This window comes from Anolis sagrei, chromosome X, assembly GCF_037176765.1.
Source record: "Anolis sagrei isolate rAnoSag1 chromosome X, rAnoSag1.mat, whole genome shotgun sequence".
Lineage (NCBI taxonomy): Eukaryota > Metazoa > Chordata > Lepidosauria > Squamata > Dactyloidae > Anolis > Anolis sagrei.
In genome coordinates, this window is record NC_090034.1 from 47,840,349 (window position 1) to 47,912,437 (window position 72,089).

Sequence of the window (72,089 nt, forward strand, 5' to 3'; positions counted from 1 at the left end):
GACCGCAGGGATGAAGCCCTCTTTCATGACCAAAGAAACAAACTGTGTTCACAGTTGGTGCTCCAATCTATTGTACTATTATATTTGAAAAGTTTTCTTCTCCAATGTTTGTCAGATTCCAAATGAATATTTCACTGAAAATGTTTTAAACTGCTTCACCTCATGTTTCACAAATACTGCTTGGGCCATGATGAAAATGAATCAAATTGGAAAGGAAGTGCACATGGCAGGCATGTTATTCAGTTCTCTCCCCCCCCCCCCCCCCCAAGAAGTTTGAGAGAGAAGCTTGCAGAGAAGCTTACACTTGGAGGGAGAGTGAGGGAATGAGTCACCAGCAAGCGTGAGGAAAGACACCATGCCCCCTTTTGAAAAAAAAGCCCTGAGGCACCATTTTGTGAAACGCTTTCTTATAGAAAAAGCAGCACATCTTTACACAAAATGGTGGAGGAAGGAGGAGTCAGGTGGGAGAGGGAGGCAGTCTGCCACTGATTGGCTGATGCAAAAGATGCCACTCCCTCTTGGATGACAAAGAAGCCCCAGCGCTTCAGTTCAGCTCAAGCACAGTGGAGTGAAGATCATTTAGTGCAATGCAAGCTGCTCATTTCCACAAACCAAAAGCAATTCCAAGCGAAATATTTCCAAATCCTGTGTAGCTTAACGTGATAAGTGGGCTCAGAAAGATACCATGCGAAAATGCTTTCCCCCTTTTCTCTTCATCCTCAATCACTGATCAAGCATGATCACTGAAGACATTGGGTTGTAGGTTTTTTCGGGCTATATGGCCGTGGTCTAGAGGCATTATCTCCTGATGTTTCGCCTGCATCTATGGCAAGCATCCTCAGAGGTAGTGAGGTCTGTTGGAACTAGGAAAAAGGGTTTATATATCTGTGGAATGACCAGGGTGGGACAAAGGACTCTTGTCTGCTGGAGCTAGGTGTGAATGTTTCAACTGATCACCTTGATTAGCATATAATGGCCTGACAGTGCCAAGAGCAAACTTTTGTTGAGAGGTGATTAGATGTCCTTGTTTGTTTCCTCTCCGTTGTTGTGCTGTTGTAATTTTAGAGTTTTTTAATACTGGTAGCCAGATTTTGTTCATTTTCATGGTTTCCTCCTTTCTGTTGGAATTGTCCACATGCTTGTGTATTTCAATGGCTTCTCTGTGTAGTCTGACATGGTGGTTGTGAGCGTGGTCCAGCACTTCTGTGTTCTCAAATAAAATGCTGTGTCCAGGCTGGTTCATCAGGTACTCTGCTATTTTATTTATTTATTTACTTTACTTATATACCGCTGTTCTCAGCCTGGGGGCGACTCACAGCGGTGTACAACATAGGAACAGCAAAATTCAAGACAGAGTATAAAAACAATTCACAATCCAGCATTATACAAAAACATCATCATTACTACGAAAACCATTCAGCGTCGTCTCATCGTCCAAACCACAATCCAATATCATTTTGTTATTGTTCCGTTCCTATAGTCATTACCAATCATTGCACTTCTTATTCGAACGCCTTCTTGAACAACCAAGTCTTTAATTTCCTGCGGAATATCATCAGGGAAGGCGCCAGCCTAATGTCCACGGGAAGGGTGTTCCACAGCCGAGGCTATGGCTGACTTCTCTGGTTGAAGTAGTCTGCAGTGCCTTTCATGTTCCTTGATGCATGTTTGGGCGCTGCATTTGGTGGTCCCTATGTAGACTTGTCCACAGCTGCATGGTATACGGTAGACTCCTGCAGAGGTGAGAGGATCCCTCTTGTCCTTTGCTGAACGTAGCATTTGTTGGATTTTCTTGGTGGGTCTGTAGATAGTTTGTATGTTGTGTTTCCTCATCAGCTTCCCTATGCGGTCAGTGGTTCCCTTGATGTATGGCAAGAACACTTTTCCTCTGGGTGGATCTTCGTCTTTACTCTTGTGGCTTGTTCTTGGTCTTACAGCTCTTCTGATGTCTGAGGTGGAGTATCCATTGGCCTGGAGAGCCCAGTTGAAGTGGTTCAGTTCATCTTGGAGGAGGTGGGGTTCGCAGATTCTTTTTGCACGGTCTGCCAAGGCTTTAACGGCGCTTTTTTTTTTTACTTGGGTAATGGTTGGCGTTTTTATGTAGATATCTGTGTGTGTAGGTTTTCTGTAAACGGTGTGACCCAATTGTTGATCTGGTTTGCGGATGACTAGGACATCTAGAAAAGGCAGTCTTCCTTCATTTTCTTTTTCCATGGTGAACTGGATGTTTGGGTGGATGCTGTTAAGATGGTCCAGGAACCTGTTGAGTTCTTCTTCTCCATGGCTCCAAATGGTGAAAGTGTCATCCACATATCTGAACCATATCGTGGGCTTTTTTGTTGCTGTTCCCAGGGCTTGTTTTTCAAAGTGTTCCATGTAGAAATTAGCTATGACCAGGCTGAGAGGGCTCCCCATAGCTACTCCATCTTTCTGTTCGTAGAACTCATTGTCCCACTGAAAGTAGCTGGTGGTGAGGCAATGGTGAAACAGAGCTGTGATGTCTTCTGGGAACCTCTGGTTGATTAGTGGACATCCTATCACCTATCAACAAAAGTTTGCTCTAGGCACTGTCAGGCCATTATATGCTAATCAAGGTGGTCAGTTGAAACATTAACACCTAGTTCCAGCAGACAAGAGTCCTTTATCTCACCCTGGTCATTCCACAGATATATAAACCCTTTTTCCTAGGTTTATAGGCGAAACGTCAGGAGAGAATGCCTCTATACCAGGGGTCCTCAAACGTTTTAAACAGAGGGCCAGGTCACAGTTCTTCAAACTGTTGGAGGGCCGGATTACAATTTGAAAAAAGCATGAATGAATTCCTTTGCATACTGCACGTCTCTTATTTGTAGTACAAAAAACACTTCAAAACAATACAACAATTAAAATGAAGAACAGTTTTAACATATATAAAATTATTAGTATTTCAGTGGGAAGTGTGGGCCTGCCTTTGGCTAATGAGATAGGATTATTGTTGTTGTTGTGTGTGTGTTCAAGTCATTTCAGACTTAGGTTGACCCTGAGCGAGAGCCGGGTAAATCACCTTGGAGGGCTGTATCTGGCCCTCGGGCCTTAGTTTGAGGACCCCTGCTCTAGACCATGGCCATATAACCCGAAAAAACCTACAACCCAGTGATTCCGGCCATGAAAGCCATCAACAATACATTGAAGACATTGTTCCAATTGTTCCAATTGTGTCATAAACTGCAATACTGTTTAAATCATTCCTTTAGAGAGAGAGGGTGGGGAAGGGAAAATGAAGACCTGTCTCCAGAATACTGAAAGGTAGAGACAATGAGGCTCAGCCCCTTCTTTCGAGTTCCATGGAAGCATTTATCTTTCCCCATAAAGTGCTATTTATTTATCATATCAGGAGTGAACCAAGGGTACCGTTGTAATGTATTAAAAAACACACAAAGTTTAAAAACTTGGCATTAAATGTCCTTTGACCAGTAGCTGGCCCCTGGTGTTACTATAGAAAGGTCCTCCATTGTGCATGTGGCAGGGCTCAGACTGCACTGCAATAGGTGGTCTGTGGTTTGCTCCTCTCCACACTCGCACATCATGGACTCCATCTTGCGGCCCCACTTCTTAAGGTTGGCTCTGCATCTCATGGTGCCAGTCTGTTCAGCGCCTTCCAAGTCACCCAGTCTTCTGTGTGCCCAGGGGAGAGTCTTTCATTCGGTATTAGCCATGGCTTGAGTTTCCGGGTTTTCGTCTGCCACTTTTGGACTCTCACTTGCTGAGGTGTTCCTGCAAGTATCTCTGTAGATCTTAGGAAGCTACTTCTTGATTCAAGGCATTGGTGTGCTGGCTGATATCCGAACAGGGGATGGGTTGGAGATGTCACTGCCTTGGTCCTTTCATCATTGGTTGCTACTTCCCGGCAGATGTCTGGGACCTATTAATAAAGGATACAGGGAAAGCAAAGCAATTTCACCTGTGTGTGAATATTGCAACAGTTAGATAACTCAGAGTACAAAAGGACAGAGGGAAACTTGTTGGTGTTCAGTGCATGTTATACATGAAACAGTATGGTAGGTTAGCAGAGTTCATTCTGGAGTTCCTGGTCTCTATACTGCCATTTCAACAGTATACGGTTCAATGTATGTAGAATACAAAATGTCTTTGAATTCACACAACGAAAAGGGTCCACAAACTAGATGAAAGTTTCACTTTGGTGTTTTCAGACACACAGAAATTGACTTACCGTATTTTACGTCTTAGGTAAAGGTTTTTCCCTGACATTAAGTCCAGTCATGTCCGACTCTGGGGGTTGGTGCTCAGTTAGCTCATTTCTTGAACTATAAGGAATTCCTAGCTCCTCATTACTGATCTACTATAAAGACTCAACTCCCAGGTTTCCTTGGAGTTTGGGAATCTCAGAGGCAGGAAAGGCAAAAGGTCTATACAAATTTTGTAGTAGGTGAATTACCCATTGCACTCCCAAGAGCTGGACATCCAGCAATGGGAATAGAAGTGGTATTAGTGGCAGTGTTGGGAGATGCTACTGCTTGTTTTCAAAGGGAAAGCATTTCATTTTGTATTTATACAATGTAACAATAGAGCATATTCAAAAGGCCGAGCTTTTCTCCCAAAAACAACAGCTTACAAAGAAAGGAGTTTCTAAATTTCTTACAAAGGAGGTTGGCATCAGTCTGCTTTTAAAATGAGCATAGTATGCTGTTGTCTTCTTTTCCCCAAAGGACCCTGGTAGAAAATACAGATAGAGGTGGAGCGAGGGAGTGAGTCAGCAGCAAGCATAAAAGAAGAACGCCACTCCTCCTTTAGAAAAAAAAAATCACCAAGCAGACATTTCATGAATCTTTTTCCTATAGAAAAGGTAGCACATCTTTCCACAAAATGGCAGAGGAGGGAGAGCTGATGTGGGCAAGAGGGGGCGGGGGGTTGCAGCGGATTGGCTGATGCCAAAGACCACTCCCCCTTGGATGCCAAACAGGCTTCAGCACTTCAGTTGGGCCCAGGCAGCCTGGAGTGTTGAAGATTCAATGCAAAGCAAACTGCTCCGTTAACTGTAACCAAAAGTAATTCCAAGTGAAAATCTCCCAAATCCTGTGGTCTTTGAACTGCCACTATGATCAACTAAACACAGGAGGAGACTGGTTTCACCTTTTACTCTTCATTGAGCTTTGCAAATAGTGCTTTCAGAATCCAAAAGCAGAGAGACTGATGTAAAGGGGGAGAGCAGTTTTCAGAATGCTTAAAGGCAGAGTGAGGGATGTGGAGAGGGACATACAACCACTGATTCCAAATCCCATGAAAGCATTCTTTCCCCACAGTTATGCCCTCTGCGCTTCAAACCACAGTCCCTGTTCTGGCCCAGTAGGGATCGGTCAATCCCCATTTCACAAATGAAGAAACAAAGCAAGTTGACATTTGGGGCTGCGATCTAGTTTTCTTTCACATTTTCATTTTTAAGCAGCTCGCTACCCACTGCATACTTGTTCAATGTGGGAAATGTGATGTCATACATAAATTCAGTTCTTTTAGTTCACAGATTCAATTCCTCACTAGGTCTCCTATAGCTTTTCTTAGAGGAAAGAATGCATATACTTTTTCACAGGAAAATTACATAAAGTCACAATTGAAACTTGATTTGGTATCATTCATTCAGAAAACTAAATCCCTACGAAAGGATTAGTCCCACATGGCGGGGAGATTCCAGTGTTCTCACCAAAATGAAGTGTTTCATGTTATCTTTACGAAGTGTAACACGGAGCAGAAGTACTTTGAATAAAAGAAAGTGGGGATCCATCTTTTCAGGAGAGAACAAGGGAACGAGCTGTGCTCTCAACTTTTAAACAAAAGGACACAGCAACCATATTATGCTGTTGTCTGCTTCTTGTATGGCAAAAGAACCATGGGAGAAAATGCAGATGGAGGGAGGAGGGAGGAGGGTGAGGGAGTGAGTCAGTACAAGAAAGAATACCCCTCTTCCTTTAGAAAAAAACACCCAGCTGCCATTTCGTAACTCTTTTCATAGAATCATAGAGTTGGAAGAGACCTCATGGGCCATCCAGTCCAACCCCCTGCCAAGAAGCACGAATATTGCATTCAAAGCACCCCTGACAGATGGCCATCCAGCCTCTGTTTAAAAGCTTCCAAAGAAGAAGCTTCCACCACACTCCAGCGCAGAGAGTTCCACTGCTGAATGGCTCTCACAGTCAGGAAGTTCTTCCTCATGTTCAGATGGAATCTCCTTTCTTGTAGTTTGAAGCCATTGTTCCGCGTTCTACTCTCCAGGGAAGCAGAAAACAAGGTTGCTCCCTCCTCCCTGTGACTTCCTCTCACATATTTATACATGGCTATCATATCTCCTCTCAGCCTTCTCTTCTTCAGGCTAAACATGCCCAGCTCTTTAAGCCGCTCTTCATGATCTAGACATACTTATTTGTAACATTTATGCCCCAAATGGAGCTAAATCCAACTTTGTAAAGCTTCTAAAAAAGAAGATAATAGAACACCCACATGACAATTTGATAATAATAGGAGATTTCAATGGGGTGTTAGATGGTAAGATGGACAAATCCAAAAAAAGGCTAAGAGGGGGAGACCAGAAAGGAGGGAGACTACCACTTAATTTTTTATACCTCCTACAAGAATTCCAATTACAAGACATCTGGCGGACAAAGAATCCCGAAACTAGAGACTTCACCTTTTACTCAAATAGACATGAGACATGGTCCCGAATCGATATGTGCTGGGCATCGAAAGCACTAATAATAAAAACCAAAAATGTGAAAATTTTACCAAGAATACACACAGACCATTGTCCATTAAAGATTGAGATACAAACTGGTCAATATATGAGAAGATGGAAATTAAATGACCTACTGATAAGGTCAGAAGAGGACATAAAAAACAATAAGAAAATATTGCAAGAATATTTCGAAAACAACCTAGACAAAGGAACGAAGCTTGAAACAGTCTGGGAAGCCGGAAAAGCGGTCATACGAGGCCACTTTATTCAACAAGGAGCCCTAAGAAATAGGGGAAAAAAAGAAGAGCTAAGCAAACTGGAAGAAAAATTAAAAAGAAAAGAAGACTCACTCAAAAAGAGGCCAGGAAACAAGAAAATACAATTAGAGATAGAAATAATAAGAAAAGAAATAAGTTCCGCAGAGACAGATAGAATGGCTAAAAATTTAAAATATCTTAAGGCACATTATTTTATCCAAGCTAATAAGCCAGGAAAGTATTTGGCCAAAAAACTAGCAAAGAGGAGACAGCAAAGGATCATAACGCAAATAATAGAAGAAGGAAAAAACTACACTAAGGAAAAAGATATCGCTGTACAATTCAAAGAATTCTATCAAAAACTTTATAAAAAAGACACAGTAGCAAAAGACGACATAGTCGCATTTATTTCTGGCCAAAATATTCCAAGAATCACAGACCTAGAAAGAGAATACATAAACACACCTATTGAGGAGGAAGAAGTTATAAGATCTATAAACAAACTAGCTATCAACAAGACTCCGGGACCAGACGGTCTCACAGCCCTATATTACAAAACATTCAAGGAAGAACTGGCTAGCCATTTAAAAGAAATAATGAACAATATAATGAGAGGAGATGAAACACCAAGCAGTTGGCACAAGGCATATATTACGTTAATCCATAAAGAGGGCACAGAACCAGAGAAACTAAAAAACTATCGGCCCATCTCCCTCTTGAACTATGATTATAAAAATTTTACGGGCATATTAGCAGAAAGATTTAAAAGACTCTTAAAAGAAAAAATCAAAGAAGACCAAAGAGGGTTCTTGCCTGGCAGACAAATGAGGGGCAACGTAAGGATAATTCTAGACATCATAGAATTATCTGAAAAGAATCCACAGAAAGAACTGGGGCTATTATTTCTTGACGCCGAAAGGCTTTTGACCACACGAACTGGGATTTCTTAATAACAATTTTAAAAGAAATGGACATTGGATATCCCATGCTGAATGCCATAAAAGCTCTATATACCAACCAATTGGCGAAAGTAATTGTTAATGGTCTACATACAGATGAAATAAAAATACAAAGAGGTGTTAGGCAGGGATGTCCCCTATCCCCCCTATTGTTTATATTAGTACTAGAAAATTTGTTAGAAGATCTCAGAACAGATAAATAAATTAAAGGTTTGAAAATTAGAAAGGAGGAATATAAAGTCCTTAGCTATAAGCAACTGCTTGTAAAAAATAATAATGAGTGGTGTTTGAGGCCCCTTGAAGAACTTAGGCAGGAAGACAAGGAGATGAGTTGGTTTCATTATTTACAGATAAAGGGGTGTTTCAAAACAGATCAAAAGGTAGGATTTAATGAAAAAGACACGTGTTGGGACATCATAATGAGAAGGGAGAAAAAGTTGATTAGAATATTATATCAAAACTTATTGGAATGGAACAATGAGAAAGAGCTTGTAAAAGAAAATATGATCAGGTGGGCTAAGGATTTTGGACACTCCATATTACTCAAAGAAAGGGAGCAAGTTTGGAAAACACAACTAAGACACACAAGGGCCATGAATCTAATAGAGAACTGGCAAAAGGTATTTTACAGATGGCACCTAACACCGCTACAACTCTCTAAATTTAATAAAAACTATGATGGAACTTGCTGGAAATGCAAGAAAGAGACCAGAACCTATTATCATCAATTTTGAGAATGTAGGAAGATCAAAAAATTTTGGCAATTGGTACACAGACACGCTCAAAATATAATCCGAACAAAGTTCGATTTGAAACCGGAATATTACCTATTAAATATAATGGACTTAAATTTAAAGAAAAACGAAGAAAAGATATTCTTCTATATATCATCAGCGGCGAGAATCTTAATAGCGCAAAAGTGGAAGAATGAGGAAGCTCCAACCAACGAGGATTGGATCAAAAAGGTAATAGAATCCAGAGATTTAGATAAGCTCTCGCAAACACTAGAAGAATATGCTAAGAGTAATCAAACAAATTGGAAACATTTTGGGAATTATATAAGAAAACAAGTTAAACTGGATATTTAAGATGCTATGCAAAAGAACGAATATAGACCACCACAAAGACAAAAGGAATTGCAAAAACCGTTGGAGATTGCCCTGCGGAATGAACGGGAGTCAAATACTTCGACCCTTTCCCCCTCTTACCTCCCCTTCCATCCTTCTCCCACCCTAATCCTAACCCTCCCTTCCTTCCCTCTTCATCCCCACCACACATTACTATCTCTTCCTTTCCCACCCTTTCTATCCTCAGCCGTGTTCCCCCTCTTTCACTGTATAACCCAAAAAGAATTAATAAAAATTATGTTTAAAAAGCCGCTCTTCATAGGACTTGTTCTCCAGACCCTTGATCATTTTAGTCGCCCTCCTCTGGACACATTCCAGCTTGTCAATATCTCTCTTCAATTGTGGTGCCCAGAATTGGACAAAATATTCCAGGTGTGGTCTAACCAAGGCAGAATAGAGGGGTAGCATTACTTCCCTAGATTTAGACACTATGCTCCTATTGATGAAGGCCAAAATCCCATTGGCTTTTTTTTTGCCACCACATCACATTGTTGGCTCATGTTTAACTTGTTGTCCATGAGAACTCCAAGATCTTTTTCAGATTTACTGCTCTTGAGCCAGGCATTGCCCCCCATTCTGTATCTTTGCATTTCGTTTTTTCTGCCAAAGTGGAGTATCTTGCATTTGTCCCTATTGAACTTTATTTTGTTAGTTTTGGCCCATCTCTCTAATCTGTCAAGATGGTTTTGAATTCTGCTCCTGTCCTCTGGAGTATTGGCTATCCCTCCCAATTTGGTGTCATCTGCAAACTTGATGATCATGCCTTCTAAGCCTTCATCTAAGTCATTGATAAAGATATTAAACAGGACCGGGCCCAGGACGGAACCCTGCGGCACCCCACTCGTCACTTCTTTCCAGGATGAAGAGGAAGCATTGGTGAGCACCCTCTGGGTTCGTCCATTTAACCAATTACAGATCCACCTCACCGTAGTTTTGCCTAGCCCACATTGGACTATTTTGTATGTCCAGGTACGCTACATCCACAGCATTCTCTGCATCTACCCAGCTTGTAACTCTATCGAAAAAAGAGATCAGATTAGTCTGGCATGACTTGTTTTTGATATATCCATGTTGACTATCAACGATGACTGCATTTGGGTTGTTGTAGGTTTTTTTGGGCTATATGGCCATGTTCTAGGGGCATTCTCTTCTGATGTTTCGCCTGTATCTATGGCAAGCATCCTCAGAGGTAGTGAGGTGACCGCATTGTTTCTAGGTGTTTGCAGACCACTTCTTTAACAATCTTTTCCAGAATCTTGCCTGGTATCGATGTGAGGTTGACTGGACGATAATTGTTTGGGTCATCCTTTTTTCCCTTCTTGAAGATTGGGACCACATTTGCCCTCCTCCAATCTGCTGGAACTTCTCCCATTCTCCAAGAACTCTCAAAGATGATTGCCAATGGTTCCGAGATGACTTCCGCTAGTTCCTTCAATACTCTTGGGTGTAGTTGATCTGGCCCTGGGGACTTGAACTCATTAAGAGCGGCCAGGTATTCTTGGACGACTTGTTTCCCAATTTGGGGTTGGATGTTCTCTAATCCCTCATCCACTCCATCTTGCTGAGGTTGAAGATGACTTTCTTTTTGTGAGAAGACCAAGGCAAAGAAGGCATTAAGTAGTTCCGCCTTTTCTCTATCCCCTGTCAGCATTGAGCCATCTTCTCCTCAAAGAGGCCCTATTGCCTCCTTGTTCTTCCTTTTTCTACTGACATAAGAAAAGAAGCACTTTTATTGTTTTTAATGTCCCTGGCAAGCCTGAGCTCATTTTGTGCTTTAGCCTTGCGGACCTTTTTCCTACAGGAGTTGGCTATTTGTTCTTCTTTGGTGACTTCTCCCTTTTTCCACTTCTTGTGCATGTCTCTTTTGAGTCTTAGCACAGTTAGAAGTTCTTTGGACATCCATTCTGGCTTCTTTGCACTTGTCCTATTTTTTCTCTTTGTTGGCACAGTTTGCAATTCCGCCTTGAGTATTTCACTCTTGAAAAACTCCCATCCATCCGTAACTCCCTTGTCTTTTAGTATCTGTGTCCACTGAATGCTGCTCAGCATTTCCTTCATTTTTTGGAAGTCAGCTCTCCTAAAGTCCAAAATGTGGGTTTGACTTGTCTTAGTTTTGGCCTTCCTTTGTATCTCAAATTGCAGGAGCACATTGCCCCTAAGGATCCGACCACTTCAACCGCATCGATCAGGTCCTCTGCATTTGTTAGGATGGGATCAAGAGTAACCGACCCCCTTGTTACCTCTTCTACCTTCTGAACCATGAAATTGTCTGCAAGGCAAGCGAGGAATTTGTTGGACTTTGTACTCTTGACCGAGTTTGTTTTCCAGCAAATATTGGGATAGTTGAAATTGCCCATGACTACTACATCTCTTCTCTGTGCCTGTTTGGTCAACTGTTGGCAGAAGACTTCATCAAGTTCTTCCTCCTGGCTTGGAGGTCTGTAGTAGATGCCTACAACGAGATCTTTTTGAATCCCAGTTCCCTTGATTCTTATCCAGATGCTTTCAGGCTGGTTTCCCAGATTGCTCTCTTGCATCTCTTCTGCAGCATAACTGTTTTTGACATATAAGGCTACTCTGCCTCCTCTCCCCTTTATTCGGTTTCTGTGACAGAGGTTATAGCCCTCAATGTCTACATTCCAGCGATAGGAGTCATCCCACCAAGTTTCAGTGATGTCTATGACATCATATTTGTGGTGTTGTGCTCAAAGTTGTAGTTCGTCTTGTTTATTTCCCATACTCTGTGCATTAGTGTAAAGACATGTGAGCCCCTGATATCTTCCCCTGAGCTGTTTATTTGGGATTATTGTGGTTTCGGTACTTGGTTCTTGTTGTGTTTGTGCAGCCCTCCGTTTAGCCTTCTGGCAGTTCCCTTAAATTGTGGGTAAAGTACTGTTTGCAAGGCTGTTGTCCCCTTCCCCCAGTGGACCTAGTTTAAAGAGAAAGCATCAGTATTTTTCCACAAAATGGTGGAGGGAGGAGAGAGAGCTGGCGTGGGAAGGGGAGGAAGAGAAGCTTCAGCTGATTGCTGATGTAGCAGGATGCCACCCCTTAGATGACAGCACCTCAGGGCTTCATTTTGGACCAGACAGCCTGGAATGCAGAATATTCAGTGTGAAGGGCTTTGTACAAATTGTCCAGTTTCCCTAGGCAAGAGCAAACTCCCAAAGTAGCAAACTCCCAAATCCTTAAATTCATTAAATTAAGAGCATGCCATTGGTTTTGTTATTATTCTTCTCTTTAGACTGAAGGACCAATAAGACATTGTCAATAAAGACATCCCAACTGTGTCATAAGTTTTGCCAATAGTGTTTTATGGACCCCCACATAGACATGTGGCACTTATTTCACATTCCAGTAAGGTTATGCTCAAGATCCTGCAAAGAAGACTCCAGCAATACATGGAGAGAGAGTTGCCAGATGTACAAGCTGGGTTTAGAAAAGGCAGAGGAACGAGAGACCAAATTGCCAATATCCGCTGGATAATGGAGAAAGGCAGAGAGTTTCAGAAAAACATCTACTTCTGTTTTATTGACTATTCTATAGCTTTTGACTGTGTGGATCATAATAAATTGTGGCACGTTCTTGGTGGTATGGGGATACTAAGCCACCTTATCCCTCTCCTGAGGGATCTGTATAATGACCAAGTAGCAACAGTAAGAACTGACCATGGAACAACAGACTGGTTCAAGATTGGGAAAGGCATACGGCAAGGTTGTATATTCTTGCCCAACCTATTCAACTTGTATGCAGAACACATCATGCAATGTGCGAGGCTTGATGAATGCAAGGCTGGGGTTAACATTGCTGGAAGAAACATTAGCAATCTTAGATATGCAGATGATACCACTTTGATGGCTGAAAGCGAGGAGGAACTGAGGAGTCTTCTAACCAAGGCGAAAGAAGAAAGTGCAAAAGCTGGGTTGCAGTTAAACATCAAAAAAACCAAGATTATGGCAACAAGACTGATTGATAACTGGCATATAGAGGGAGAAAATGTGGAGGCAGTGACAGGCTTTGTATTTCTAGGTTCAAAGATTACTGCAGATGCAGACTGCAGCCAGGAAATCAGAAGACGCTTACTCCTTGGGAGGAGCAATGACCAATAGTGAAGAGTAGAGACATCACACTGGCAACCAAAATCCGCATAGTTAAAGCAATGGTATTCCCCGTAGTAACCTACGGATGTGAGAGCTGGACCATAGGGAAGGCTGAGTGAAAGTGTTGGACTGTGGTGTTGGAGGAAAGTTCTGAGAGTGCCTTGGACCGTGAGAAGATCCAACCAGTCCATACGTCAGGAAATAAAGCCCAACTGCTCATTGGAGGAAGCATATTAGAAGCAAAGATGAAGTACTTTGGCCGCATAATGAGAAGACAGGAAAGCTTAGAGAAGACAATGGTGCTGGGGAAAATGAAAGGAAAACGGAAGAGGGACCGACCAAGGGCAAGATGGATGGATAGTATCCTTGAAATGACTGGCTTGACTCTGAAGGAGCTGGAGTGGTGACGGCCGACAGGCAGCTCTGGTGTGGGCTGGTCCATGAGGTCACAAAGAGTTGGAAGTGACTGAAGGAATAAGCAACAACAAAATATAGAAATATATCTGAAAAGGGGGAGAAATATCTTCATAGAATCATAGAAGAATAAAGTTGGAAGACCACATGGGCCGTTTAGTCCAACCTACTGCCATGCAGGAAAAGCACAAAGTACCCCTGACAGATGGTCATCCAGTCAAGGAGGAGCTTCTACCAGACTCTGAGGCAGTGTTCCACTGTTGAACAGCTCATACGGTCAGGAAGTTCTTCCTAATGTTCAAGTGGAATCTCTTTTCCTGTAATTTGAACTCATTGTTCCGAGTCCTGGGTTTTCAGAGCAGCAGAAAACAAATCTGCTCCCTCTTCCTTATGACGTCCTTCCAAATGATTCTCATGTCTCTTCCTTATGATATCCTTCCAATGCCTCTCATGTCTCCTCGTAACCTTCTCTTCTGAAGACTAAACATACCCAGTTCTTCAAGACACTCCTCGTAGGACATGGTCTCCAGACCTTTGATCATTTTAGTTGCCCTCCTCTGGACAAAGTCCAGCTGAGAGTCAATATCTCTTTTGATCTGTGGTGTCCAGTGAAATGCCATATTATTCCAAGTGAGATGTAGCCAAAGCAGAATAGAGAGTCACCATGGCTTCCCTCAATCTAGACACTACTCCTTTTGATGCAGCCCCAAATCCATTGGCTTTTTTGGCTGCTGCATCACACTGTTGGCTCACGTTCATCTTGTTGTCCACTCTTTCACATGGACTGTTGTCGAGCAAGACATCACACATCCTGTATCTTTGCATTTCACTTTTTCTTCCCAAGTGTACTATCCTAAGTCCACACAAGTTGATCTTTGGTTTTCAAACTATAACCCCTGCTTTGAGAATATTATCAGGCCTAGTGTGAAAGACTGTAGGCAGGCCCGTAGCCAGGATTTTGTTTCCGGGGGAGCTGAATTTGATTTGTGTGGGGGGGGGGGGGCTGAGTCTGAGTGAAAGAGGGTCTACCTTAGCAAACCTTTTGTATCGTTACCCCAATACCCCCATGCATATGGGATATATTGAGCATGGTGATCAGATCATGATATGAATAAACATAACAGTTTAAATAATGTACCAGTAAGGCCTTCTCGCGGACCACCATGACTGTAGGGAAATTAACACTGAAAATTAAAGGAACATGGAAGCTTAATCTGCATGTGAATATTAAAAACATTAGTTACAGTCAACAAACCACAAGGCAATGCAATACACCTTACACACATATAGGAAGAAATGTATGCACACTATATTGGGAAACATAAACAGGCCATGTTGGGATGGTACAGTAGAATATAACTAAAAGCATGGAAAAACAGTGGAAAATTTGCTTAATAAAATATCTTTAAAATTGGGGAGAAAACAGATGCAATCAAAACCCAAACTATTTTATAAATTAAGGTCACCCACAGTATAACTAACATAGCCGGAAACTGGCGGTTTCCAATACATAATGCACATGTAACAGCAAGCAAACTACTTTCCATGATTAAAAGCAAAGCTCCTAAATCCTGTGAGAGGTTTATGCAACGTGTGTTCTAGAAAACATGGAACACGATAGTACATTCACCCACCTGCTTATGCGCTTTTTCCATAACCGATAAGATGTTATCGCTGAAGGCCTTGAGAGCCCACATGTAAATTGAGATGGTTGAGAATCATGTTACTAATACCAGAAGATTAGTACCGAGAACTGTAAGGGAGAAAAACAACCACTTTTTTGAGTCCCATGTAAGCAGTTCTCTTCTTCCTGAGATAAGGGCTTACATGACTGACCTTGTTTTCCGAACTAACACCTGTTCTCTCCATGGCCATTTCTACATCATGAATTTGTTCAAAATGGCAGTAGCGATATTAGTCACAGGCACATTTAGTTTCCAAGAAAAGTAAAAAGTATTGATTTTGACCTTTAAAGCCCCACAGGTTTGGGTCCAGGTTCCCTACAGGATCACCTTCTCCTGTTCAATCTGACCTGAACACTTAGGTCCTGGGCAGGGTTACTTCTGCCTGCCAGAACCCAAATGGCAACCATTACCCAGAGGACCTTTTCATGAGCTGCCCCAAGACTATGGCATGATCTGCCGAAAGAGCTTCAACAGCATGATCAGCTGTTGGAATTGAAGACACAATTTGAAGATCCATCACTTCCAGCAGGCCTACCTGATCATCAGTGGATTTCATCAGTGGATTTTGACTTAGAATCATAGAATTGGAAGAGACTTTGTGGGCCATTGTCCAACCCCATTCTGCCAAGAAGCAGGAAAATCGCATTCAAAGCACCCTCAACAGATGGCCATCCAGCCTATGTTTCAAAGCCTCCAAAGAAGGAGCCTCCTCCACAGTCCACTGCTGAACAGCTCTCTCTCACAATTAGGAAGTTCTTCCTAATATTCAGGTGGAATTTCCTTTCTTTCCTGTAGTTTGAAGCCATTGTTCCGCATCCTAGTCTCCAGGGCAGCAGAAAACAAGCTTGCTCCCTATTCCCTATGCCTTTCCCTCACATATTTATACATGGCCCTCATCATGTCTTCTCTCAGTCTTCTCTTCTGCAAGCTAAACAAGCCCAGCTCTGTAAGCCTCTCCTCATAGGGCTTGTTCTCCAGACCTTTGATCATTTTAGTTGCCCTCCTCTGGACACTTTCCAACTTGTCAACATCTCCCTTCAATTGCGGTGCCTAGAACTGGACATAGTGTGATTCCAGGTGTGGTCTGACCAAGGCAGAATAGAGGAGTAGCATGATTTCCCTGGATCTAGACACTAGACTCCTATTTATGCAGGCCAAAATCCCGTTGGCTTTTTTAGCTGCCACATCACATTGTTGGGTCACGTTTAACTTGTCGTCCACAAAGACTCCAAGATCTTTCTCACATGTACTGCTGTCAAGCCAGGCATCCCCCATTCTGTATCTTTGCATTTAATTTTTTTCTACCTAAGTGGAGTATCTTGCATTTGTCCTTGCTAAACTTAATTTTGTATTGTCGAAGGCTTTCATGGCCGGAATCACTGGGTAGTTGTAGGTTTTTCAGGCTGTATGGCCATATTCTAGAAGTATTTTCTCCTTATGTTTCGCCTGCATCTACAGCAGGCATGTTCAGAGGTTGTGTGGTCTGTTGGAAACTAGGAAAATTGGGTTTATATATCTGTGGAAAGTCCAGGGTGGGAGAAAGAACTCTTGTCTGTTGGAGCTAGGTGTGAATGTTTCAATTGACCACCTTGATTAGCATTTGATGGCCTGACAGTTTTGTTTTTGTTTTTTAATATTCTTTATTGAAGTTTACATAAAAACATAAAATATAGCAAAAGAATAAAGAAAGAAAGAGGGGGGAAGGAAAAGAGAGAAAGAGATAAGAGGAAAAAAAAAAGGCCTGACAGTTTTTAGGTGTAGCTTGTTACTGCCTGGGCAGGCATGTAGCCGGGGGGGGGGGGGGGGGGGGCTTGAGGGGTGGAAATTCTCATGGTGGTTCGCAAAAAGGCCTTACTGGTGCATTATTTAAACTGTTATGTTTATTTATATCATGATCTGATCACCATACTCAATATATCCCATATGCATGGGGGTATTGGGGTAATGATACAAAAGGTTTGCTAGGGTAGACCCTCTTTCACTCCGACTCAGCCCCCCCCCCGAAACTCAGCCCCCCCGAAACCTCCCCTGAAAAAAACTCACCCCCCCCCCCCCCCGAATCGAAATCCTGGCTACGGGCCTGTGCCGGGGGAATCCTTTGTTGAGAGGTGATTATTTGTTCCTGATTGTTTCTTGTCTGGAGTTCCCCTGTGTGGGTTTTGTTCTTTATTTACTGTTATAATTTTATTTATTTATTTATTTATTTATTATTTACAGTATTTATATACCGCCCTTCTCACCCCTGGGGGACTCAAAGCGGTTTACACATAAATAATGGCAAAATTCAATGCCTTACATTGGGCACTATTTATTTATCGTGTCAGGGGCAACCAGACAATTGTATTACATTTCTAACAGAACAAAACAAACAGACAGACAAAACACAAAATTTGCAAGCTTGGTAGTTGATTAAATGTCCTTTGACCAGTATCTGGCCACTAGGAGTGCCTCTGGTGTTGTCGCAAGAAGGTCCTCCATTGTGCATGTGGCAGGGCTCAGGTTGCATTGCAGCAGGTGGTCAGTGGTTTGCTCTTCTCCACAGTCGCATGTCGTGGATTCCACTTTGTGGCCCCATTTCTTAAGATTGGCTCTGCATCTCGTGGTGCCAGAGCGCAGTCTGTTCAGCGCCTTCCAAGTCGCCCAGTCTTCTGTGTGCCCAGGGGGAATCTCTCATTTGGTATCAGCCAGTGGCTGAGGTTCTGGGTTTGAGCCTGCCACTTTTGGATTCTCACTTGCTGAGGTGTTCCAGCGAGTGTCTCTGTAGATCTTAGAAAACTATTTCTTGATTTAAGTCATTGACGTGCTGGCTGATACCCAAACAAGGGATGAGCTGGAGATGTCACTGCCTTGGTCCTTTCACTATTGGCTGCTACTTCCTGGTGGATGTGAGGTGGTGCAATACTGGCTAAACAGTGTAATTTCTCCAGTGGTGTAGGGCGCAGACACCCCGTGATAATGCGGCATGTCTCATTAAGAGCCACATCTACTGTTTTAGCGTGTTGAGATGTGTTCCACACTGGGCATGCATACTCAGCGGCAGAGTAGCATAGCGCAAGGGCAGATATCTTCACTGTGTCTGATTGCGATTCCCAGGTTGTGCCAGTCAGCTTTCGTATGATATTATTTCTAGCACCCACCTTTTGCTTGATATTCAGGCAGTGTTCTTATAGGTCTGAGCATGGTCCAGGGTGACTCCCAGGTATTTGGGTGTGCTGCAGTGCTCCAGTGGGATTCCTTCCCAGGTCATCCTGAGAGCTCGGGATGCTTGTCTGTTCTTAAGGTGAAAGGCACATGTCTGTGTTTTAGATGGATTAGGGATCAGCTGGTTTTCCCTGTAGTAAGCGGTAAGAGCACCTAGAGCTTCGGAGAGCTTCTGTTCTACCATCTCAAAGCTCCCTGCTTGAGCATTGGGCACTGATACGATGGCAATACAAACAATTACAATAGTAAAACCACAATTAAACATAAATCATAATTAAAACAATACATCAACAAGCATTAAAACAATAAAACAGTCTCATCAGTCGAATCACCGTTCCAGTCAATGTCCCTCTAAAATGCTACATACATCTACTGTCCGAAGGCCTGGTCCCAGAACCATGATTTTTTTTTTCCAAAAACCAGGAGGGAGGGAGCGGATCTTACCTTAGTTGGGAGTGTGTTCCATAACTGGGGGGCCACATCTGAGAAAGCCCTGTCTCTCGTCCCCACCAGACGCATTTATGCTGTTGATGGGAGCGAGAGCAGGGCCTCCCTGGATGATCATAGATTACGAGGTGGGACATAGGGAGTTTTTTAAATACTGGTAGCCAGATTTTGTTCATTTTCATGGTTTCTTCGTTTCTGCTGAAATTGTCCACATGCTTGTGGATTTCAATGACTTCTCTGCGTAGCCTGACATGGTAGTTGTTAGAGTGGTCCAGCATTTCTGTGTTCTCAAATAATATGCTATGTCCAGGTTGGTTCATCAGGTGCTCTGCTATGGCTATGGCTGACTTCTCTGGTTGAAGTAGTCTGCAGTGCCTTTCATGTGCCTTGATGTGTGTTTGGGCAATGCTGCGTTTGGTGGTGCGCTATAATAATAATAATAATAATAATAATAATAATAATAATAATTGAACCAACCGGGGCATACAGGACTCCCATGACCAACAGAAAACTAGAAGGGTTTGGTGAGCATTGACCTTGAGTTTGGGAGTTGTAGTTCACCTACATCCAGAGACTACCATGGACTCAAACAATGATGGATCTGGACCCAACTTGGCCCGAATATTCCATATGCTCAAATATGAACACAGATGGAGTTTGGGGGAAATAGACCTTGACTTTTGGGATTTGTAGTTACTGGGATTTATAGTTCACCTATAATCAAAGAGTGTTCTGGACCCCACCAACGACAGAATTGGTCCAAACTTACCACACAGAACCCCCATGACCAACAGAAAATACTCAAGGAAATCCAGTCGAACTCCCTTCACCAGGGCAAGAAAAAGTAATCAAAGCCCTCCTGACAAAGAGCCATCCAGCCATAGATATAGATATATATGATTCTCTCACACACTGATATAGTATCATAGATTTGAAAGGGACCCCTGAAGAAGGACAATTATATGTTGCATGTTCCAGAGTAGGCTAACCAGACACTCTTCACCTCAACACTGACAAAGAAACAGCAAGAAATACTGTTTACCCACAAGCATCAAGAAATTACATATATTAGAAACCAACACTTTCTCATTACTTTCTTTTCCAGATCAACAGACTGGGCCACAGCAACACGTGGCAGGGGACAGCTAGTTCACTATAAATGCCCAAAGGCAGGGGTTGCACCTTAGTACAATAGCCGCCATTTACTTAGGCAATCTCTCGTTGTCCGAGTAGGATAGTCTTCCAAGATCAGTATGCTGGTGGATCCATAGATGAGTTTGGAGCCCTATTCCCGCAGTGAGGGGATTGGTTTCCAGGTGGAAGGCGGTCCCGGTCAGGGTTGGCTTGACACGCCTTCCTCTTGGCACGTTTCTCTCTTTTGCCCTCCATTCGTGCCTCTTCAAATTCTACAGCACTGCTGGTCACAGCTGACCTCCAGCTGGAGCGCTCAAGGGCCAGGACTTCCCCATTCTCAGTGTCTATGCCAGAGTTTTTAAGGTTGGCTTTGAGCCCATCTTTACATCTCTTTTCCTGTCCTCCAACATTCCGTTTTCCATTCTTGAGTTTGGAGTAGAGCAACTGCTTTGGGAGACGGTGGTTGGGCATCTGGACTATGTGGCCGGTCAAGTGGAGTTGATGCTGGAGGACCATTGCTTCAATGCTGGTGGTCTTTGCGTCTTCCAGCACACTGATATTTGTCTGCTTGTCTTCCCAAGAGATTTGCAGGATTTTCCAGAGGCAGCGCTGATGGAATCGTTCCAGGAGTTGCATGTGACATCTGTAGACAGTCCACGTCTTGCAGGTGTAAATCAAGGTTGGGAGGACAATAGCTTTATAAACAAGTACTTTGGTATCCTTACGGATGTCCTGATCCTCAAACACTCTCTGCTTCATTCGGAAAAAAGCAGCACTCACAGAGTTCAGGCGGTGTTGTATTTCAGTGTCATCTATTTTTGTGGAGAGGTGGCTGCCAAGGTAGTGGAAATGATCAATGTTTTCTAATGTTACACCATTAAGCTGTATTTCTGGCATTGGAGAGAGATTGGCTGGTGACTGCTGGAAGAGCACTTCGGTTTTCTCTGTGTTTAATGTTAGGCTGAGCTTCTCGTATGCTTCTGTGAAGGTGTTTTGAGTGGCTTCTACTGAATGGGCACAGACAACGTTTTCACCAGCATATTGGAGTTCTGCAACAGATGTTGTTGTAACCTTGGTTTTGGTTTTCAGTCTGCAGAGGTTAAATAGCTTGCCATCTGTCCGATAGATGATTTCCACTCCGGTGGGAATCTTCCCGTCAACAGGATGAAGTATCATAGCAATGAAGATGGAGAATAAAGTTGGGGCAATAACACATCCTTGTTTAATACCTGATTCCACCTTAAACTAGTCACTTTGGGAGCCATTGCTGTCCAAGACTGTTGCCATCATGGAGGAGCTGCAGGAAGTTCACAAATTTGTTAGGGCACCTGATTTTTTGGAGGATGATCCAGAGAGCACTGCGAATCACTGTGTTGAATGTCTTTGCAAGGTCAATGAATGCCATGTACAGTGGTTGATTTTGTTCCCTGCATTTTTCTTGGAGCTGTCGCGCAGTGAAGATCATGTCCACGGTTCCTCTGGAGGGGCGGAAGCCGTTCTGGGATTCTGGGAGGGTGTCTTCTGAGAGGGGTAAAAGGCGGTTTGCAAGGATTCTTGCGAGGATTTTCCCAGTGGAGGTTAGAAGGGAGATACCTCGATAGTTTCCGCAGTCTGTTCTTTCCCCTTTTTTGAAGAGGGTGATGATGGTGGCATCCTTGAAATCTGCTGGGATTTTCTCAGTCACCCACCCTTTTTCTATGAGCTGGTGGAGTTGTTGTGTCAGCTCAGGTCCTCCCTCTTTAAAGATTACAGCAGGGATCTCATCAGGTCTGCTGGCTTTGTTGTTTTTTTGTTGGCTGATGGCATTGCTGACTTCTTCCAAACTGGGCAGTGCTGCAAGCTCATCCCTGGTTTGTTGTTGTGGGATTTGTGAGAGAACCTTTTCGGCCACATTTGAGCTGCGATTCAGGAGGCTTTGGTAGTGTTCTTTCCAATGTAGTGCAATTGATTTTTTTGTCCTTCAGAAGTTTGGTTCCATCTGATGAGCATAGAGGCTGTATGCCATGGTTTCTTTGTCCATTCTTTGTGGCTTTGAATAATCCCTGAGCATCATGGATGTCTGCCAGGTGTTGGATTTCTTCAGCCTTCTTTGTCCACCAGATGTTCTTGAGTTCTCTTGTCCTTCTTTGGACCTCAGCTTTTGCACTGGTGTAGATGTTTTTCTTAGCAGCACAGTTGATGTCTCTCTGCCATGTTTGGAAGGCTTTCCTTTTCTTGTCAATTAGCTATTGGATCTCGTTACCATTTTCGTCAAACCAATCTTGATGTTTCTTGGTTGGGATACAATAGTTTCTTCGCAGGCTGTGATGATGGAGGTCTTCAGTTTGTTCCAATTTTCCTCAACATTTTCGGGGTGTTCTAAGGGTAGATGGTCCTTGAGTGCTGTTTGGAGAAGGGCTCGTTTGGAGATCTCCTGGCTTTGTGAGAAGGACATCATGGCAGTCTCTGGTACGTGTGATTACATAGTCTAAGAGGAGTCAATGCTTTGACCGGGGGTGCTTCCATGATGTCTTGAACTTGTTTTTCTGGCGGAAGAACATGTTGGTGATGACAAGGTTGTGTTCCGCACATTTGGTGAGAAGCTGGATGCCATTTGGGTTAATGTTTCCAACCCCGTCTTTTCCTATGGTCCCTGGCCACAGGTCGAAGTCTCGTCCGACTCTTGCATTAAAGTCCCCCAGGAGGATGTTTTTGTCCTCCTTAGGTATCTCCAATAGGACGGTGTCCAGGTGACAGTAAAAGTTTTCCTTGATGTTTTCATCGGCATCTAGTATTGGTGCATAGGCACTTATGATGGTTGCCTGTTGGTGTCTGGCAAGTTCAGTTCAGAGGGTTGAGAGTCGTTTGTTGATGCCAGTGGGTGCTTCGGTCAGATGCTTCACCAAATCATTTCTGATAGCAAAGACAACTCCATGCATTCTTCGGTCTTCTTCAGGCAGTCCCTTCCAGAAAAAGGTGTAGCCTCCTTTTTTCTTCCTTCAGCTGTCCCTCACTTGCTCACCTGGTCTCCCAAAGTGCTGCTATGTTGATGTTAAAGCATCCCAGCTCCTTTGCAATGATGGCAGTTCTGCGTTCGGGGCGTTCACTGTCAGTGTTGTCCATCAGTGTCTATACGTTCCATGTTCCGAAGTTCATTTTTCTTTTTTGGCCACAGGGTGGTGACCCCACTGGACGCGGCAGTCCAGTCGGGTAAGAGAGGCAGACTATGTTTAGGGCACCTTTTCTAGCCCCTTCTCCGTGTGGGGTGAGCAAACTGGATCCTCAAAAGGGCTGCTCAGTCATGGATACAGCTTCCAAACTACTTAACTGCCTTGGAACTTGAGATAGGATGACTGAGTCCGTATCCACCTCCCATGTGCCAGTCTATGACTAGGGGCTTCCAGATTTCACAGTCCTGCCCCCATCGCCACTCACTGATAGCCATGGGACTTTTGTTGGTTTGTTTTTATTTTCCTTGGAAGACGCCTGTGCGTGAGTTTTTTTAATGTGTGGAGGTCAGTGCACAACTGATCAATACACAGTCTTCACAGAATGAGGGTCCACTGTGGCATAATTTAACACAACGACCGTGGCTTCTCAATCTGTTGCAGCCTTCTTCCACCTTCACAGCCATTGTAATATGTACCATGTTATCCTCCGCCTGCTCCACCGTTGAGGTCTTCAGGTCTTCGAACTGTGCTTGGTCTGGAACCTCCCCCACGGCCACTCCTAGGAGTGCATGACTCCAGTCGTTGTGCCCGCAGGTTCATTGGGACATGCAAGCCCCCTCACCATGACAAGGTGACAGTTCATCAAGGGGGACATAGCCGCCAGCAGCAGCTAGGATAGGCAGGCATGAGCACTGCGGGGAGGATGGGCAGGGATGTGCGAATTTCACAGACTACCACTCGAGGAAACCCAGTTACCGGTAAGCAACTTGTTATTCCTCTTCGTGGAGTGTAAAAGATGCACATATGGGTGACTAGCAAGCTACTAACCTTTGGAGGAGGGATCATGCCACACAGGCAAACAGCACTGCTCTTCGAAATGCTGCATCCTTCCTCGCCAGGGCGTCCAACTTGTAGTGGGTGGCAAAAGTCAGAGGTATAGACCAGGTTGCCACTTGGCAGTTGTCATCAATGGGGATCCCTTTCAGGAAAGCCTGTGAAGTGGAGACCGCCCTGGTAGAGTGGGCCGACACCTGTTGTGGAGGGTCCTTCTTTGCAAGCTGATATGCCAGTCTGATTGTTCAGATGATCCATGAGGCCATTCGCTGGGTACAAACTGGTAGACCTAAGGAGTCCTTCCTATACTTGAGAAAAAGGTCTTCCTATGAGCCGTTTATGGCAGATCTGATGGCACAGAACCAGTCTTCTGGGAGTTGGGCCTTTTCTGTGGTGGAGTCTATCACTGCACCGATGAAGTTTATACGCCGAGTCGGGGTCAGGTTGGACTTTTCAATGTTGACCATTAGACCTAGCGCCTGTAGGAGGGATAAGGTGAAAGCCAAATCATAACAGAGACGAGACTTTGATTCCAAAGTGAGAATTCAGTCATCTAGGTAAGGGAACAGCACAATTCCTCTTTGGCGCAAATAGGCTACCATGACAGCCATGCATTTTGTGAACACATGAAGTGCTGTGGCCAAGCCAAAGGGGAGAACACTAAAAGAGAAGAACTTGTTGCCCAGAGTAAAACTAAGAAATCTGTGATGATCTTTTCTTATCAAGACACAGAAATATGCATCTCGAAGATCAATCGTTGCGAACCACGCCCCTGGCCTCAGCAGAGGGAGGATGGCTGAAAGGGTTACCATCTGAAACTTATGGAGCTTGATGAAGTGGTTAACACCCCTGAGATAGAAAATGGGGCAGAGCCCACCGCCCCACTTGGAGATTAAAAAATATCTGGAGAAGAAACATCACCCGGCTTCTGTGCAATGAAGTCTGGAGATGGCCTCTTTATCCAAGAGAGCCACTATTTCTTCCCATAGTTGGGAAGATGGCTTGGTGGTCTTGACTTCCCCCAATGGTGGAAGGCACTGAAACTGAATGGCGTAACCATGTTCGATGATGGAAAGAACCAGGAGTCGGTGGTTATTCTCCTCCAAGCATGGATGAAGGGAACCAATCAGTCATGGAAGGCTCCACAGGGTGGCAAGCATGGGCAGGTAGCATATGACAGAGAACTACTCAACAAGGAACGGAACTCAATGGGGTCAACAGTTAAACTAGGAACTTGGGGGGATGGAAAACATGACACGGGCTTGACAGCTGACTCCTAGCCAATGGGCTAGAAGTGGTGCTTCTGTCGGTCTGCCTGTTTACCTCATCCATACTGCTGGTTCTTTTAAGGCAGCAGGGACTTCCTGGTGGATGATGCCGATGACGATGGACTCTGGCGCCCCTTGTATGGGGTGGGGGGACTTGATTGTCTGCGGTAGTGTTGAAAACAGCTCAGCCAGTAAGGTCTGTGGTGCTGTGAGAGGTAAGAAGAGAAACCAAACTTAGGTGCCGTTTGGCGCATCTTTTGGGTGTCCTCCAATTGGGAATCTGTTTCAGGGTTGAAGAGGCCGGCCTCATCCATGGGCAAATCTTCAATGACTCACCACGCCGATTGAGACAGGCCAGAGGCCCGCAACCATGCATGATGTCGAAGGGCCATTGCAGACGCCAGTAATTTGCCTGCAGCATCCGCAGTGTGCTTGGCTAGCTCCTTTTGGAATGAAGCTAGCAGCAAGACCTGCTGAAAAGCCATAGCTGGGGTTTGCTGATTGGGGGGAAGCAGGTCAAAGTAAGGAGTAATTTTGCCCCACAAGTAGTTTTGGTAGCCTGCCATATATGCCTCATAGTGGGCCATCCGGGATGAGAGGCATGCAGAGGAGTAAATTTTCTTCTCAGAGCTTCTAATTTTTCCCTTTCTTATCAGAAGGGGTTAGCTGGGACTTCTGTGAAGGACGGGGCTGGCTAACATTTATTTATTTATTTACTTTACTTATATACCGCTGTTCTCAGCCCGAAGGCGACTCACAGCGGTTCACAAGAAGTAAGAACAGCAAAAATTCAATGCTATAGTGTAAAAACAGTTAACAACCTAACATATTACATAATTAATAAACAATTACTACCATTTATTGGGGAAGCACACAGAATTCTCCCAATTCTCTCTTGCTACATAACACTAGAATAGGATACTGTAATTAACTATTTTATAATCGCAACTTATAACTATAAGATATAAACATAGAACAATCAAAGCACGTAAAATGTGTTTTCATTCTCGATTATTCAATTCTATCCGTGCGAATCATTTGCCAGGTGACGCATTTTCACTTTTCTTCGGGCCTGCGATCATAAAGAGCAGGTGCCTGACGATTTCTCTTTTTGAGATTAAGTGGTGTTCGATGGAAGAAGCCTCTTCGATGATTTCATCGAGTTCCTTCACATAAGAAGCATCCGTTGCTGCTTTCTCACTTAAAATGTGAGCATATTTTGACAGCAAAGCGCTGATCTCTTTGCTTGTGTCATTCAGCATGGTGTCCAGGGTTTTGCTTTTGGGTTGTGCAGGAGAGGATTCGGTAAAAGAGGCGTCTTTCTTTTGCAGGATTTCGGAGCCCTCGCTCTTTGCTTCCTTTTGACGTTTACTTTTCTTCTCCTCTGACGGCCCAGGGTTACTTGTCATTGCTGCCTGAGAAGTGTTGTCTTGCTAGCCATGGTGCCGCTGAAAGGTATACTTTGTACAGATTTTCCGCTCATTTGGGTGTGGCCGGTACCACTGCCAGAGCAAACCCAGAGGCCTTGCACAGTTGCAGTAAGAATGGAAGCGAAGGTAAGACTTTAGCCAGAGGATCATATTGTTGTAAAGAAGGAAACACGGGATGTCAGGATAGTTGTAGTTATTTCACATATATGTTTTTCAATGTGTTAGTATTGTATTTCAAAGATGGATTCAGTTATGTTCAGCTGTGTGCTAGAATTGTAGTCACTAGAGGCAGTGAGAGTAAAGTCCTTGAGACTGAGATAACAGAAATTCTTTTGCCCAGAGAACAAAAAGGGAGTTAACCAACCAGAAGGGCAGGATGTTTTCTTTGTCTGTGTGTTTAGTCCTGTACTTTGTTAGTCGCCATCTTTCATTATCAACATGTAGTCGCTTGTAGACAGATGCTTCTATTAAAGCTATTTTGGAACCGAAGAAGAATGCTGTGTGGTAATTGAGTCTGTGTGTTTTGGAAACCTCACGTTCGCTGTGCCAGACCGGAGGGTCTCACTCTGACAAAAGGTTATGGGCCCTGAACTATCAGATGTGTGGATTTATGGATTAATGACATGTTGCCAGAGGTTTACCAAGAAGCAGACTTGTAAGCTTGTTGCCGGAGCTGTGAAGTTCAACCCAGTTGACTTGAGAGGCTGCCGGCACATGGAAACTGGAACAGCCTGATCGGAAGCAAAGAAAGAGTTTTGCTGTGGCTATCCAGTATGAATTGACGGAGAAACTGCAGCTTGCGGTGAGTGATGTAACACGGCTGGAAGTTGGAGAAGGATGTTAAGCGGAGCGCGCTGGACCCATTGAGAAGTTGTAAAGTGGGTGATTGATGTTGGAGCGTGTCAAGCCATTAAACCGCCAGAAGCTGTTTTGGTTCAGCTGGGCTTAAACTCGGTGTCCGAGGGTTCCAACCGGCTTTTGAGGATGACAGACGGAATGATGGATACAATGAATCGTCTGTGAGGTATGCAGATAGTCGTCGGTGTTATTTCTGCAACAGACGGGGACATTTTAAAAGAGATTGTAAAGAGAGAAAGTTTCAACTCAGAGGAATGGCCCATGGGAGATATGGAGCCAAGAAGAGTTGTTGTGAAGATGAGCAGAGAAGCAGCGGCAGAAAGATAAATTCCTGTGTGGAGGATGTGACAGCCAAAGGAGCGGAACCTTTTAAAAGATCTGCCGGGGCTGATCGGAGGTGTTACAGATGTAATAAAATTGGACATTTCGCCCGTAATTGTGTTGAAAGAAGACATCAGTCAAGAGGGGGCCGTGTCTGTGGAGCCGGAGTCAGAAGACGCTACATGAACAGAGGGGGCTATTATGGAGAAACTGTTCCAAGTCGTGCAGAAGAAGCAAGAGTAATGGTTGCAGCTGCAGGAGAGCTGGAGAACATCAAAAGAGACAGATGGATTTTGGACTCGGGAGCTACGCATCATATAACAAATAGTTTGAACCACATGACCAACGTTCAATACACCCAGGGAAGCATGGTGACTATGGCGGATGGCTCTTATCAAATGTTTGATAAATTTGGAACATGCTATATTCCCTGTATTAATGTCTGTTGGGAGAAAGTTTTGTATGTACCAGAAATGAAAACTAACCTGTTGAGCGTAGCAACTTTGACTGATCATAATTACCATGTAAAGTTCAAGGGAATTTACTGTTATGTTTTTGACAAGCAAGGTGTTTTGATTGGAAAAAGAGTAAAGAAAGATAAAATGTACTTAATGTTTGAAAGATTGAACCAGACAGAGAGCAATGAGAATGTGCAAATACTGTGTGTTAAGAATGAAATTCAGCATCATAGATGCATAGGATAATGGGACATGCTGACATGGAAGTCTTAAAGAAAACTTTGAATCTGTGCCCAGAACATGAGGTTGAAAAATGTTATTTTGATTTAAGTTGTGCGATCTGTGATCAGGTAAAATGTGAACCAATTAAGTTTTATAAGAAATCCAAGATTAGAGCCGAGAGATTTTTTCAAATAGGGCATATTAGTGTTGCAGGACCTTACCAAAAAAGTGGTGGGAAATCGAGATTTACCATGTTAATAGTTGAAAGATTAAGTAAATTTGGATTTATTTATTTCTTGAAAGATTTGTCTGAGGCAACTGAGAAGCTCAAAAGTTGGTTAAAAATGGTTGAAAATGCCTTTGATGCACAACTGGAAACTTTGTATATTGATGAAGGAGCTGAAGTGTGTAAAGATGAGTTAAAACAATTTGTGCAGTCAGAAGGGATTGAAGTCATTGAAATGAGTCCGCTCAAGAATGAGGAAGGAATTGCAGATAAAAGAATGGAGTATATGAATGAAATGAAAGAATGTTTATTCAAAGATGGGAAAATTTCAAAAGATTACTGGCCTGAAGCGGTCCATACAGCTAATTATATAATGAATCGTTTGTGGGATCAGGTGTTGGATGATATTCCTTTCGTAAACTGTATGGCTATGCACCAAGTTTCAAACACATGAGGATTTTTGGACACTTTGCAAATGTGTTATTGTCTGTACATGAGAGGAACAAAAGCAATTGTTTCCGTGAGATGAGTTTCTTTGGATATCATAAAGATTGTCTAAAGTTTTTAAGTTCGCCACAGACAGTTAAATATGCTAGGGTGGCATATTTTCCAAGATTGAGAGACTGGCAAGACATACACACAAACACACAGAATTTACACGGTTTGCCTAAGATGAGAGAGGAGAGAACAGTTGCACCAGGTGCAGAGATTGAGCAGAAGCAGAGACAAGAGGTAAAGATTGAGCCAGATACACGTAGAAAGGAAAGGAGTGTTGCCACAGGCACAGAAGTGAAGAAGAAACACGAGTCAGAAACACATACACAGAGAAAGGATGAGATAACAGTTAAGCCATGTGCAGAAGTGAAGCAGAAACTGCAAGGGAAGGTAGAACAAGGTGCACATTCCAAGGAAAGAGAAGTCACACACAAGTCAGAAGCAGAATCACCAAGGAGTAGGGGGGAAATGACAAAAACACCTGAAAGAAAGTGTGCAAGTTAAACAGGAACCTGAAGAGTTAATAGTTGCAAAGCAAGTCAGTGCTATGAGTGAAAGAGATGCAGTGAAATACATGCAGTACCATAATTCAGCCACCGGGGGAATAGATACAGTTGCAGTAGGGAAAGATTATATGATATGGGATGACAGTGATTTCTAGCATCAGCAAGGGCCCAGAGTGTTCTGAAGTGAAATGAATTTGTTATGATTTGGTTTAGAGTATCAAAAATGTAGTAATGCAAGGTATTTGAAACTGTGTTCAACTAAAGCGTAGGTGCCTTTGCTAAAATGCAATGTGTTTTATGTATTGTAGTTTTGCTATGTATATTGCTAGGATTTTATGATGCATTTATTTCCCCTGTATTGTTGCATTGATGTATTGAGACTAAGAAGTTAAAACATGTGGTGGAATTTAAAGGGTTTAAAGAGTTACAATTATTATGAAATGTAATGGTAATTAAAGTATTGAGGTAATGAAGTATAGTAGTTATAATGAAGAAATAATGTAATAAGAAGTAATGAAGAGAGGTAAATGTGTGTATTGGAAAGATTATAGAATCACAAAGATACATTATGAAATGAAGAGCAGTAATTATATGGATTTAATATGTAAAAGAAAATGCAGAAATGTATGGAGATATGATTGTATGTACTAAGACATTATAAGATTGCAGGAATGTGTTATGTAATGAGAAGAAATTATTGTGTGTATAAAAATTACAATGAAGCAATGCAGTGATAGATGGAGAAAGAATTATTATATGTGTTTAAGATGTAATAGAAACAAACAGAGGTAATTGTATGTAATTGAAATGTTATCAGATTGCAAAGAAGTGAAGTTATTATAGAAGTTAAGAATAGTAGACAAATGTTTAAGAATGAAGAGTGAAGTTAAAGAGTAAGAATAAGTGAATATTGAAGTTGAAAGTTAAGAGTTAAGATGTTACAATTATGCAGACCACATGTATGTATTAGAGTTATTGAACCACATTGAAAAAAGAGGGGGATTGTCAGGATAGTTGCAGTTATTTCACATATATGTTTTTCAATGTGTTAGTACTGTATTTCAAAGATGGATTCAGTTATGTTCAGCTGTGTGCTAGAATTGTAGTCACTAGAGGCAGTGAGAGTAAAGTCCTTGAGACTGAGATAACAGAAATTCTTTTGCCCAGAGAACAAAAAAGGAGTTAACCAACCAGAAGGGCAGGATGTTTTCTTTGTCTGTGTGTTTAGTCCTGTACTTTGTTAGTCGCCATCTTTCATTATCAACATGTAGTCGCTTGTAGACAAATGCTTCTATTAAAGCTATTTTGGAACCGAAGAAGAATGCTGTGTGGTAATTGAGTCTGTGTGTTTTGGAAACCTCACATTCGCTGTGCCAGACCGGAGGGTCTCACTCTGACACGGGATCCTCTACAACCTTGGTTGGTTGGGGGGTTGGTAGTTGTAATGCTTTAGTCATCCTGACCATTAGGGCCGAAAACCCTTTGGTATCCTCCATAGAATGGGGCTCTGGCTCACCCTGTTGATCAACCACTGAGGGAGTTGGCTCATCCGAGGAGACCGACATGTGGTCAGTGGAATCGCTCAGCGCCGAGGAGTTTCCCTGAGCACAGGCTGCTACTGGAGTGACATTTGGGACCGAGGTGGGGTTTTGCTCTGGGCCCAGGACATGCTGGTTGGCTGTTGCCAATTCCGGTCCACGCAGGTGGACGTGGCTTGGTTGGGGGGGCATGCACGTCATGCCCGCCTGACCATGGCTTGACATGCCCATCGTAGCCAAGTGGGCATGGCCTGCATATTGCAGGCAACACTTAAAATGGCAACACCAGCCCCAGTCGGGTGGGGGCAGGGCATACTTATAATGGCTGTGATTGTAATAGTAGTATGGGTGGCGGCGCCCTGGATAGTATTCCTCATAACATTTGGGACTGGGAGGTCCAGGAGCTCAGCGATGGAGAGCGGCACTGGTGCCAAAGCATGTAACACGAGCGGCGCTCATAGGAGCGACTGCACTCTCTAGCCTCTGGTTGTCCCTCGATCCCGGACGGCATGAATTGAGGAGGCTGAGTTGCCACAGATGGAGTTGCAGTGCCGCCCACCAGTTAAACCGTTGGAGGTAAGTTTGTGGGGGCGCTCAGTCGGGGTCTTGCACACTGGGGTAAGAACTGGCGGTTCCACCACCCTAGGAGGAGGCAGAGACAGCTGATGGGCTATTTTCTGGTGAGCTAAATCCAAATGGAGCGAGGGCTCGAGGGCAAAATACCGCCAGGTTGCCTCACTTTCTTATGCTTTTAAAGGCTCTCTTTGTGTTTAGAAGCCGATTTCACCACCTTAGAAGGCTTGCTGGGCCGATTGAGATGGGCCAGGCTCGACATCCACCCCTAAAAGAGGGGTGGGAAGTGGCTTGGGAGTCGGACATTTAGCTGCGTGGGCAGCATCCGGGGCCAGGGCACGCTCGTAAAGGAGGTTTTTATACCTAGCTTTCCTGTTCCTGCGAGCCTGAGGGGTAAAAGCCAGGCAAATTTGGAAAGACTGGGGAAGATGAGTCTCTCCCAAGCAAAGTAAGCATGAATGAAAATCAGTATTTGGCAGATTAGTGCCGCAAGATCCACATTTCTTAAAGAAAGCAGTGGTGCTCATAGGCCTGAAAGCAGTCAGTAGGGAGGAAAGTGTCACCGTAGTCAGTGTGAGGCTAAGGTTGTCAGGAGATAGGCAATCAAAATCGTAAGGAAGTCTGAGTCAAAGTCCAAAAAAAAGCCGTAGAAGCAAGTGAAGACGTGAGAGGAGAGGAGATATCGCGAGATCGGGTTACAAGAAGATAGCGCGAGAACGGGAACGAGGCCTGCAAGGAGCCAAACAAGGAAGTAAGTAAGAAAGAAAGAGACGAAGGAGAAAGGGTACAAAAGAGATAAAAGAGGGAAGCAACAGAAGAAAAGAAGAGTAAGAGGAAGAACGTCAAAGCAAAACAATAATACAAACAATAAGATTAAAATAATAAAAATAATAAAAAATAAATAATAATAAAAATAATAAAAAATAATATAAAAAATAAGAAAGAAATAATTAAAAATAATAATAAAAATAAATCAAAATAATTAAAAGAAAGATAAAATATATAAGTTGATAGAATCTCTGCAATAAGAATAAAAATAATATATTTATATTAAAGGAAGAAAAACAAAAAAGAAATTTCAAGAGAAGATCTGGAAGAGTGGAAGTTGAAGATAATTACAAAGACAAAGTACATAAAAAACAACAAAATGTACAATACAAGGAACAAGACAGAGAAGACAGACAAGACGGACAAGACAGATAAGACTGATAAGACGGAAAAGACAGAAAGGGAGCAGAAGGAAACAAAAGGCTCAGCTAGAAGAGCATCGCTACTGGAGGAACATAACCTGAAGGAACTCTTGGAAAAAATGACAGAAAAAGTAATGAAAGAGATTCAAACAGTTCAAGAGAAACAAGATTTGGCACAAAAAGCATCCAAAGAACAAATGGTGAACCTAAAGAAAGAGATAAAAGAAGAAATAGGAGGAGTAAAGAAAGAATTAACTCTAATGCAACAAGAGTTAAAGGAATTAAAATGGAAAAAAGAGATAAAAAAATGAAAGAAAGAGATAAAAGAAGAAATAGGAGGAGTAAAGAAAGAATTAACTCTAATGCAACAAGAGTTAAAGGAATTAAAATGGACAAAAAGAGATAAAAAATGCAAGAAGGTCTACAAGAGAAAATGAAGAATTTAGAACAAAAAAACCGCAAGACTTGAAGAGAGATGTGAAAGAATGGAAACAAAAGAACTGGAATATCAGTTGAGACCAAGAAATATAGAAGAGGACCCAAAGGAGAATATAAGAGACAAAGTGGTAGAAATCTTAGCGGAATTAATAGAGTACACAGACCAAGAAATGCAAGACCAAACAGATAGAGGATATAGGGTGAACACAAATTTTGCAGTGAAAAACAGAGTTGCGAGAGACGTGGTGGTACACTTTGCAAAAAAAACGACAAGAGATGAAATTTTAAAGATAAACAACAGAAGAACAGTCTATTACAAAGGGAAGAAAATTATTATACTAAAGGAATTCCCAAACACGGTGATATCAAGGAGGAGAAAATACAATTTCTTGACAGAAGAATTTAAAAAATACAGGATAAGATACAGGTGGGAGCGAGAAGAAGGCCTAATGGTCACATACAAAGACCAAAGATATTGGATTAAGAACTTAGAAAGAGCGAAGGAATTCCTGGAAAAGATAAGAAGAGAGGAGGCAGAGAGAGATAGAGAGTTGAAGAGGGGAAAAATGAAGAAAAGAGACAAAGAGGAGACAGCAGGGAAAGGAGAAAGTGAGAAGGAAGACTTCAAAAAGAACAGAGAAAAAGAAAAAAATGAAGACAACAATAATCAGAGTAAATCGGAAGGAAAGGAATACAGAGAAGAAGGACAAACAAAAGGAGGTGCACAAGGTGGAGAGACAGAGAAAGAGAAGGAAGAAGGCAAGGATGGGGAGGAGATAGAAGAAGAGGAGGAGGAGGGAGGAGAAGAAGGAGAGGAAGACACAACAGAACAAAAAAGACAAGAACAAGAAAGACAAGGATGAATGAGCTAAAAATATACTCAAACAATATTAATGGGATTAATGCGCCGGGAAAAAGAAATAAAATCTTTAATAGAGTGAGAAAGAAAAAGTTTCATGTTGTGGCTTTAGAAGAAACACACATAAAACAAGACCACACATTACATTTAGAAAATAAAGGATTAGGACAAGCATTTATAGCCTCAGCTCAAGAAAAGAAAAGGGGGGTGGTGACGTATATAGATATAAAGATCCCAGCGGAACTTGCTTTTAAAGATGAAGAGGGCAGAATGTTAGGAGTTAATATCAAAATGAGAAATCAAAAAATACTAATTTGTAATATCTATGCTCCCAATGAATTGAAAATAAAATTTACAGAAAAACTTAAGAAAAATATAGAGGACCAAACCTATGACCAATTTAGACTTTAATGGGGTAATTGATAGAGATCTAGATAGAAGCAAACAAAATTATGCCACAAAAAAAGTAAAGATAAAGGAAACCTCCCAAAGATATTGATAAAGCTACTAGAAAAATTAAATTTAAAGGATGTATGGAGAATCAAGAATGGGAATAAAAATGATTATACATTTTATTCGGCCAGGTTTCAAAACTGGTCAAGAATTGATTTGGTATGGGCGTCACCGCAAATTTTAGGGAAAGTGACTAGTATACAAATTACACCCAGATTAGATTCGGATCATTGTCCCATAGAATTAAAAATAGAATGGTTAGAAAAAATAAGGAGATGGAGACTTGATGAAAACTTAATATAAAAAGAAGATATAGAGAAAAACAGAAAGATTTTAAAAGAGTATTTTGAATTAAATGACAATGGGGATACAAATATAATAATGTTATGGGAAGCAAGTAAAGCAGTGATTAGGGGGAACTTTATACAACAAAAAGCAATAAGGAATAAGCAAAAACATCAGAAAATCAAGGAAATCATGGGGGAAATAAAAAAGGAAGAAGAAAACCTAAAAAAGAATCCAAAGAAAAAAGAAATAATAAGAAAATTAGAATATTTACATAAACAATTAGAACACTTAGAGCTAGAAGAGAGAGAAAAACAGTTAAAATATATAAGGCAAGATTACTTTCTAAACGCAAACAAGTCAGGAAAGTGGCTAGCAAATAAACTAAGGAAAAAGAAAGAAAAAAACATATATAGAAAAGTTGAAAAACGAAGACATGGTATACACACAGGAAGAGGAAATAAGAACACAATTCTTTGATTTCTATAGAAAATTATATCAAGATGAAAAGATTGATCAGGAAAAGATCCACCAATATTTAGGAAAGCAGAAAATAAAAAAATATCTGATGAACAAAGGGAAATCCTGAATAAAGAAATTTCTGAGCAAGAAATAGAAACAGCAATAAGAAATTTAAAACCTAACAAAGCTCCAGGCCCCGATGGCTTATCTTCAGGTTATTACAAAATATTCCAACGAGAACTAGTGCCCTACTTAAAGGAGATAATGAATAATATAAGAATAAATAAAGAAATCCCTAACTCATGGAAACAAGCTAACATATCGGTAATACACAAAGAAAATTCTAATCCAGAAGAAGTAAGAAATTACAGGCCTATATCGTTATTGAATGTGGATTACAAAATTTTTAGTAATATACTAAAGAAGGTACTTGCATGATATATAGATGAAGATCAGGCGGGATTTTTACCCAATAGATATCAAAAAGAGAATGTCAGGACTATAATAGATTTAATTAAATACTACGAAATTAATCATTAAAAAAGTAATGTTTATGGCAGTAGACGCTGAGAAAGCGTTTGATAACGTAAACTGGAATTTCTTCAAATATTTAATTAGGGAAATAGATATGGGCTTTTATTTCCAAAATGCGGTGGAAGCGATATATGAAAACCAGGAGGCTAAAGTTATAGTAAATGGACAGGAAACAGAAATAATAAAAATAGAGAAGGGAACAAGACAGGGGTGTCCCCTATCCCCCCTAATATTCGTACTAACACTGGAAGTGCTATTGAGAAAAATAAGAGAGGAAAAAAATCTGGTTGGGGCGAAAATCCAAGGACAAGATTATAAGCATAAAGCCTTCGCAGACGACATAATTTTTATAATAGAAAACCCAAAAAATAAATTAGGTCAATGGTTAAATGAAATAAAAAGTTTTGGAGAAGTAGCAGGTTTTAAAATTAATTTGGAAAAAACGAAAGCAATAACAAAAAATATAGATAGGAAAGAACAAGAAGAAATAGGAAAAAAATGGAATGTACAAATAGTAACAAAATTAAAATATCTGGGAATTAACCTGACAGCGAAGAACCTACATTTGTTACAAAACAATTATCTCAACAAATGGAAGGAAATCAAAAAAGAGAAGGATAATTGGAAAAACAAAAACTTACCATTATTAGGAAGGGTAGCAACAATCAAAATGAAGATACTACCGAAAATGATATTTATTTTTCAAATCCTACCAATAATAAGAAATATGAAATTATTTAAAGAATAAAATAGGGATATAACAAAATTTATCTGGAACAACAAAAAGCCAAGAATTCATTATAATAACTTAACAGAACAAAAAGAGAAAGGAGGACTAGCAGTCCCAGACCTTAAACTTTATTATGAGGCAAGTGCATTAGTGTGGGCAAGAGACTGGGCATTGTTAAAAAAGAAGAAGCTACTGACTTTGGAAGGAATAGATCTTAGGGGAGGGTGGCATCTTTACACTTGGTATAAAGGGAAATCCCTTTGTGAGATCCTCAATCCTAAAAATATGGGAAAAATATAAAAAGAAATTCTATACAAAAACGCCATTATGGGTATCACCGCTTGAGGCAAGCCAAAGGAGATGCATGGGGTGGAATGACTGGCCAAAATATAAGGAAATTTTAAAAAATCATCAGGGAGAACTAATATTAAAAGAACAGCAGGAACTAATTACTATAAAAAAAATATCATGGCTACAATACTGGCAAATTAAAGAGAAATATAAAATAGATAAAGAATTGGGCTTTTCAAAGGGGAAATAATTTTGGGATAAAATCTTGGAAACAGAAAAGAAATTAATAACAAAAATATATAAAAAATTACTAGAATTGCAATTAGAAACTAAAGAAGACAAAAACTATATGAGAAGATGGAATAAAAACTTAAGAACAAATATCAAACAAACAGAAGGGAAGGAAGTTTGGAGAAAAAGATTAAAATATACATATGCCACTGAGCTCAGGGAAAATTGGATAAAAATGGCATTAAGGTGGTACTTAACGCCAAAAAAAAACTAGGGAAAATATATAACAATACAAGCTCGACGTGCTGGAAGTGCAAGAAGAAGGAGGGCTCCTTCTTCCACTTATGGTGGACCTGTGAAAAAGCGAAAGACTACTGGAGGAAGATACAAAAAGAAATCCAAAATATGTTAAAAATAAAAATACCAATGAAACCAGAGCTGTTCCTACTAGGAATGTACGATAACAATATAGAAAAAGATAAAGATAAAATACTATTTCTAGCACTTACAGCTGCAAGGATGTGCTATGCAAAAAAATGGAGACAAACAGAGATACCAGAAGAAGAAGAATGGGTAATAAAGATGCTGGACATCAGCAACTTAGATAGACTGACCTTTTTATTACTGAAAAATAAAGAAACAGGAAGAAAAGAAACAGACTGGAAGGATGTCATCGAATATCTAAGGGAAAAGAAAAAAGAGACATTGATCTAAAAAGTAGAAAAGAAATGAAAATAATATTCAAAAAGAGAAGAAAAGAGGGGAAAGAACTAACAGATTAGAAGGAAAATAAAGAACTTTATTTTTTCCAGGAGAAGAAAGGACAGAAGATCCTCAGAAGACACCAGGAGGTCGAAATTGTTTTCTTTTTTTTCTTTTCTTTTTTCTATTTTTTTCATTCTATTTCCCTTTGAACGATTACTAGCTTATTATTTCCTTTTTATTTTTTTCCCTTCCCCCCCCCTCTTTTCTCCTTTTTCTTCTCTTTTTCTCTATTTTACCTATATGCATATTTTAAGAAAAACTCTCAATAAAGATGATTTAAAGAAAGAAAAGAAAGTGAAGACGCTAGAAAGGTTCCAGCAGGCTGTTGATAGTGGTGGAAAAAAGAACTAAGGCGTAACCCCCGCCTTCGGGCATTTATAGTGTATGGGGAGAGTGGGCGAAGCTTCTGCCAAAATGTTTCCATTGCAAGATTCTAGAAGGTTCCAAACGACTGCGCAGGAGCAGAAGAAAACCCATATGTGCGTCTTTCACAGACTCCACGAAGAGGAAACGTCAGAAGAGAATGCTTCTAGAACATGGCCATACACCCAAAAAGCCTACAACAACCCAGAACTTAATTTTGTTAGTTTTGGCCCGTCTCTAATCTGTGAAGATCATTTTGAATTCTGCTCCTGTCTTCTGGAGTTTTAGCTATCCCTCCCAATTTGGTGTCGTCTGCAAACTTGATGATCATGCCCTCTAACTCTAAGTCATTAATAAAGATGTTGAACAGAACCGAGCCCAGGACGGAACCCTGCTTATGACATTCCACTCGTTACTTCTTTCCAGGATGAAGAGGAAGCATTAGTGAGCAACCTTTGGATTCATTCGCTTAACCAATTACAGATCCAGCTAACCGTAGTTTTGTCTAGCCTACATTTGACTAGTTTTCTTGAGAGGAGGTCATGGGAACCTTGCCAAAGGTAGGCCTTACTGAAATCCAGATATGCTACATCTACAGTGTTTCCCGCATTTACCCAGCTTGTAACTGCATAAAAAAAGAGATCAGATTTTTGATAAATCCATGTTGACTATTAGCGATGATTGCGTTCTTTTCTACGTGTTTGCAGACCACTTCCTTAATTATCTTTTCCAGAATCTAGCTGGGTATTGACGTGAGGCTGAATGGACGGTAATTGTTTGGGCCATCTTCTTTGCTTTCTTTGAGAACGTGTATTTTAACTCTGTGTATCTTTTGATACGCCTTATAATCGTGTTTTATCTCTTGTTGTAATTTATTTATTTGCTGCATTTGTTAACCGCCGCTCTCAGCCCTAGGGCGACTCGCAGCGGTGTACAACATATAAAAGCATAATTCACAATAAACTACAACGACAAAAAACAACATATCACTAGTACACTATCATCTTATTACACTAAATAATCCGCTTCGTCTTATCATAGAATCACAACCAATCTCGTAGTCTATATTCCGTTCCAGTTGTCATTCCAGTTACTGTAGCATTTAGTTAAATGCCTTCTCGAATAGCCATGTCTTCAGGCTCTTCCGGAAGGACATAAGGGAGGGCGCCTGTCTGATGTCAACAGGGAGAGTGTTCCACAGCCGGGGGGCCACCACTGAGAAGGCCCTATCTCTCGTCCCCGCCAGGCGTGCCTGTGAGGCAGGCGGGATCGAGAGAAGGGCCTCCCCAGACGATCTCAAGGCCCTCGTGGGCTCATAGGCCGAGATGCGGTCCGAAAGGTATTTTGGGCCGGAACCGTTTAGGGCTTTGTAGGATAGCACCAGCACCTTAAATTGGGCCCGGTAGCAGATCGGCAGCCAGTGGAGCTGGAACAACAAGGGCGTTGTATGCTCCCTGCGTCCTGCTCCTGTTAGTAACATGGCTGCCGCGCGCTGGACTAGCTGAAGCTTCCGGGCCGTCTTCAAGGGCAGCCCCACGTAGAGAGCGTAATGATGTTGTATCCCATCTCAAGCCTCAGAGAGAGGTGGGTAAAAAAATCATTGTTGTTGTTAAGCCTAACACACCCGTATTATTACAAATTTTCCATTTTACACGATGGAATATACTTGATAAACAAAGAGGTTTTGGTGTTTGAAGACAGACAAATGTTCTCCAAATTTAAGGCAAAGTCACTTTTTAACGGTAGCCATTTTATGAAAGGCACAAGAACCTTGAGAGGAAATACAGAACGAGACCGAGAGCGGCTGAGTCTGCCACATGAGGGAGGACCAGTCGCCATTTCATAAATCCCTTTCCTATAGAAAAGGTATCTGCAAACAGTGGGAGGGAGGGAATATGGGAGGGAGGAGAGAAAGCCATGGGCCAGAGAGGCAGGGGGTGACTTACTTACTTACTTACTTACTTACTTACTTACTTAGGCGATCCCTCGTAGTCCGGGATTGTGGCACAGCTGGCTGAGTGTCAGCTGCATTAAGATCACTCTGACCGAAAGGTCATGAGTTCGAAGCCAGCCCAGGCTGGAGTGGGTGTCCAGCCATTGTGTAGCCTGTTGTCGACCTTTGCAACCCGAAAGACAGTTGCATCTGTCAAGTAGGAAAATAAGGTACCACCTTGTGTGGGAGGCTAAATTAACTAATTTATGAGGCCATAAAGAAAACTCAGGGATGTGGAATGCGGAAGAACTTCATCAGTGTCGCTGATGGACGATGAAAGCAGCAGCTCCCCTGGCAGCCAGAAAAAAGTTAAATAGCCTCTGTGTATTGTCTGTATTCGTTGTCTGTCAAACTGGCATTGAATATTTGCCATATATGTGTATTCTTATCCGCCCTGAGTCCCCTGCGGGGTGAGAAGGGCAGAATATAAAAACTGCAAATAAATAAATAAATAAATAAATAAATAAATAAATGGTCCGAGGATGATGGTCCTCTAAGTGTAGTGTCCTGGCAGTGGGTGTGTAGATGACTGTGGAATCCTATTCTTGATCTGCATATTCTCCCACAGTGAGGGCATCGATTTCTAGATGGAAGGCGCTTCTGGTCGGGGTTGGCCTGACACACCTTCCTCTTGACATATTTCTCTCTTTCGCCCTCCATTCGTGCCTCTTCAAATTCTACAGCACTACTGGTCACAGCTGACCTCCAGCTGGAGTGCTCAAGGGCCAGGGCTTCCCAGTTCTCTGTGTCTATGTTGGCTTTGAGCCTGTCTTTAAATCTCTTTTCCTGTCCTCCAACATTCCATTTTCCGTTCTTCGGTTTGGAATAGAGCAACTGCTTTGGGAGATGGTGGTCAGGCATCCGGACAACGTGATTCGTCCAGCGGAGTTGATGGCGGAGGACCATCGCTTCAATGCTGGTGATCTTTGCTTCTTCCAGCACGGTGACATTTGTCCGCTTGTCTTCCCAAGAGATATGCAGGATTTTTCGGAGGAAGCTGATGGAATCGTTCCAGGTGTTGCATGTGACGTCTGTAGACTGTCCACGTCTTGCAGGCGTATAGCAGGGTTGGGAGGACAATAGCTTTATAAACAAGTACCTTGATATCCCTACGGATGTCCCGGTCCTCAAACATTCTCTGCTTCATTCGGAAAAATGCTGCACTCACAGAGCTCAGGCGGTGTTGTATTTCAATGTCAATGTTGACTTTTGTGGAGAGGTGGCTGCCAAGGTAGCGGAAACGGTCAACGTTTTCTAATATTACACCGTTAAGTTTTCTTTCTGGCATTGGAGAGGGATTGGCTAGTGACTGCTGGAAGAGCACTTCGGTTTTCTTGATGTTTAATGACAGGTCAAGCTTCTCATATGCTTCGGCGAAGGTGTTTAGAGTGGCTTGTAGGTCTTCTTCTGAATATGCACAGACGACGTTGTCATCAGCATACTAGAGTTCTATAACAGATGTTGTTGTAACCTTGGTTTTGGCTTTCAGTCTACTAAGGTTAAATAGCTTGCCATCTGTCCGATAGATGATTTCCACTCCGGTGGGAAGCTTCCCATTAACAAGGTGCAGTATCATAGCGATGAAGATGGAGAATAAAGTTGGGGCAATAACACATCCCTGTTTGACACCCGATTCCACCTTAAACTGGTCACTTTAGAAGCCATTGCTGTCCAAGACTGTTGCCATCATGTCATCATGGAGGAGCTGCAGGATGTTCACAAATTTGTCAGGGCACCCAATTTTTTGGAGTATGGTATAGAGAACGCTGCAATTCACTGTGTCAAATGTCTTTGCAAAATCAATGAATGCAATGTACAGAGGTTGATTTTGTTCCCTGCATTTTTCTTGGAGCTGTCGTGCAGTGAAGTTCATGTCCACTGTTCCTCTGAAGGGGCGGAAGCCATTTTGGGATTCTGGGAGATTGTCTTCTGAGAGGGGTAGAAGGCGGTTTGCAAGGATTCTTGCGAGGATTTTCCCAGCGGAGGTTAGAAGGGAGATACCTCGATAGTTTCAGCAGTCTGTTCTTTCCCCTTTTTTTGAAGAGGGTGATGATGGTGGCATCTTTGAAATCTGCTGGGATTTTCTCAGTCACTCACCCTTTTTCTATGAGCTGGTGGAGTTGTTGTGTCAGCTCAGGTCCTCTTTAAAGATTCCAGCAGGGATCCCATCAGGTCCGCTGGCTTTGTTGTTTTTTTGTTGGCTGATGGCATTGCTGACTTCTTCCAAACTGGGCAGTGCTGCAAGCTCATCCCTGGTTTGTTGTTGTGGGATTTGTGAGAGAACCTCTTCGGCCACATTTGAGCTGCGATTCAGGAGGCTTTGGTAGTGTTCTTTCCAATGTAGTGCAATTGATTTTTTGTCCTTCAGAAGTTTGGTTCCACCTGATGAGCATAGAGAATGTATGAATGTATGGTTTCTTTGTCCACAGTTGACCTTTGTGGCTTTGAAAAATCCCTGAGCATCATGGGTATCTGCCATGTGTTGGATTTCTTCAGCCTTCTTTTTCCACCAGATGTTCTTGAGTTCTCTTGTCCTTCTTTGGACCTCAGTTTTTGCACTGGTGTAGATGTTTTTCTTAGCAGCACAGTTGACGTCTCTCTACCATGTTTGAAAGGCTTTCCTTTTCTTGCCAATTAGCTGTTGGATCTCATTGTCATTTTTGAAAGGCTTTCCTTTTCTGTTTGAAAGGCTTTCCTTTTCTTGCCAATTAGCTGTTGGATCTCATTGTCATTTTTGTCAAACCAATCTTGATGTTTCTGGGTTTGATATCCAATAGTTTCTTCGCAGGCTGTGATGATGGAGGTCTTCAGTCTGTTCCAATGTTCCTCAACATTTTCGGTGTGTTCTGTGAGTAGATGATCCTTGAGTGCTGTTTGAAGATGGGCTCGTTTGGAGGGGTCCTGAAGAAGAAGAAGAATAATAATAAGAACTTTATTTTTCTACTTCGCCTTCATCTCCCCAAAGGGACTCGGGGTGGCTTACATGGGGCCCAAGCCCAGGCAGAATACAATTAAAATAAAGCAATAACAATTAAAGCAGAATAAAAACAGCATAAAACAACATAACAAAAAAAGCTAGCAACAACAATAACAGCAGACTAATTTGGGAGGGGGGGAGGAAAACCACTACGTCAACTAGTTAAAGGATAAAGTGGTTTAGTAAGGTAGATGACAATGTATAATGGCATAGGAAAGATCATGGAAACAGAGCAAATTAACAGGATTAGTTAATATAATATAGGACATCAGATTGAATGATAATTCAAGTCATGATACAGGGCATTTGTCATAGGAGTCGTCAATCAAAAGCACGGCAAAACATCCACATCCTTTAATTTCTTACGGAATGTGGCTAGGGAGGGTGCCAGCCTAATCTCCCTAGGGAGGGAGTTCCAGAGACGGGGGGCCACCACTAAGAATGCCCTCTCTCTTGTCCCCACCAACCATGACTGAGACGGGGGCGGGAGCGAGAGAAAGGCATCCCCGGAAGATCTTAAGGACCCCGTGGGCTCGTGAGGAAGGAGGCGGTCACACAGGTAGGCAGGTCCTGAACCATTTAGAGCTTTATAGGTGATAACCTGCACCTTGTATTGGGACCGGAAACTTATCGGCAGCCAGTGGAGCTGTTTAAACAGGAGGGTTGACTTTGTGACTCTGTAACTTGCTCCAGTTAACAATCTGGCCGCTGATCTTAGCACCAGCTGTAGTTTCCAAATCCTCTTCAAGGGTAGCCCTACATAGAGTGCATTACAGTAATCTAATCTTGAGGTAACTAAGGTATGGACCACCATGGTCAAATCAGACTTCTCGGGGTACGATTGCACCTGGCGTCCAAGTCTTAACTGTGCAAAGGCCCTCCTGGCCACCGCCGACACCTGAGCATCAAGCATCAGCACTGAATCCAGGAGGACCCCCAGACTGCGGACCTGCGTCTTCAGGGGAAGTGTAACCCCGTCAAACACAGGTTGCCACCTATATCCTGTTCGGCTGAGCGACTGACCTGGAGGACCTCTGTCTTGTCAGGATTCATGCCATATTAAAGCAACATGAATGTCAACCCTGACACTGAAAGTCAACACCGCCTGAGCTCTGCGAGTGCAGCATTTTCCTGAATGAATCAGAGAGTGTTTGAGGACCGGGACATCCGTAGGGATACCAAGCTGCTTGTTTATAAATCTATTGTCCTCCCAACCTTGATTTACGCCTGCGAGACGTGGACAGTCTATAGACATCACATGCAACTCCTGGAATGATTCCATCAGCGCTACCTCCCAAAATCCTGCAAATCTCTGGAGAAGACAAGTGGACAAATGTCAGCGTGCTGGAAGAAGCAAAGACCACCAGCATTGAAGTGATGGTCCTCCGCCATCAACTCCGCTGGACTGGCCATGTTGTCCGGATACCCAACCACCGTCTCCCAAAGCAGTTGCTCTACTCTGAACTCAAGAACAGAAAACGGAATGTTGGAGGACAGGAAAAGAGATTTAAAGATGGGCTCAAAGCCAACCTTAAAAACTCTGGCATAGACACTGATAACTGGGAAGCCTTGGCCCTTGAGTGCTTCAGCTGGAGCTCAGCTGTGACCAGCAGTGCTGTAGAATTTGAAGAGGCACGAATGGAGGGCGAAACAGAGAAACGTGCCAAGAGGAAGGCACGTCAAGCCAACCCCGACCGGGACCGCCTTCCACCTAGAAACGGATGACTTCACTGCGGGAGATGTAGATCAAGAATAGGGCTCCGCAGTTACCTACGGACCAACCGCCAGAACACCGACCTTGGAGGACCATCATCCTCGGACTACGAGGGATTGCCTAAGTAAGTAAGTAAGTAAGTAAGTAATACTGTATAACCCACAAGTAGAAAAAGCACAGGGGACAAGTGTTTGTGTCAAAACATGAATCCACAGGTGTGAATTTGCTGTTTTAAGATACACATCAAATCTCTGGGTTCTAGTGCAAATTCCTGCCATTTCTTATAGTTCCTGTAAAAAACTCAGTACCATATCTTTGTGCACTGTGAGAAATAAGAAGACTGAGAGAAATTCTTCAAAGATGAATACTCTGAAGTTACAATAGAAATGTTACCCAACTATTATTTCTCAATATACAAGAATGTCCACAACTGTGTTGAAAAGCAGGAAAATTCATCCACATTATGCAGTTTTGTCCTATAACAAAATGCGTAAGAACTGGAGGAGAGACTGCAATGAAGTGTGTCCACCACATGAGGGAGTAACACTGCCAGGAAAGAAGACAACTCCTCTTCCTCCTGAAAAAAAAGAAAAGCACGCAGGTGCCATTTTATAAAACTCTTGCCTACAGAAAAGATAGCAGGGTCTTTCACAAAATGGTGGCAGGGAGGAGTCAGAGAGAGGAGGTAGGAGAGGGCGGGGAAGCCGCAGCTGATTGGCCAACACAGGATGCCACTCCCACCTTCAAGCTGATGAAGAGACAGAGCTTCATTTCCACGCAAACAGCTTTGGAGTACACATTGCTCCGTTGTGGTATACAAACAGGCCAGTCCTCCTTACCAAAACCAGTCCCAAACGATATGCTCCCAAATCCCATGGGACATTTATACTACATGTGTGCTCAAAACATAGCCTTTTGAATTGCTTTCGTCCTTTTTGTTTCTTGAATATTAAATCAGATGAACTTATTCAAGGCACTGTTGAAACTGCATAGTAAAAGAAAGCATCTCTTGTGCATTTTGAAAATGAACTCTCCCTCATAGTCAAGAAACCGAAGGTTGTTTAAAATATATAAAAGGAGTGGTCAATTAAACAAATGTTATAAAATTACTTCCAAGGGCAGAATATAGGGAAATCTATTTTTTCTCCTTTTCTTTTTCTTTCCCTTCTTCTCTCCCCCGCCCTTTCTTGCTTCCATAGAGTGTAAATGTTTCTTTTTGCCAGTTGTTTATGTTATTGCAGTTTGTTCTTGGTGGATATGAATCCTTTGTTTTTCAATTGATGTTATCTATACATATAAAAATGCTCTGTGAGTAATGAGTACCTTAAAAACAAAAGAACCAATGAACAAAATCACACCAAATTTGGCATCAAAACATCTCACAACACACGGAGTGACCATCACTCAAAAATTATGATTTTGTCATTTGGGAGTTGTAGTTGCTGGGATTTATGGTTCACCTACAATCAAAGAGCATTCTGAACCCCACCAACAATGGAATTGAAGCAAACGTAGCATAACAGGACTCCCATGACTAACACAAAGCACAAGAAGGGTTTGGTGAGCATTGACCTTGAGTTTGGGAGTTGTAGTTCACCTACATCCAAAGAGCACTGTGGACTCAAACAATGATGGATCTGAACCAAACTTGACAGGAATACTCAATATGCCCAAATGTGAACACAGATGGAGTTTGGGGGAAATAGACCTTGACATTTGGAAGTTGTAGTTACTGGGATTTATAGTTCACCTACAATCAAAGAGCATTCTGAACCCCACCAACGACAGAATTGGGGCAAACTTCCCACACAGAACCCCCATGAGCAACAGAAAATACTTAAGGCCATCCAGTCCAACTCCCTTCACCAGGGCAATAAAACGTAATCAAAGCCCTCCTGACAAAGAGCCATCCAGCCATAGATATAGATAGATATGATTCACACACACACACACACAGATAGTATCATAGATTTGAAAGGGACCCCTAGAGAAGGACAATGATATGTTGCATGTTCCAGAGTAGGCAAACCAGACAATCTCCACAACAACACTGGCAAAGAAACAAGAAATACTGTTTACCCACAAGCATATATTAGAAACCAACACTTTCTCATTACTTTATTTTCCAGATCACCAGACTGGGCCACAGCAACGTATGGCAGGGGATGGCTAGTTCTTTATAGAACTGACACTTAGTAAAGTTCTCTTAGTTGCTGCAGGAGCCACAGTCCGTTCCAATATGCTACTGCCCTCGTGTGTCCAAAGTGTAGAACTTCTTCTGGCACTTTCATTATGGGAATGCACAATTGGAAAGTCCCATTTTCCGTATGGTCAGAAGAAAGGAACTGAAGGACACATATGGTTTCAGAAGTACTAGGACACTCTCCACTTGCCGAACTGGAATTGTGTTAACAACAGAGGTCTGATATTCACGCAAGTAGGGAGACATTAAATGTGAACATTTAAAAAAGAAATGGAGGGTGGGATGTTTTGAAACAGCATTTTTTAAGGAGAGTAGGGAAGAGAGAAGTGGGCTCACAAGGAGATTCAGCACTCCCACATTTTCAGAAAAAGACACTGCAGCCATGTGATACGGCTGCCTTTCTTTAGAAGGCAAAAAATCCCTGGGAGGAGATACTGCAAAAAAGGAGGAGGGAGAAACAGAGAGCAAGTCTGCTGCACGAAGGAAGGGCCTTTGCCAAAAGAGAGGGATCTCAAGAAAGAAGGTGACACCCATTTGGGGAAGAAATACCCAGCTGCCATTTCAAGAATCGCTTTCGTATAGAAAAGATAGCTGGACCCTTTCACAAAATGGTGGTGGAGGAGGAGCTGGACAGAGAGGAGGTTGGAGTGGGGCGGGACGCAGAAGCACATGGAGCCAGAAGCACATGGAGCCGGCAAGGAGGAATGCCACTCCCCCTTCAAGCAAAACAAGAGACAGAGGTTCATTCAATCTCACACAGCTTTTGAGTCTGTATCAATTCAGGGATAGTGCACAAACAAATTAACCACTTTCGAAATAAAAAGCAATTCCTAGCAACATTCTGACCAATCCTTTAGGGTATCTATAGCAGTATGTTTGTTTTCAAAAACATGTGGCGTAGTATTGTTTTCACATTTTTCTACTTAGGGTCTCTTTGAATATCTGATAAAACATAACAATTCCAGATATTGTCCAAACGGTGTCATTCACTTTGTAAATAGTGGCTTTAAGAACCAAAACAAAGGGAGATCAGTTGAATTTGTATGAGCTCTTTTCACAACAGAAAAAGGCAGACAGATGCAAGGGATGCAGGGCTTCTCTTGAGTGGGAGGTGCCCAATTTTCTTTTCCAAAAAGTTGCTGCTTCGCCTTTTCAATGTACAGTCCTCAATCTGTCATGGTTGTCATACCTGAATGGTGAGACCATTTTGGATTGTTCCACTTTACCACGGGGAAAACAAAGTTGACACTGCCAGTTTAGGGAGATCATACAGAATGCCATTGATTTCAACCGTTCATTCAATTCTTCACCTGCTTTTGGAAAAAAATTGAAATGAATCTTTTCAAGTGTTCCAATAAAATACTGCAAATTCAGATTAAGATATAGTTAAAATCCACTGAAACATGGAGTGAAGAACTTTGTAAATTTCTTGCCGCTATTTGTTAGTACTGCCTTGTCAGCCACAGTCCTTCCAAACACACTGCTGCCCTCTGATGTCCAAAGTGTATTATGTCTTCTGGTATTGTCATAATGGGAGTGCTGCCATGTTGCGGAACTCTTTCGTATAGAAAAGATAGCTAGATCCTTTCACAAAATGGTGGTGGAGGAGGAGCTGGAGAGAGAGGAGGTTGGAGTGGGGCGGGACGCAGAAGCACATGGAGCCAGAAGCACATGGAGCCGGCAAGGAGGAATGCCACTCCCCCTTCAAGCAAAACAAGAGACAGAGGTTCATTCAATCTCACACAGCTTTTGAGTCTGCATCAATTCAGGGATAGTGCACAAACAAATTAACCACTTTTGAAATAAAAAGCAATTCCTAGCAACATTCTGACCAATCCTTTAGCATATTTATAGCAGTATGTTTGTTTTCAAAAACATGTGACGTAGTATTGTTTTCACATTTTTCTACCTGGAGTCTCTTTGAATATCTGATAAAACATAACAATTCCAGGTATTGTCCAAACGGTGTCATTCACTTTGTAAATAGTGGCTTTAAGAACCAAAACAAAGGGAGATCAGTTGAATTTGTATGAGCCCTTTTCACAACAGAAAAAGGCAGACAGATGCAAGGGATGCAGGGCTTCTCTTGAGTGGGAGGTGCCCAATTTTCTTTTCCAAAAAGTTGCTGCTTCGCCTTTTCAATGTACAGTCCTCAATCTGTCATGGTTGTCATACCTGAATGGTGAGACCATTTTGGATTGTTCCACTTTACCACGGGGAAAACAAAGTTGACACTGCCAGTTTAGGGAGATCATACAGAATGCCATTGATTTCAACCGTTCATTCAATTCTTCACCTGCTTTTGGAAAAAAATTGAAATGAATCTTTTCAAGTGTTCCAATAAAATACTGCAAATTCAGATTAAGATATAGTTAAAATCCACTGAAACATGGAGTGAAGAACTTTGTAAATTTCTTGCCGCTATTTGTTAGTACTGCCTTGTCAGCCACAGTCCTTCCAAACACACTGCTGCCCTCTGATGTCCAAAGTGTATTATGTCCTCTGGTACTGTCATAATGGGAGTGCTGCCATTTTGTGGAACTCTTAACTATAGAAAGGATAGCTGGATCATTTCACAAAGTGGTGGTGGAGGAGGAGCTGGAGAGAGGGGAGGTCGGAGTGGGGTGGGACGCAGAAGCACATGGAGCCAGAAGCACATGGAGTCGGCAAGGAGGAATGCCACTCCCCCTTCAAGCAAAACAAGAGACAGAGGTTCATTCAATCTCACACAGCTTTTGAGTCTGCATCAATTCAGGGATAGTGCACAAACAAATTAACCACTGTTGAAATAAAAAGCAATTCCTAGCAACATTGTGACCAATCCTTTAGGATATTTATAGCAGTATGTTTGTTTTCAAAAACATGTGGCGTAGTATTGTTTTCACATTTTTCTACCTGGAGTCTCTTTGAATATCTGATAAAACATAACAATTCCAGGTATTGTCCAAACGGTGTCATTCACTTTGTAAATCGTGCTTTAAGAACCAAAACAAAGGGAGATCAGTTGAATTTGTATGAGCCCTTTTCACAACAGAAAAAGGCAGACAGATGCAAGGGATGCAGGGCTTCTCTTGAGTGGGAGGTGCCCAATTTTCTTTTCCAAAAAGTTGCTGCTTCGCCTTTTCAATGTACAGTCCTCAATCTGTCATGGTTGTCATACCTGAATGGTGAGACCATTTTGGATTGTTCCACTTTACCACGGGGAAAACAAAGTTGACACTGCCAGTTTAGGGAGATCATACAGAATGCCATTGATTTCAACCGTTCATTCAATTCTTCACCTGCTTTTGGAAAAAAATTGAAATGAATCTTTTCAAGTGTTCCAATAAAATACTGCAAATTCAGATTAAGATATAGTTAAAATCCACTGAAACATGGAGTGAAGAACTTTGTAAATTTCTTGCCGCTATTTGTTAGTACTGCCTTGTCAGCCACAGTCCTTCCAAACACACTGCTGCCCTCTGATGTCCAAAGTGTATTATGTCTTCTGGTATTGTCATAATGGGAGTGCTGCCATGTTGCGGAACTCTTTCGTATAGAAAAGATAGCTAGATCCTTTCACAAAATGGTGGTGGAGGAGGAGCTGGAGAGAGAGGAGGTTGGAGTGGGGCGGGACGCAGAAGCACATGGAGCCAGAAAGCACATGGAGCCGGCAAGGAGGAATGCCACTCCCCCTTCAAGCAAAACAAGAGACAGAGGTTCATTCAATCTCACACAGCTTTTGAGTCTGCATCAATTCAGGGATAGTGCACAAACAAATTAACCACTTTTGAAATAAAAAGCAATTCCTAGCAACATTGTGAACAATCCTTTAGGATATTTATAGCAATATGTTTGTGATCAAAAACATGCGGCGTGGTATTGTTTTCACATTTTTCTACTCAGGGTCTCTTTGAATATCTGATACAACAAAGCAATTCGAGGTATCGTCAGAACGGTGTCATTCACTTTGTAAATAGTGGCTTTAAGAACCAAAACAAAGGGAGATCAGTTGAATCGATATGAGCACCTTTCACAACAGTGGAAGGCAGACAGATTGGGATGCAGGGCTTCTCTTGAGTGGGAGCTGCCCAATTTTTCTTTTCCTATTTTCTTTCGGTTGCCTTCGCCTTTTCAATTCACAGTCCTCACTCTGTCATGGTTGTCATACCTGGATGGTGAGACCATTTTGGAGTGTTCCATTTTGCCACAGAAAAAACAAAGTTGACACTGCCAGATTAGGGAGATCATACAGAATGCCATTGATTTCACCTGTTCATTCAACTCTTTACCTGCTTTTGGGAGAATTGAAAGGAATCTTTTGAAGTTTTCCAATAAAATACTGCAAATTCTGATTAAGATATAGTTAAAATCCACTGAAACATAGAGTGAAGAACTTTGTAAATTTCTTGCCGCTATTTCTTAGTACTGCCTTGTCAGCCACAGTCCTTCCAAACACACTGCTGCCCTCTGATGTCCAAAGTGTATTATGTCCTCTGGTACTGTCATAATGGGAGTGCTGCCATTTTGTGGAACTCTTAACTATAGAAAGGATAGCTGGATCATTTCACAAAATGGTGGTGGAGGAGGAGCTGGAGAGAGGGGAGGTCGGAGTGGGGCGGGACGCAGAAGCACATGGAGCCAGAAGCACATGGAGCCGGCAAGGAAGAATGCCACTCCCCCTTCAAGCAAAACAAGAGACAGAGGTTCATTCAATCTCACACAGCTTTTGAGTCTGCATCAATTCAGGGATAGTGCTGCAAATTAACCACTTTTGAAATAAAAAAGCAACTCCTAACAACATCCTGACCAATCCTTTAGGATATTTATAACAGTATGTTTGTGTTCAAAAACATGTGGCGTAGTATTGTTTTAACATTTTTCTATTTAGGGTCTCTTTGAATATCTGATAACATGTAACAATATGAGGTATTGTCCAAATTGTGTCATTAACTTTGTAAATAGTGCTTTAAGAACCAAAATAAAGGGAGATCAGTTGAATTTGTATGAGCCCTTTTCACAACAGATGCAAGGGATGCAGGGCTTCTCTTGAGTGGGAGGTGCCCAATTTTCTTTTCCAAAAAGTTGCTGCTTTGCCTTTTCAATGTACAGTCCTCAATCTGTCATGGTTGTCATATCTGAATGGTGAGACGATTTTGGATTGTTCCACTTTACCACGGGGAAAACAAAGTTGACACTGCCAGTTTAGGGAGATCATACAGAATGCCATTGATTTCAACCGTTCATTCAATTCTTCACCTGCTTTTGGAACAAATTGAAATGAATCTTTTCAAGTGTTCCAATAAAATACTGCAAATTCAGATTAAGATATAGTTAAAATCCACTGAAACATGGAGTGAAGAACTTTGTAAATTTCTTGCCGCTATTTCTTGGTACTGCCTTGTCAGCCACAGTCCTTCCAAACACACTGCTGCCCTCTGATGTCCAAAGTGTATTATGTCTTCTGGTATTGTCATAATGGGAGTGCTGCCATGTTGCGGAACTCTTCGGTATAGAAAAGATAGCTAGATCCTTTCACAAAATGGTGGTGGAGGAGGAGCTGGAGAGAGGGGAGGTCGGAGTGGGGCGGGACGCAGAAGCACATGGAGCCAGAAGCACATGGAGCCGGCAAGGAAGAATGCCACTCCCCCTTCAAGCAAAACAAGAGACAGAGGTTCATTCAATCGCACACAGCTTTTGAGTCTGCATCAATTCAGGGATAGTGCACAAACAAATTAACCACTTTTGAAATAAAAAGCAATTCCTAGCAACATTGTGAACAATCCTTTAGGATATTTATAGCAGTATGTTTGTTTTCAAAAACATGTGGCGTAGTATTGTTTTCACATTTTTCTACCTGGAGTCTCTTTGAATATCTGATAAAACATAACAATTCCAGGTATTGTCCAAACGGTGTCATTCACTTTGTAAATCGTGCTTTAAGAACCAAAACAAAGGGAGATCAGTTGAATTTGTATGAGCCCTTTTCACAACAGAAAAAGGCAGACAGATGCAAGGGATGCAGGGCTTCTCTTGAGTGGGAGGTGCCCAATTTTCTTTTCCAAAAAGTTGCTGCTTCGCCTTTTCAATGTACAGTCCTCAATCTGTCATGGTTGTCATACCTGAATGGTGAGACGATTTTGGATTGTTCCACTTTACCACGGGGAAAACAAAGTTGACACTGCCAGTTTAGGGAGATCATACAGAATGCCATTGATTTCAAACGTTCATTCAATTCTTCACCTGCTTTTGGAAAGAAATGAAATGAATCTTTTCAAGTGTTCCAATAAAATACTGCAAATTCAGATTAAGATATAGTTAAAATCCACTGAAACATGGAGTGAAGAACTTTGTAAATTTCTTGCCGCTATTTGTTAGTACTGCCTTGTCAGCCACAGTCCTTCCAAACACACTGCTGCCCTCTGATGTCCAAAGTGTATTATGTCCTCTGGTACTGTCATAATGGGAGTGCTGCCATTTTGTGGAACTCTTAACTATAGAAAGGATAGCTGGATCATTTCACAAAGTGGTGGTGGAGGAGGAGCTGGAGAGAGGGGAGGTCGGAGTGGGGCGGGACGCAGAAGCACATGGAGCCAGAAAGCACATGGAGCCGGCAAGGAGGAATGCCACTCCCCCTTCAAGCAAAACAAGAGACAGAGGTTCATTCAATCTCACACAGCTTTTGAGTCTGCATCAATTCAGGGATAGTGCACAAACAAATTAACCACTTTTGAAATAAAAAGCAATTCCTAGCAACATTCTGACCAATCCTTTAGGATATTTATAGCAATATGTTTGTTTTCAAAAACATGCGGCGTGGTATTGTTTTCACATTTTTCTACTCAGGGTCTCTTTGAATATCTGATACAACAAAGCAATTCGAGGTATCGTCCGAACGGTGTCATTCACTTTGTAAATAGTGGCTTTAAGAACCAAAACATAGGGAGATCAGTTGAATCGGTATGAGCACCTTTCACAACAGTGGAAGGCAGACAGATTGGGATGCAGGGCTTCTCTTGAGTGGGAGCTGCCCAATTTTTCTTTTCCTATTTTCTTTCGGTTGCCTTCGCCTTTTCAATTCACAGTCCTCACTCTGTCATGGTTGTTGAGACCATTTTGGATTGTTCCACTTTACCACGGGGAAAACAAAGTTGACACTGCCAGTTTAGGGAGATCATACAGAATGCCATTGATTTCAATCGTTCATTCAATTCTTCACCTGCTTTTGGAACAAATTGAAATGAATCTTTTCAAGTGTTCCAATAAAATACTGCAAATTCTGATTAAGATATAGTTAAAATCCACTGAAACATGGAGTGAAGAACTTTGTAAATTTCTTGCCGCTATTTGTTAGTACTGCCTTGTCAGCCACAGTCCTTCCAAACACACTGCTGCCCTCTAATGTCCAAAGTGTATTATGTCCTCTGGTACTGTCATAATGGGAGTGCTGCCATTTTGTGGAACTCTTAACTATAGAAAGGATAGCTGGATCATTTCACAAAATGGTGGTGGAGGAGGAGCTGGAGAGAGGGGAGGTCGGAGTGGGGCGGGACGCAGAAGCACATGGAGCCAGAAGCACATGGAGCCGGCAAGGAAGAATGCCACTCCCCCTTCAAGCAAAACAAGAGACAGAGGTTCATTCAATCTCACACAGCTTTTGAGTCTGCATCAATTCAGGGATAGTGCTGCAAATTAACCACTTTTGAAATAAAAAAGCAACTCCTAACAACATCCTGACCAATCCTTTAGGATATTTATAACAGTATGTTTGTGTTCAAAAACATGTGGCGTAGTATTGTTTTAACATTTTTCTATTTAGGGTCTCTTTGAATATCTGATAACATGTAACAATATGAGGTATTGTCCAAATTGTGTCATTAACTTTGTAAATAGTGCTTTAAGAACCAAAATAAAGGGAGATCAGTTGAATTTGTATGAGCCCTTTTCACAACAGATGCAAGGGATGCAGGGCTTCTCTTGAGTGGGAGGTGCCCAATTTTCTTTTCCAAAAAGTTGCTGCTTCGCCTTTTCAATGTACAGTCCTCAATCTGTCATGGTTGTCATATCTGAATGGTGAGACGATTTTGGATTGTTCCACTTTACCACGGGGAAAACAAAGTTGACACTGCCAGTTTAGGGAGATCATACAGAATGCCATTGATTTCAACCGTTCATTCAATTCTTCACCTGCTTTTGGAACAAATTGAAATGAATCTTTTCAAGTGTTCCAATAAAATACTGCAAATTCAGATTAAGATATAGTTAAAATCCACTGAAACATGGAGTGAAGAACTTTGTAAATTTCTTGCCGCTATTTCTTAGTACTGCCTTGTCAGCCACAGTCCTTCCAAACACACTGCTGCCCTCTGATGTCCAAAGTGTATTATGTCTTCTGGTATTGTCATAATGGTAGTGCTGCCATGTTGCGGAAATCTTTCCTATAGAAAAGATATCTAGATCCTTTCACAAAATGGTGGAGGAGGAGGAGCTGGAGAGAGAGGAGGTTGGAGTGGGGCGGGATGCAGAAGCACATGGAGCCGGCAAGGAGGAATGCCACTCCCCCTTCAAGCAAAACAAGAGACAGAGGTTCATTCAATCTCACACAGATTTTGTGTCTGCATCAATTCAGGGATAGTGCACAAACAAATTAACCACTGTTGAAATAAAAAACAATTCCTAGCAACATTCTGACCAATCCTTTAGGATATTTATAGCAGTATGTTTGTTTTCAAAAACATGTGGCGTAGTATTGTTTTCACATTTTTCTACCTGGAGTCTCTTTGAATATCTGATAAAATACAACAATTCCAGGTATTGTCCAAACGGTGTCATTCACTTTGTAAATCGTGCTTTAAGAACCAAAACAAAGGGAGATCAGTTGAATTTGTATGAGCCCTTTTCACAACAGAAAAAGGCAGACAGATGCAAGGGATGCAGGGCTTCTCTTGAGTGGGAGGTGCCCAATTTTCTTTTCCAAAAAGTTGCTGCTTCGCCTTTTCAATGTACAGTCGTCAATCTGTCATGGTTGTCATACCTGAATGGTGAGACGATTTTGGATTGTTCCACTTTACCATGGGGAAAACAAAGTTGACACTGCCAGTTTAGGGAGATCATACAGAATGCCATTGATTTCAAACATTCATTCAATTCTTCACCTGCTTTTGGAAAAATATGAAATGAATCTTTTCAAGTGTTCCAATAAAATACTGCAAATTCAGATTAAGATATAGTTAAAATCCACTGAAACATGAAGAACTTTGTAAATTTCTTGCCGCTATTTCTTAGTACTGCCTTGTGAGCCACAGTCCTTCCAAACACACTGCTGCCCTCTGATGTCCAAAGTGTATTATGTCCTCTGGTACTGTCATAATGGGAGTGCTGCCATTTTGTGGAACTCTTAACTATAGAAAGGATAGCTGGATCATTTCACAAAGTGGTGGTGGAGGAGGAGCTGGAGAGAGGGGAGGTCGGAGTGGGGCGGGACGCAGAAGCACATGGAGCCAGAAAGCACATGGAGCCGGCAAGGAGGAATGCCACTCCCCCTTCAAGCAAAACAAGAGACAGAGGTTCATTCAGTCTCACACAGCTTTTGAGTCTGCATCAATTCAGGGATAGTGCACAAACAAATTAACCACTTTTGAAATAAAAAGCAATTCCTAGCAACATTCTGACCAATCCTTTAGGATATTTATAGCAATATGTTTGTTTTCAAAAACATGCGGCGTGGTATTTTTTTCACATTTTTCTACTCAGGGTCTCTTTGAATATCTGATACAACAAAGCAATTCGAGGTATCGTCCGAACGGTGTCATTCACTTTGTAAATAGTGGCTTTAAGAACCAAAACATAGGGAGATCAGTTGAATCGGTATGAGCACCTTTCACAACAGTGGAAGGCAGACAGATTGGGATGCAGGGCTTCTCTTGAGTGGGAGCTGCCCAATTTTTCTTTTCCTATTTTCTTTCGGTTGCCTTCGTCTTTTCAATTCACAGTCCTCACTCTGTCATGGTTGTCATACCTGGATGGTGAGACCATTTTGGAGTGTTCCACTTTACCACGGGGAAAACAAAGTTGACACTGCCAGTTTAGGGAGATCATACAGAATGCCATTGATTTCAACCGTTCATTCAATTCTTCACCTGCTTTTGGAAAAAATTGAAATGAATCTTTTCAAGTGTTCCAATAAAATACTGCAAATTCAGATTAAGATATAGTTAAAATCCACTGAAACATGGAGTGAAGAACTTTGTAAATTTCTTGCCGCTATTTGTTAGTACTGCCTTGTCAGCCACAGTCCTTCCAAACACACTGCTGCCCTCTGATGTCCAAAGTGTATTATGTCCTCTGGTACTGTCATAATGGGAGTGCTGCCATTTTGTGGAACTCTTAACTATAGAAAGGATAGCTGGATCATTTCACAAAGTGGTGGTGGAGGAGGAGCTGGAGAGAGGGGAGGTCGGAGTGGGGCGGGACGCAGAAGCACATGGAGCCAGAAAGCACATGGAGCCGGCAAGGAGGAATGCCACTCCCCCTTCAAGCAAAACAAGAGACAGAGGTTCATTCAATCTCACACAGATTTTGTGTCTGCATCAATTCAGGGATAGTGCACAAACAAATTAACCACTGTTGAAATAAAAAGCAATTCCTAGCAACATTCTGACCAATCCTTTAGGATATTTATAGCAGTATGTTTGTTTTCAAAAACATGTGGCGTAGTATTGTTTTCACATTTTTCTACCTGGAGTCTCTTTGAATATCTGATAAAATACAACAATTCCAGGTATTGTCCAAACGGTGTCATTCACTTTGTAAATCGTGCTTTAAGAACCAAAACAAAGGGAGATCAGTTGAATTTGTATGAGCCCTTTTCACAACAGAAAAAGGCAGACAGATGCAAGGGATGCAGGGCTTCTCTTGAGTGGGAGGTGCCCAATTTTCTTTTCCAAAAAGTTGCTGCTTCGCCTTTTCAATGTACAGTCCTCAATCTGTCATGGTTGTCATACCTGAATGGTGAGACGATTTTGGATTGTTCCACTTTACCATGGGGAAAACAAAGTTGACACTGCCAGTTTAGGGAGATCATACAGAATGCCATTGATTTCAAACATTCATTCAATTCTTCACCTGCTTTTGGAAAAATATGAAATGAATCTTTTCAAGTGTTCCAATAAAATACTGCAAATTCAGATTAAGATATAGTTAAAATCCACTGAAACATGAAGAACTTTGTAAATTTCTTGCCGCTATTTCTTAGTACTGCCTTGTGAGCCACAGTCCTTCCAAACACACTGCTGCCCTCTGATGTCCAAAGTGTATTATGTCCTCTGGTACTGTCATAATGGGAGTGCTGCCATTTTGTGGAACTCTTAACTATAGAAAGGATAGCTGGATCATTTCACAAAGTGGTGGTGGAGGAGGAGCTGGAGAGAGGGGAGGTCGGAGTGGGGCGGGACGCAGAAGCACATGGAGCCAGAAAGCACATGGAGCCGGCAAGGAGGAATGCCACTCCCCCTTCAAGCAAAACAAGAGACAGAGGTTCATTCAATCTCACACAGCTTTTGAGTCTGCATCAATTCAGGGATAGTGCACAAACAAATTAACCACTTTTGAAATAAAAAGCAATTCCTAGCAACATTCTGACCAATCCTTTAGGATATTTATAGCAATATGTTTGTTTTCAAAAACATGCGGCGTGGTATTTTTTTCACATTTTTCTACTCAGGGTCTCTTTGAATATCTGATACAACAAAGCAATTCGAGGTATCGTCCGAACGGTGTCATTCACTTTGTAAATAGTGGCTTTAAGAACCAAAACATAGGGAGATCAGTTGAATCAGTATGAGCACCTTTCACAACAGTGGAAGGCAGACAGATTGGGATGCAGGGCTTCTCTTGAGTGGGAGCTGCCCAATTTTTCTTTTCCTATTTTCTTTCGGTTGCCTTCGTCTTTTCAATTCACAGTCCTCACTCTGTCATGGTTGTCATACCTGGATGGTGAGACCATTTTGGAGTGTTCCACTTTACCACGGGGAAAACAAAGTTGACACTGCCAGTTTAGGGAGATCATACAGAATGCCATTGATTTCAACCGTTCATTCAATTCTTCACCTGCTTTTGGAAAAAATTGAAATGAATCTTTTCAAGTGTTCCAATAAAATACTGCAAATTCAGATTAAGATATAGTTAAAATCCACTGAAACATGGAGTGAAGAACTTTGTAAATTTCTTGCCGCTATTTGTTAGTACTGCCTTGTCAGCCACAGTCCTTCCAAACACACTGCTGCCCTCTGATGTCCAAAGTGTATTATGTCCTCTGGTACTGTCATAATGGGAGTGCTGCCATTTTGTGGAACTCTTAACTATAGAAAGGATAGCTGGATCATTTCACAAAGTGGTGGTGGAGGAGGAGCTGGAGAGAGGGGAGGTCGGAGTGGGGCGGGACGCAGAAGCACATGGAGCCAGAAGCACATGGAGTCGGCAAGGAGGAATGCCACTCCCCCTTCAAGCAAAACAAGAGACAGAGGTTCATTCAATCTCACACAGCTTTTGAGTCTGCATCAATTCAGGGATAGTGCACAAACAAATTAACCACTGTTGAAATAAAAAGCAATTCCTAGCAACATTGTGACCAATCCTTTAGGATATTTATAGCAGTATGTTTGTTTTCAAAAACATGTGGCTTAGTATTGTTTTCACATTTTTCTACCTGGAGTCTCTTTGAATATCTGATAAAACATAACAATTCCAGGTATTGTCCAAACGGTGTCATTCACTTTGTAAATCGTGCTTTAAGAACCAAAACAAAGGGAGATCAGTTGAATTTGTATGAGCCCTTTTCACAACAGAAAAAGGCAGACAGATGCAAGGGATGCAGGGCTTCTCTTGAGTGGGAGGTGCCCAATTTTCTTTTCCAAAAAGTTGCTGCTTCGCCTTTTCAATGTCCAGTCCTCAATCTGTCATGGTTGTCATACCTGAATGGTGAGACGATTTTGGATTGTTCCACTTTACCACGGGGAAAACAAAGTTGACACTGCCAGTTTAGGGAGATCATACAGAATGCCATTGATTTCAAACGTTCATTCAATTCTTCACCTGCTTTTGGAAAGAAATGAAATGAATCTTTTCAAGTGTTCCAATAAAATACTGCAAATTCAGATTAAGATATAGTTAAAATCCACTGAAACATAGAGTGAAGAACTTTGTAAATTTCTTGCCGCTATTTCTTAGTACTGCCTTGTCAGCCACAGTCCTTCCAAACACACTGCTGCCCTCTGATGTCCAAAGTGTATTATGTCCTCTGGTACTGTCATAATGGGAGTGCTGCCATTTTGTGGAACTCTTAACTATAGAAAGGATAGCTGGATCATTTCACAAAATGGTGGTGGAGGAGGAGCTGGAGAGAGGGGAGGTCGGAGTGGGGCGGGACGCAGAAGCACATGGAGCCAGAAGCACATGGAGCCGGCAAGGAAGAATGCCACTCCCCCTTCAAGCAAAACAAGAGACATAGGTTCATTCAATCTCACACAGCTTTTGAGTCTGCATCAATTCAGGGATAGTGCTGCAAATTAACCACTTTTGAAATAAAAAAGCAACTCCTAACAACATCCTGACCAATCCTTTAGGATATTTATAACAGTATGTTTGTGTTCAAAAACATGTGGCGTAGTATTGTTTTAACATTTTTCTATTTAGGGTCTCTTTGAATATCTGATAACATGTAACAATATGAGGTATTGTCCAAATTGTGTCATTAACTTTGTAAATAGTGCTTTAAGAACCAAAATAAAGGGAGATCAGTTGAATTTGTATGAGCCCTTTTCACAACAGATGCAAGGGATGCAGGGCTTCTCTTGAGTGGGAGGTGCCCAATTTTCTTTTCCAAAAAGTTGCTGCTTCGCCTTTTCAATGTACAGTCCTCAATCTGTCATGGTTGTCATATCTGAATGGTGAGACGATTTTGGATTGTTCCACTTTACCACGGGGAAAACAAAGTTGACACTGCCAGTTTAGGGAGATCATACAGAATGCCATTGATTTCAACCGTTCATTCAATTCTTCACCTGCTTTTGGAACAAATTGAAATGAATCTTTTCAAGTGTTCCAATAAAATACTGCAAATTCAGATTAAGATATAGTTAAAATCCACTGAAACATGGAGTGAAGAACTTTGTAAATTTCTTGCCGCTATTTCTTAGTACTGCCTTGTCAGCCACAGTCCTTCCAAACACACTGCTGCCCTCTGATGTCCAAAGTGTATTATGTCTTCTGGTATTGTCATAATGGTAGTGCTGCCATGTTGCGGAAATCTTTCCTATAGAAAAGATATCTAGATCCTTTCACAAAATGGTGGAGGAGGAGGAGCTGGAGAGAGAGGAGGTTGGAGTGGGGCGGGATGCAGAAGCACATGGAGCCGGCAAGGAGGAATGCCACTCCCCCTTCAAGCAAAACAAGAGACAGAGGTTCATTCAATCTCACACAGCTTTTGAGTCTGCATCAATTCAGGGATAGTGCACAAACAAATTAACCACTGTTGAAATAAAAAGCAATTCCTAGCAACATTCTGACCAATCCTTTAGGATATTTATAGCAGTATGTTTGTTTTCAAAAACATGTGGCTTAGTATTGTTTTCACATTTTTCTACCTGGAGTCTCTTTGAATATCTGATAAAATACAACAATTCCAGGTATTGTCCAAACGGTGTCATTCACTTTGTAAATCGTGCTTTAAGAACCAAAACAAAGGGAGATCAGTTGAATTTGTATGAGCCCTTTTCACAACAGAAAAAGGCAGACAGATGCAAGGGATGCAGGGCTTCTCTTGAGTGGGAGGTGCCCAATTTTCTTTTCCAAAAAGTTGCTGCTTCGCCTTTTCAATGTACAGTCGTCAATCTGTCATGGTTGTCATACCTGAATGGTGAGACGATTTTGGATTGTTCCACTTTACCATGGGGAAAACAAAGTTGACACTGCCAGTTTAGGGAGATCATACAGAATGCCATTGATTTCAAACATTCATTCAATTCTTCACCTGCTTTTGGAAAAATATGAAATGAATCTTTTCAAGTGTTCCAATAAAATACTGCAAATTCAGATTAAGATATAGTTAAAATCCACTGAAACATGGAGTGAAGAACTTTGTAAATTTCTTGCCGCTATTTCTTAGTACTGCCTTGTGAGCCACAGTCCTTCCAAACACACTGCTGCCCTCTGATGTCCAAAGTGTATTATGTCCTCTGGTACTGTCATAATGGGAGTGCTGCCATTTTGTGGAACTCTTAACTATAGAAAGGATAGCTGGATCATTTCACAAAGTGGTGGTGGAGGAGGAGCTGGAGAGAGGGGAGGTCGGAGTGGGGCGGGACGCAGAAGCACATGGAGCCAGAAAGCACATGGAGCCGGCAAGGAGGAATGCCACTCCCCCTTCAAGCAAAACAAGAGACAGAGGTTCATTCAATCTCACACAGCTTTTGAGTCTGCATCAATTCAGGGATAGTGCACAAACAAATTAACCACTTTTGAAATAAAAAGCAATTCCTAGCAACATTCTGACCAATCCTTTAGGATATTTATAGCAATATGTTTGTTTTCAAAACATGCGGCGTGGTATTGTTTTCACATTTTTCTACTCAGGGTCTCTTTGAATATCTGATACAACAAAGCAATTCGAGGTATCGTCCGAACGGTGTCATTCACTTTGTAAATAGTGGCTTTAAGAACCAAAACATAGGGAGATCAGTTGAATCGGTATGAGCACCTTTCACAACAGTGGAAGGCAGACAGATTGGGATGCAGGGCTTCTCTTGAGTGGGAGCTGCCCAATTTTTCTTTCCCTATTTTCTTTCGGTTGCCTTCGCCTTTTCAATTCACAGTCCTCACTCTGTCATGGTTGTCATACCTAGATGTTGAGACCATTTTGGAGTGTTCCACTTTACCACGGGGAAAACAAAGTTGACACTGCCAGTTTAGGGAGATCATACAGAATGCCATTGATTTCAACCGTTCATTCAATTCTTCACCTGCTTTTGGAACAAATTGAAATGAATCTTTTCAAGTGTTCCAATAAAATACTGCAAATTCAGATTAAGATATAGTTAAAATCCACTGAAACATAGAGTGAAGAACTTTGTAAATTTCTTGCCGCTATTTCTTAGTACTGCCTTGTCAGCCACAGTCCTTCCAAACACACTGCTGCCCTCTGATGTCCAAAGTGTATTATGTCCTCTGGTATTGTCATAATGGGAGTGCTGCCATGTTGCGGAAATCTTTCCTATAGAAAAGATATCTAGATACTTTCACAAAATGGTGGAGGAGGAGGAGCTGGAGAGAGAGGAGGTTGGAGTGGGGCGGGATGCAGAAGCACATGGAGCCGGCAAGGAGGAATGCCACTCCCCCTTCAAGCAAAACAAGAGACAGAGGTTCATTCAATCTCACACAGCTTTTGAGTCTGCATCAATTCAGGGATAGTGCACAAACAAATTAACCACTGTTGAAATAAAAAGCAATTCCTAGCAACATTCTGACCAATCCTTTAGGATATTTATAGCAGTATGTTTGTTTTCAAAAACATGTGGCGTAGTATTGTTTTCACATTTTTCTACCTGGAGTCTCTTTGAATATCTGATAAAATACAACAATTCCAGGTATTGTCCAAACGGTGTCATTCACTTTGTAAATCGTGCTTTAAGAACCAAAACAAAGGGAGATCAGTTGAATTTGTATGAGCCCTTTTCACAACAGAAAAAGGCAGACATATGCAAGGGATGCAGGGCTTCTCTTGAGTGGGAGGTGCCCAATTTTCTTTTCCAAAAAGTTGCTGCTTCGCCTTTTCAATGTACAGTCCTCAATCTGTCATGGTTGTCATACCTGAATGGTGAGACGATTTTGGATTGTTCCACTTTACCACAGGGAAAACAAAGTTGACACTGCCAGATTAGGGAGATCATACAGAATGCCATTGATTTCACCCGTTCATTCAACTCTCTACCTGCTTTTGGGAGAATTGAAATGAATCTTTTGAAGTTTTCCAATAAAATCCTGCAAATTCTGATTAAGATATAGTTAAAATCCACTGAAACATAGAGTGAAGAACTTTGTAAATTTCTTGCTGCTTTTTCTTGGTACTGCCTTCTGAGCCACAGTCCTTCCGAACACACTGCTGCCCTCTGATTTCCAAGGTGTATTATGTCTTCTGATATTGTCATAATGGGAGTGCTGCCATGTTGCGGAAATCTTTCCTATAGAAAAGATAGCTGGGTCATTTCACAAAATGGTGGTGGAGGAGGAGTTGGAGAGAGGGGAGGTTGGAGTGGGGCGGGACGCAGAAGCACATGGAGCCAGAAGCACATGGAGCCGGCAAGGAGGAATGCCACTCCCCCTTCAAGCAAAACAAGAGACAGAGGTTCATTCAATCTCACACAGCTTTTGAGTCTGCATCAATTCAGGGATAGTGCACAAACAAATTAACCACTTTTTAAAAAAGAAACCAGTTCCTAGCAACATTCTGACCAATCCTTCAGGTTATTTATAACAGTATGTTTGTGTTCAAAAACATGCAGCGTGGTATTGTTTTCACGTTTTTCTACTCAGGGTCTCTTTGAATATCTGATACAACATAACAATTCGAGGTATCGTCCAAACTGTGTCACTAACTTTGTAAATAGTGCTTTAAGAACCAAAACAAAGGGAGATCAGTTGAATTGGTATGAGCCCTTTTCACAACAGTGGAAGGCAAACAGATTGGGATGCAAGGCCTCTCTTGAGTGGGAGATGCCCAATTTTCTTTTCCAATACGTTGCTGCCTTCGCCTTTTCAATTTACGGCCCTCAATCTGTCATGGTTGTCATACCTGAATGATGAGACGATTTTGAATTGTTCCACTTTACCACAGGGAAAACAAAGTTGACACTGCCAGTTTAGGGAGATGATACAGAATGCCATTGATTTCACCCTTTCATTCAAGTCTTCACTTGTTTTTGGAAATATGGAAGTGTTCCAGTAAAATACTGCAAATTCAGATTAAGATATAGTTAAAATCCACTGAAACATGGAGTGAAGAACTTTGTAAATTTCTTGCCGCTATTTCTTAGTACTGCCTTGTCAGCCACAGTCCTTCCAAACACACTGCTGCCCTCTGATGTCCAAAGTGTATTATGTCCTCTGGTACTGTCATAATGGGAGTGCTGCCAATACGTGGCTTCGCCTTTTCAATTTACAGCCCTCACTCTGTCATGGTTGTCATACCTGGATGGTGAGACCATTTTGAATTGTTCCATTTCACCATGGAGAAAACAAAGTTGATACTGCCAGTTTAGGGAGATCATACAGAATGCCATTGATTTCAACCGTTCATTCAATTCTTTACCTGTTTTTCAATGAATTAAAATGAATCTTTTCAAGTTTTACAGTAAAATACTGCAAATTCCGATTAAGATATAGTTAAAATCCACTGAAAGAAGGAGTGAAAAACTTTTAAATTTCTTGCTGCTTTTTCTTGGTACTGCCTTGTGAGCCACAGTCTTTCCGAACACACTAGGACTCTCTCATGTCCAAAGTGTATTATGTCCTCTGGTATTGTCATAATGGGAGTGCTGCCATTTTGTGGAACTCTTACCTTTAGAAAAGATAGCTGGATCATTTCACAAAATGGTGGTGGAGGAGGAGCTGGAGAGAGAGGAGGTTGGAGTGGGGTGGGACGCAGAAGCACATGGAGCCAGAAGCACATGGAGCCGGCAAGGAGGAATGCCACTCCCCCTTCAAGCAAAACAAGGTTCATTCAATCTCACACAGCTTTTGAATCTGCAGCAATTCAGAGATAGTGCTGCAAACAAATTAACCGCTTTTGAAAAAAAGAAACCAATTTCTAGCAACATTCTGACCAACCCTTTAGGTTATTTATAACAGTATGTTTGTGTTCAAAAACATGCGGCGTGGTATTGTTTTCACATTTTTCTACTCAGGGTCTCTTTGAATATCTGATAAAACAAAACAATTCGAGGTATTGTCCAAACGGTGTCATTCACTTTGTAAATAGTGGCTTTAAGAACCAAAACATAGGGAGATCAGTTGAATCGGTATGAGCACCTTTCACAACAGTGGAAGGCAGACAGATTGGGATGCAGGGCTTCTCTTGAGTGGGAGCTGCCCAATTTTCTTTTCCTATTTTTTTTTTTTTTTTTGGTTGCCTTCGCCTTTTCAATTCACAGTCCTCACTCTGTCATGATTGTCATACCTGGATGGTGAGACCATTTTGGATTGTTCCATTTTACCACAGAGAAAATAAAGTTGACACTGCCAGTTTAGGGAGATCATACAGAATGCCATTGATTTCACCCGTTCATTCAACTCTTTACCTGCTTTTGGAAAAAATGAAATGAATCTTTTCAAGTGTTCCAAAAAAATACTGCAAATTCTGATTAAGATATAGTTAAAATCCACTTCAACATGGAGTGAAGAACTTTGTAAATTTCTTGCCGCTATTTCTTGGTACTGCCTTGTCAGCCACAGTCCTTTCAAACACACTGCTGCCCTCTGATGTCCAAAGTGTATTATGTCTTCTGGTATTGTCATAATGGGAGTGCTGCCATGTTGCGGAAATCTTTCCTATAGAAAAGAAAGCTGGATCCTTTCACAAAATGGTGGAGGAGGAGGAGCTGGAGAGAGGGGAGGTTGGAGTGGGGCAGGACGCAGAAGCACATGGAGCCGGAAGCACATGGAGCCGGCAAGGAGGAATGCCACTCCCCCTTCAAGCAAAACAAGAGACAGAGATTCATTCAATCTCACACAGCTTTTGAGTCTGCATCAATTCAGGGATAGTGCACAAACAAATTAACCACTTTTGAAATAAAAAGCAATTCCTAGCAACATTCTGACCAATCCTTTAGGATATTTATAGCAGTATGTTTGTTTACAATAACATGTGGCGTAGTATTGTTTTCACATTTTTCAACTTAGAGTCTCTTTGAATATCTGATAAAACATAACAATTCCAGGTATTGTCCAAACGGTGTCATTCACTTTGTAAATCGTGCTTTAAGAACCAAAACAAAGGGAGATCATTTAATCGGTATGAGCCCTTTTCACAACAGTGGAAGGCAGACAGATTGGGGTGCAAGTCCTCTCTTGAGTGGGAGGTGCCCAATTTTCTTTTCCAATACGTTGCTCCTTCGCCTTTTCAATTTACAGTCCTCACTCTGTCATGGTTGTCATATTTGGATGGTGAGACCATTTTGGATTGTTCCATTTCACCACGGAGAAAACAAAGTTGATACTGCCAGTTTAGGGAGATCATACAGAATGCCATTGATTTCAACCGTTCATTCAATTCTTTACCTGTTTTTGGATGAATTGAAATGAATCTTTTCAAGTTTTACAGTAAAATACTGCAAATTCCGATTAAGATATAGTTAAAATCCACTGAAACATGGAGTAGTAAACTTTTAAATTTCTTGACGCTATTTCTTGGTACTGCCTTGTGAGCCAGTCTTTCCAAACACACTGCTGCCCTCTCATGTCCAAAGTGTATTATGTCCTCTGGTATTGTCATAATGGGAGTGCTGCCATTTTGTGGAACTCTTCCCTATAGAAAAGATAGCTGGATCATTTCACAAAATGGTGGTGGAGGAGGAGCTGGAGAGAGGAGGTTGGAGTGGGGCGGGACGCAGAAGCACATGGCGCCAGAAGCACATGGAGCCGGCAAGGAGGAATGCCACTCCCCCTTCAAGCAAAACAAGAGACAGAGGTTCATTCAATCTCACACAGCTTTTGAGTCTGCATCAATTCAGGGATAGTGCTGCAAACAAATTAACCACTTTTGAAAAAAAGAAACCAATTCCTAGCAACATTGTGACCAATCCTTTAGGTTATTTATAACAGTATGTTTGTGTTCAAAAACATGCGGCGTGGTATTGTTTTCACATTTTTCTACTCAGGGTCTCTTTGAATATCTGATACAACAAAACAATTCGAGGTATCGTCCAAACGGTGTCATTCACTTTGTAAATAGTGGCTTTAAGAACCTAAAGAAAGGGAGATCAGTTGAATCGGTATGAGCACCTTTCACAACAGTGGAAGGCAGACAGATTGGGATGCAGGGCTTCTCTTGACTGGGAGGTGCCCAATTTTCTTTTCTTATTTTCCTTTGGTTGCCTTCGCCTTTTCAATTCACAGTCCTCACTCTGTCATGATTGTCATACCTGGATAGTGAGACCATTTTGGATTGTTCCGTTTTACCACAGAGAAAACAAAGTTGACACTGCCAGTTTAGGGAGATGATACAGAATGCCATTGATTTCACCCATTCATTCAACTCTTTACCTGCTTTTGGAAAAATTGAAATGAATCTTTTCAAGTGTTCCAATAGAATACTGCAAATTCAGATTAAGATATAGTTAAAATCCACTGAAACATGGATTGCAGAACTTTGTAAATTTCTTGCCGCTATTTCTTGGTACTGCCTTGTGAGCCACAGTCCTTCCAAACACACTGCTGCCCTCTGATGTCCAAAGTGTATTATGTCTTCTGGTATTGTCATAATGGGAGTGCTGCCATGTTGCGGAAATCTTTCCTATAGAAAAGATAGCTAGATTCTTTCACAAAATGGTGGAGAAGGAGGAGCTGGAGAGAGGGGAGGTTGGAGTGGGGCGGGACGCAGAAGCACATGGAGCCAGAAGCACATGGAGTCGGCAAGGAGGAATGCCACTCCCCCTTCAAGCAAAACAAGAGACAGAGGTTCATTCAATCTCACACAGCTTTTGAGTCTGCATCAATTCAGGGATAGTGCACAAACAAATTAACCACTTTTGAAATAAAAAGCAATTCCTAGCAACATTCTGACCAATCCTTTAGGATATTTATAGCAGTATGTTTGTTTTCAAAAACATGTGGCGTAGTATTTTTTTCACATTTTTCTACCTGGAGTCTCTTTGAATATCTGATAAAACATAACAATTCCAGGTATTGTCCAAACGGTGTCATTCACTTTGTAAATCGTGCTTTAAGAACCAAAACAAAGGGAGTTCATTTGAATTGGTATGAGCCCTTTTCACAACAGTGGAAGGCAAACAGACTGGGGTGCAAGTCCTCTCTTGAGTGGGAGGGGCCCAATTTTCTTTTCCAATACGTTGCTCCTTCGCCTTTTCAATTTACAGTCCTCACTCTGTCATGGTTGTCATACCTGGATGGTGAGACCATTTTGGATTGTTCCATTTCACCACGGAGAAAACAAAGTTGATACTGCCAGTTTAGGGAGATCATACAGAATGCCATTGATTTTAACCGTTCATTCAATTCTTTACCTGTTTTTGGATGAATTGAAATGAATCTTTTCAAGTTTTACAGTAAAATACTGCAAATTCCGATTAAGATATAGTTAAAATCCACTGAAACATGGAGTAGTAAACTTTTTAATTTCTTGACGCTATTTCTTGGTACTGCCTTGTGAGCCACAGTCCTTCCAAACACACTGCTGCCCTCTGATGTCCAAAGTGTATTATGTCCTCTGGTACTGTCATAATGGGAGTGCTGCCATTTTGTGGAACTCTTTCCTATAGAAAAGATAGCTGGATCATTTCACAAAATGGTGGTGGAGGAGGAGCTGGAGAGAGAGGAGGTTGGAGTGGGGCGGGACGCAAAAGCACATGGAGCCAGAAGCACATGGAGCCGGCAAGGAGGAATGCCACTCCCCCTTCAAGCAAAACAAGAGACAGAGGTTCATTCAATCTCACACAGCTTTTGAGTCTGCATCAATTCAGGGATAGTGCACAAACAAATTAACCACTTTTGAAATAAAAAGCAATTCCTAGCAACATTCTGACTAATCCTTTAGGATATTTAACTCTTTTGTTTTGGTGAAATGGAACAATCCAAAATGGTCTCACCATCCAGGTATGACAACCATGACAGATTGAGGACTGTACATTGAAAAGGCGAAGCAGCAATTTTTTGGAAAAGAAAATTGGGCACCTCCCACTCAAGAGAAGCCCTGCATCCCTTGCATCTGTCTGCCTTTTTCTGTTGTGAAAAGGGCTCATACAAATTCAGCTGATCTCCCTTTGTTTTGGTTCTTAAAGCACAATTTACAAAGCGAACGACACCGTTTGGACAATACCCTGTAAATATCTAACTCATTCAACTCTTTACCTGCTTTTGGGAGAATTGAAATGAATCTTTTGAAGTTTTCCAATAAAATACTGCAAATTCTGATTAAGATATACTTAAAATTCACTGAAACATGGAGTGAAGAACTTTGTAAATTTCTTGCCGCTATTTCTTGGTACTACCTTGTCAGCCACAGTCCTTCCAAACACACTGCTGCCCTCTGATGTCCAAAGTGTATTATGTCTTCTGGTATTGTCATAATGGGAGTGCTGCCATGTTGCGGAAATCTTTCCTATAGAAAAGATAGCTGGATCATTTCACAAAATGGTGGTGGAGGAGGAGATGGAGAGAGAGGAGGTTGGAGTGGGGCGGGACGCAGAAGCACATGAAGCCAGAAGCACATGGAGCCGGCAAGGAGGAATGCCACTCCCCCTTCAAGCAAAACAAGAGACAGAGGTTCATTCAATCTCACACAGCTTTTGAGTCTGCATCAATTCAGGGATAGCGCTGCAAACAAATTAACCACTTTTGAAAAAAGAAACCAGTTCCTAGCAACATTCTGACCAATCCTTTAGGTTATTTATAACCGTCTGTTTGTGTCCAAAAACATGCGGCGTGGTATTGTTTTCACGTTATTCTACTCAGGGTCTCTTTGAATATCTGACACAACAAAACAATTCGAGGTATCGTCCAAACTGTCATTCACTTTGTAAATAGTGGCTTTAAGAACCAAAACAAAGGGAGATCAGTTGAATCGGTATGAGGACCTTTCACAACAGTGGAAGGCAGACAGATTGGGATGCAGGACTTCTCTTGAGTGGGAGGTGCCGATTTTTCTTTTCCTATTTTCTTTTGGTTGCCTTCGTCTTTTCAATTCACAGTCCTCACTCTATCATGGTTGTCATACCTGGATGGTGAGACCATTTTGGATTGTTCCACTTTACCACGGGGAAAACAAAGTTGACACTGCCAGTTTAGGGAGATGATACAGAATGCCATTGATTTCACCCGTTCATTCAACTCTTTACCTGCTTTTGGGAGAATTGAAATGAATCTTTTCAAGTTTTCCAATAAAATACTGAAAATTCTGATTAAGATATAGTTAAAATCCACTGAAACATGGAGTGAAGAACTTTGTAAATTTCTTGCTGCTTTTTCTTGGTACTGCCTTGTGAGCCACAGTCCTTTCGAACACACTGCTGCCCTCTCATGTCCAAAGTGTATTATGTCTTCTGGTATTGTCATAATGCTGCCACATTGCGGAACCCCCTTACTATAGAAAAGATTGCTGGTCCTTTCAAAAAATGGTGGTGGAGGAGGAGCTGGAGAGAGGGGAGGTTGGAGTCAGGCGGGACGCAGAAGCACATGGAGCCAGAAGCACATGGAGCCGGCAAGGAGGAATGCCACTCCCCCTTCAAGCAAAACAAGGTTCATTCAATCTCACACAGCTTTTGAGTCTGCATCAATTCAGGAAAGCGCTGCAAACAAATTTACCACTTTTGAAAAAAGAAACCAGTTCCTAGCAACATTCTTACGAATCCTTTAAGATATTTATAACAGTCTGTTTGTGTTCAAAAACATGCAGCGTGGTATTGTTTTCACTTT

At 41.9% G+C, this 72,089-nt stretch overlaps 2 protein-coding genes across 2 annotated transcripts; one reads left to right on the forward strand and one right to left on the reverse strand.

The window, feature by feature from the left end:
* Nucleotides 1–26,330: 26,330 nt before the first annotated feature.
* Nucleotides 26,331–26,705, reverse strand: TEX12 (testis expressed 12). Its single transcript, XM_060785771.2, has one exon. The coding sequence runs from the start codon at nt 26,703–26,705 to the stop codon at nt 26,331–26,333; it is 375 nt and encodes a 124-aa protein (XP_060641754.2).
* Nucleotides 26,706–33,070: 6,365 nt separating this feature from the next.
* LOC137094832 (uncharacterized) lies at nt 33,071–33,424 on the forward strand. The gene has a single exon (XM_067460729.1). The coding sequence runs from the start codon at nt 33,071–33,073 to the stop codon at nt 33,422–33,424; it is 354 nt and encodes a 117-aa protein (XP_067316830.1).
* The last annotated feature ends 38,665 nt before the right edge of the window (nt 33,425–72,089 follow it).

Bases quoted from the DNA above. Each gene is read 5' to 3' on its own strand.
- LOC137094832 (XM_067460729.1), top strand. From the start codon at position 33,071: ATGTACAATACAAGGAACAAGACAGAGAAGACAGACAAGACGGACAAG.
- TEX12 (XM_060785771.2), bottom strand. From the start codon at position 26,705: ATGACAAGTAACCCTGGGCCGTCAGAGGAGAAGAAAAGTAAACGTCAA.